This window comes from Manis pentadactyla, chromosome 6 (assembly GCF_030020395.1).
Source record: "Manis pentadactyla isolate mManPen7 chromosome 6, mManPen7.hap1, whole genome shotgun sequence".
NCBI classification, from domain to species: domain Eukaryota; kingdom Metazoa; phylum Chordata; class Mammalia; order Pholidota; family Manidae; genus Manis; species Manis pentadactyla.
This window is the reverse complement of record NC_080024.1, coordinates 105,070,301-105,131,359: the sequence shown is the minus strand read 5'-3', so window position 1 is coordinate 105,131,359 and position 61,059 is coordinate 105,070,301. Positions and strand designations below refer to the sequence as shown.

Sequence of the window (61,059 nt, the reverse complement as noted above, 5' to 3'; positions counted from 1 at the left end):
TGTGTGTGTGTGTGTGAACTTGACATGGTTTCATGCTGTCTGTCTGGTGAGAGGCATTATGTTACTCTCCACAGTTAGTTCTCTAGATCATTTTGTAAGATAAACACGAGGTATTTATTGATCCATTCTGTAAGATCGTGGTTATCCTCAAGCCTGGAAACATACCAGTTAGGACTGCTTGACCTGCCTTAAGGTAGGTTGCTGGCTGATTACCAAAGAATACATTAGGAATCTTACCTCCTAGCTCCCTGGTTTTTAAAATGGAATCTTAGCCTTAAGATAGAGTCCTGCTCTGCCCTTGTACTGTTCACTATGTAACTTATTCATTATGTAAGAATTTGTTCTCCATGTAAGAACTTGTTTGTTATGCCTCAGAAGATTGGAGACTGATGAAAATTAGGCTTGGGGTGGATTAATGATTGTGCATTGAGCATTGACTCCCCTATACAGAATTTTATTGTCGTTAACAACCATTTGATCAATAAATATGAGAGATGCCCTCACAAAAAATAAAAAAATAAAAAATAAAAAATAAAAAAAAAATAAAAGACAGACTTCCAATGGTAAAATAAATAAGTAACCGGGATGTAATGTATAGCATAAGGAATATAGTAAAAATATTGTAACAACTTGGTAGGGTGATAGCTGGTACCTAGAATTATCATGTATATAAATGTTGAATCACTGTGTTGTACACTTGAAACCAATGTACTGTAATACTGTGCGTCAACTACCCTTCAATAAAAAATAATTATCTATAAAAAAAAAAAGATAGAGTCCTGCTGTTCATACTTTACTGTTTATATCATGGAATTTTTTTCATCATAGTCAGGAAAAGTTAATCATGATGCTTGTCCCATGTCCCTGCCCTACCTCAATACCAATCATGATCCTCCAACTCAGTTTTAGCTAGCTTAACTTACTCTAAAAAATAAGACCTGCTAGCCTTACAAGGAAATTCTAACGTCCTAGCCAATCAGTCCCTGTTTCTGCCTTACCTCTTCTAATGCTCTGTAAAACTTGCTCTTGCCCAAAATCAGCTTGGGAAGAGTGCTCCATTTTTTGGGTGGCACTTACTGCCCCACCTATGGATTGTTTCCCCTTGAATAAAGGATGTCAAACTCATTACTAAATTATATTATTTTTGTCATTCAACAAGCAAGAGATAAATCACAAGTGTGTGTAATCAAGGAGAAGTAGATTTGGAAGTCAGAGTTGGATTTAAATTTTCATTCCATGCCTTGGACACAAAAGCCATCTTGGACAATTTACTTAGCTTTTTTGAGCCTATTTTTCCTTATGTGTAAAGTGGGGCTAAGGAATCCTTCCTCATCGGATTTTTGAAGGGTTGAATGAAATGAAATCATATGTGAAATGTCACTAGTTGAAAGTTTTACATACAGTGGGAGCTCAGTAAGTGATGGTTAGCATGTTTCTCATTGTAAAAGAAATGAAATCAGATAGTTCTATAATCAATAAGATACTGAAGGACAGCTGAATGTGCTCCCCTTGAAAGTGCCTCTTTGGCATAAAGATGAGTTGAACTGGTTACTTTAAGAAAATGCAGGCATGATGGAAGTTCTGAAAACAGAGTACAAATTACCTTTTTGTAAAGGAAATCTGCATTACAAATTTACTTAAGAAAGAGAGCCTGTACCGGGTTATCAGATATACCTTTTTCACTTGAGAGTCTTATCTGCAAGGCGGGGCAGCCTTTGCTTGCCAAACATTTCCTCCTCTTACCTTCCTGTGACTTGCCTCCCCCAACCCCCATCTCTCTTTTACCGTTAGCTGAAGGTGGTATTTAAGATAGCAGCTCGGGCCATCTCAGGAATTTTTTTTCATTTTTCTTGGGTGTCTACAGTGTATACATGAGGCATATATGTTAATAAGCTTCTATTTGTTTTTCTCTTGTTAATCCATTTTTTTTTTCATTACAGGAAGTCTTAGCCAAGAACTCAGAAGAATAGAGGGAAAATTATTTTTCCTCCCTTAAAATGAAAAAGGGTGTGAAGAAAAGCCATGTTGGAGGCACTGGTGACCTGAGTTGAGCTATTGATAGTGGGGATGGATGGAAGTGGATGGATTTAAGATGTATTTAGGAGGTAAAATTGAGATAACTTGATGACTGGATGTGAGGCTGAGGGCAGGAGAGGAGTTAAGATTGGCATTCAGATACCAGGCTGGGCAAATGGGTAGATGACAGTGCCATTTAAGTCTCACCTGGTTTCCTGATTGGGAAGCCATTTTACTGCCATTTAGATGCCCTGAACCCCTTCATTGCTGTTGTTCTGCTGTCTTACACGATGCCCTTCAGGTAGCTGCCTGCTGAATGCTACCAGCCTGGATGTGATGTGCTGGTTCTGGCTGACCCAGATGCATTAGATCGGACAAAGGTGAAGCCAGACATCAGAGAAATTGGATCTCCTGAGGAGAGAACCCATAGAAACTTCCTTGGAAAGAAAATGGAAGTGAATAAATAAGTATTATGGGATGATCTCAAGTGGAGATGCCTTTTGGCACCCAGACAGGAAAGTGAGTCAGGAAACCAGCAGTGGAATGCCGGAAATAAGAATGTTCATTTGGGCACAGCTGTGATTCTCAAGTACTGAGATATGCGGGAGGGTATGGATGAGAAGTCCTAGAGGAGCTTTTTCTCCTTTCAAGAGGAATCGCCACTATAGAGTCAAGTGTGAAGTTTAAAGCCAAGAGGCAATTTAGATTTAAAATTGGAGGAGATACTATGAAAGTAGAGATGTTGGCAGGATTAAATAATTTGTCAGAGGTAAGACTCTAGAATACATAGAAGAAAGAGATGCCTGTAAGTTTGAACCAGAATTATATCATGGAGAAGGAAACAGAGTATATTGCTTCAAGAAAAGTAAGACCATAGTGCAGATAAGTTAGGCATCAAAGAAGACTCTGGGTAAACTTTTTCTTCTTTAAAATTCAGTATTTCTCATTTTTATTTTATCTATGTCTGATTACAAACTAATGGGACTCATTGAATATGACATCAAAAGCACAGGCAAGGAAAGTAGAAGTAGGTAAACTGGACTGCTTCAAAAAAGAAAACTATCAAAGGACACAATCAGCAGAGTAAAAAGGCAACCTCTGGAATGTGAGAAAATATTTGCAAATCATATGTCTGAAATGTAAATTGGTGCAGCTACTGTAGAAAGCAATATGGAAGTTCCTCAAAAAACTAAAAATAGACATACCATATGACCCAGTAATTCTACTTCTAGTAATTTACCTGAAGAAAACAAAATCCCTGATTTGAAAAGATATATGTACCCCTGTTTATTGCCACACTATTTACAATAGATATGGAAGCAACTAAAATGTCCACCAATTGATGAATGGATAAAGAAGATGTTGTACACATACACTATACAAGATGTACAATAATGGAATATTATTCAGCCATAAAGAAGAAAACCTGCCATTTGTGACAATATGGATGGACCTAGAGGCTTATGCTAAGTGAAATAAGGCAGGTAGAGAAAGATAATACCTTATGATTTCACTTATATGTGGACTCTAAAAACAACAAAAAACCCCCAAAATGAACAAAACAGCAGTAGACTCACAGACACTGAGAAGTGACTGGTGGTTACCACAGGGGGAGGGGTGGGATGCATAGGTGGGGAGGGGAGGGGTATAAAGGGGCACAAACTTCTCAACCGTAATATAAGCTGGTCACAGGGATGGTAGTACAGCATGGTGAATATAACCAATGGTTTGTAATATCTTCCTATTTTGATAGTAACTGCTCTACTGGGAGTGAAGATTTAATAATATAGGTAACTGTTGAACCACTGTGTTGTGTACTTGAAACTAATATAAGATTGTATATCAATTATACTTCAATAAAAAAGATCATATGTCTGATAAGGGGTTAATATCCAGAATATATAGAAAACTCATAAAACTCAACAACAAAAATCACCCAATTTGAAGATGGGCAAAGGTCTTGAATATACATACATACATATATATATATATATATATGTATGTATGTATATATTTTGGCAGTATATTTATTTGCATAAGTTCAATAGATGTTGATTCAAAAGAATCTGCTCTCCTTGTAAGAGGACCAATTAAAAACACTGTTTATATTGATGCTGGGGTTCTTGTTCATGAAGCTGAAGAATGAGCTTCACAAACACTCAAGGTAGGAGAGCAATGTACAGGCTTTCATTTAGAGATAAAGTGAAAGGACAGAGCTCCCAGCTCACACCAGGAGGGGACAAGAGAGTCCCTTGAATAGATATTTATCCAAAGAAGATATACAAATGGCCAGTAAGCACATGAATGGATGCTCAACATCATTAATAATTAGGGAAATGCAAACCAAAACAATGATATGTCACCTGTGTAGCTCCAGGTTGGAGGGTGTTTCCAGCTCAGGTGAGTTTACTCTGAATTCAGTGAGACTGAAAAATGACAATGGAACATTGTGGGGTAAAAGATTTATATCAAGTTTTAGTCTTCTGATGGCTGGTTGAGCACTAGAATCACATCTGCCTCTGGTAATTCTGCATGCACCAAGCCCATCTCTGTCTCTGCCTCTGCTCCAGGCTCTGTGCTGAGCACTGGGTGAAGCTCTTTATACAGCAACACAGGCAATAATGGCTTATTGCCAAATGTGGAAGCATATGCCTGCACAATAGGACAAGTATTACTTCATTGCACGTGCACAGTGGGTGAGTAGATTAGGATTGGGTGAGGATCCTGCGATTGAATTTCCATTTTCCCTACAATCTGCCATCCATTAAGACGGCTACTACCAAAACAACCCCCAGAAAATAATAACTGTTGATAAAGGGTGTGGAAAAATTGAAACTCCTTTGCACTGTTAGAGTGAATGTAAAATGGTATAGCTACTGTGGAAACAGTATAGCAAATTCTCAAAAAATTAAACATAGAATTACCATTCGATTCAACAATTCTACTTCTGGGTATTATTTAAAAAAACAAATGGGCCTACAAAGGAGTCACTTGTCCCCTCAAAAACAAAGACTTAATTGCAGTTTCAGCCACTCCCAGGAATGTGACCTTTAACCAGTCAATCTAGAATTATCTGATCAGCACTAGTGAGGTAATCTGCATGATAGACCCCTGCCCCTCCTCCAAAGGAAGGTGACCTTGCCTGAATCCTTTCTTCTGTTCGTGACGTCCTATCTCTGTCCCGTTTTGCCTATAAAAGCCTTCCATTTTGTATGGCTCCTTGAAGCTCCTTTTTACTTGCTGGATAGGATGCTGCCCCATTCATGAAATTGTTGAATAAATCCAATTAGACTTTCAAATTTACCAGGCAGATTTTGTTTTTTTAACAGTATATATCCAAAAGAATTGAAAGCAGGGTCTTGAGGAACTATTTGTACACTTATGTTCATAGTAGCTGAAAGGAAAGGAGCAACACAAGCAGCAATTCACCGGAGAATTCCGCTTTATTAGGGAAAGGTGCTGGGTTATATAGGAAGGCGCATGGGGTGATTGTGGTGTTACTTCTATGGGGCTGGTGGCTATTGGCTAGGTGCTGGGATTGGGAGGGGGGAGAGAGGTGATTGGGCTTCAGGTGGTGCCAGCGGAAACCAAGGACCTGGAAGAGAAGCAGGAAGTTCACCATCTTATGGGTGGGGGCCCTTCATTTCCCCCTTTCTCCACTATGGGGTTGTGGATGTTGCTTTCTCTCTGACTGCTTCCTGCTGAACGGGGGTGGAGAAGGGAGTGAGGGCTTGAGGACTGGGAGGAAAGGGTTGATAGGACTCCCCACAATAAGGACAGGTAGATGTGGACTTCTTCAGGTTGGAAATCAATGAAGGTTCCCTGTAACCATAGGTCGAGGACTTGTTGATTCTAATGGTGCCAGGAGGATACGGGTGCCAGAAGCCAGGCGTCTGTGGCCATTGTTTCCAGGAACAGTTTCCAGTGGAGAGAGGGGTCCATCTCAGCGTGTGGTGAGAAGGTTACATGAGGGTGAGGGATCTTCTGTGGCTAAAAGCTGGTAGTTCCTGAGTAAAAGCTGGTTGAAAGTTTGATTAGAGATTTTACTAACTTGGGATTTGATAAACTTTATTATACAAGGCAAGAAGAGACAGGTGAGGAGAATGATTATTATAGGGCCTGCAATGAGCCACAGCCAGGTGAGGAAGGGGTTTGTTAGTATTGAAGAGAATGGGTTGGAATTGGAAGCAGAGTGGAGGCTGGAGGCAAGGTCGGTGAGTTTGGTAATGTCAGTGTCTACAATGCCGGATTCTTTGATGTAATAGCAGCATTCTTCCCGAAGGAAGACGCAGGTGCCGCCCTTCTCGGCTGTAAGCAGATCTAAGGCCCGCCGGTTTTGAAGGGTGACCTTAGCTAGCGAAGTGACCTGTCTTTGGAGAAAGGCCAGGGAATCGGCAGTGGATGTCAGGGCTCCCTCAAGTTTGGTGTTGAGATCTCTAATTGCCTGTAGAGAGTGACCCAAGGCTCCCCCTGAAAATCCTGCCCCAGTGGCTGAGGTGGCTAGGGAAATACCGACCATAATGGGAAGGAAAGTAGCCCTTCTTGTGTGCAAGGGCAAGGGAGGTTGGAGCTCAAGGAATTCTGCCATGCTGTAAAGTGTAAGTTGTGGGATTAGGGTGACAAGAATGCAGGGTGTGCTGGAGTTGGGAGGCAGTGAGTTGAAAAGACTGCCATTACACCAAAAGAAGTGACCTGGTTGCATAAAAGTCTTAGAGCCGGAGGTAGGGGTGTAGATAGAGAGACAGTGAAGTGCGCTGGAGGGGGGTGGAGTTGGGCCTACACAGTGGTGGATGGTGAGATTGTTTGCGTATTCTGGTTCCCATAGGGGTATGTCTGCCAGGGGACGGAAGGGTTGTCCTTCTGCATGGAAGGAGTAGTTGGAAATATTTAGGGGCACGGCGGCCAGCAGTGGGCGCTGTAGTGATGCGCACAAGAAACAATTGGCAGTGTTGAGGGTGTGGCTGAGAAAGATGGTGGTGTCTTGAATGAGCTGTAACCAAGAGTAGGAGAAATTGGAAGAGGGGCAGGGATAGGAAGATGAAGAGGTGCCGTCAAATGTTTGAATAATGACTTTTTCAGAATGTCTGATATCTGATGCAACTTGAGAGATCTGGGAATGAGAGGGAACATACTCCCAAGAGATATGAAGGGTACCGTGGGGGGGTCGAGGACCCCCCATAGTAAACTGAGGCTGTGACTCCAGCGGCCCATTGAGAGTCCCAGGGATCTGGGATTGATAAGGAGAATGAGCTGTTGGGATATTTTATGAAACAGTTGGAGGAGTAATACTGTGGGTACTGGGAGTTACCCATGTAGTGAATGGTGCAAGACCAGTAGGGACATCCCCCCTAGGTGTCTGACCATCGCCTGCAATAGGCTTGTTTTTGGTCATAGAGGAAGCAGAGGTAGGGAGAATAAAGGTAGCTGCTAGTGAACACTTCGGTGGAGGGAGGAAAGTGGAGGTATAAAGGCTTGGAGCAGCCTTTCAGAGGGCAGTCTGATGTGGCAATGAGGGCAGTAATTTTTGTTTGATGCTGTGTGTAAGTCTGTTTGACTTTGAATCGCCATACAAAGGAGGCTGGGGTGGCAGGGAAGACAATAGGAATGAGGAAAAAAAGCGAGAGAGAGCGAGGGAGCAGTAAAGGAGGAAAAAGTCATGATTCGGGTATGGATGGCAAAGGGGGTGAATGGGATTTTGGAGGAAAGAGGACAGTAAGGTCAGGAGTCTGGAGGGAGGGAGAGTCTGTAAACTTTTGTAGGTTAAGAGATCCTTCAGGTGATGTGGGGACAGAATGGTAAGGGGCGCCCCGAATGTCAGTTTATGAGCTTCCTTCTGCAAGAGCTGTCCAGTGGCTAATGCCCGTAGGCAGGGGGCCCATCCCCCATCCCCGAACTGTGGGGTCTAATTGCTTGGAAAGATAAGCTACTGGGGCAAAGGATGGGCCATAATATTGGCCTAGGACTCCTAGAGCTTGACTCGACCTCTCATGAATGTTTAATGAGAAGGGCTTCGACAAATCAGGAAGATGGAGAGCTGGGGCTCCCACAAGGGCTTGACGGAGCTTAATGAAGGAGTGTCGGGGTGAGGAGGATAATGGTTCTTCAGGGGGGCTCTTGCTGAGGTCGTATAGGGGTCTTGCCAAGAGGGAGAAGTTAGGGATCCATGCTCTAAAATACCCAGCCAGGCCTAGAAAGGAAAGGATTTCTGTCTTGGTTTTGGGAACGGACAGGTCAGAGAGGAGCTGTTTTCTGTCTAAGGTAATGGACTTTCTTTGTTGAGATAGAAGGAATCCAAGGTAAGTGACAGTAGGAGAAGAGATTTGAGCTTTGACGGGGGATATCCGGTAATCTCTGGAAGCTAGAAGGTTAAGTAGGGAGGCAGTGTCAAGTTGAGACTGTTCCCACGAGGGACTGCTGAGTAGAAGATCGTCCATGTATTGTAATAAGGTGGACTCGGAGTGATCATGATGAAACTGTTTGAGGTCCTGAGCGAGGACCTGTCCAAAAGTATGGGGACTATCTCGGAAGCCTTGTGGCAAAACTGTCCAAGTGAGTTGTTCAGAATGTCTTGTGTATGGGTCCGTCCAGGTGAAGGTGAAAAAATCTTGGGAGGAGGGGTCCAGATGGGTAGAAAAAAATGCATCCTTGAGATCTAGGACTGAGAAGTGGGAGGCTGAGGCAGGGATCTGCGATAAAAGGGTGTATGAATTTGGGACTAAGGGATGGATAGGGACGATGGCCATGTTGATGAGGCGAAGGTCTTGTACAAGGTGGAAAGATCCGTTGGTTTTTTTAAACAGCTAATATGGGGGTATTAAACGGGGAGTGAGTGGGTCTGAGGTAATTTTTGTTTAAAAGATCTTGAATGATGGGTTGGAGGCCTGTGAGGGCTGAAGTGGTTAGGGGCTATTGGGCCTGACAGATATACTGAGAGGGGTCACGTAATTTGATAGAGGCAGGAGGACACAGAGCCACGGAGGGGCTTGTAATGTCCCAAACTTTGGGATTTACAGGGTGTATGAGGGCGGAACTGGAGCTTTCATTGGGTAGAGGGGGGTCATCGGCTATGAGGGCCATTAGAAAGGGAGTACTGGGGTCTGTGGGAGTGGATATAGTTATGGAAACATGGAGGAGAGAAAGGATGTCCCGTCCTAGTAAGGGGATGGGACACTGGGGCATAACCAGGAAGGAGTGGGAGAAAGATATGGGATTGTCCTGGATTGTGCATAAAAGGGGGGGGTTTAATGGGAAAATCTGTTTACCTCCTACCCTGACTATAGGAGTAATGGCAGGCATGGTAGGGCCCCAGTATTCCCGCAAGACTGAGAAGGTGGCTCCTGTATCTAGGAGGAATGAGATGGGGTGACCGTCTACTATTAAGGTAACCCTGGGCTCCTGGTTGGTGATGGAAATGGTCGGGCGAGAAGACCCTGGGCCCCATCAATCTCCTTCTGCCAGCCCCACTACAGCAGGCTTAGGATGGGAGTTGTTCGTCCAGCCTCCCCTTCAGGTGGTTGGGCAATCAGACCCCCAGTGGCCCTTTTTGTGGCATCTGGGGCATGGGGTGGTAGGAGATCTGGGGGAGGGGCACGCCCTTGACCAATGCCCCTCTTTTCCACACTTGAAACAAACTCCTGGGGGGGGCTTGTTTGTAGAGGGGCGCCCAGGTTGTGGTTTTATCAGCTGGGCCAACATTTGGAAATTGGCCTGATCAGCCTTTTGTTTACGGCGTTCTTTCTCCTCCTCCCGGTTATGGAAGACTTTAAAGGCCACTGTTAGGATCTCAGTCTGTGGGGTAGCGGGGCCCTGTTCTAACTTTTTGAGTTTAGCTCTAATGTGCGGGTAGCTTTGAGCTAGGAAGTATGTCATAAGGACATGTCTCCCGTCAGGCGTTTCTGGGTCCAGGCTGGTAAACTGTAATAGGGCTTGAGTGAGTCTGTCTAAGAACTCGGAGGGAGTTTCCTCCCTCCTTTGAATTATGTCTTGGAGCTTTTGAAAATCGACTACTTTACGAGCTGCCTTTTTCAGACCTGCTATTAAGCAGCAGGCGAAGATATCTCGAGAGCAGAGACCCACGGAGGTGTTATGATCCCAGTGTGGGTCTTGTTTGGGGACAGCGGTGGGGCCAGGGGCATAGGTTGGGTCAGTCCTATGGGTTTCGGTAGCGTGTGTTTGGGCGAAGTCCCAAACTCGTCTACGCTCTTCAGGAAGGAGGGTATTGGCCAGGAGCATGAAAATGTCATGATGTGTGAGGCTGTATGACTGGAGGGTCCATTGAAACTCCCTGATATATGTCGTGGGATCAGTGGAAAAGGAACCTAGGCGTTTCTCAAGTTGGGCTAAATCTCCTAAGGAGAAAGGGACGTGAACGCGCACGATGCCTTTGGATCATGCTACCTCCCGGAGGGGGGCGATAATTTTGGGAGGCCCTTGGGACCGAGTCTGAGGGGGACTGAAGGGTTCTGGCTCAGTCTGTGGGGGAGAAACAGGTGATGGGGGCAAAGACGGAGGAGGCTCCTTGGACTTAGTTAGAGGGGGGCTGAAAGGCTCAGGCTTGATCTGCACGGGGGTGAGGTGGGGGAGGAGATATTGGTGGAGGAAGGGGGAGGGGCTGTTGTAGGAGAGGAGGGGGAAGGGAGTGGGCGGGAGGCTTCTGCGGGGGAGACGGCTTGCAGGCTGGGAGAACTTGGGGGGAGGCGGGGGGAGGAGGCGGAAAGCTTCGGTATAGGGAATCTCCTTCCATTTTTTCAGGCGCTGGCAGTAGTTAAAGAGATCGCGAGTGATGTTAGGATCAAGAGTTCCCCCTGAGGGCCATTTTATTGTCTAGGGGGCATGTCGGCCAATCTTGGGAGCAGTATTTACGGAGAAGTTTTGGTTTTATATCAGGCGTCAGGGAGAGGGTGGCTAGATACTTGAGCAGGCATTCAAGAGGTGAGCTTCCAGGGAGGGATGAGGAGGCTCCCATGGCTAAAGGACAGAGAAGGACACAAACAGGGGAAGACGAACGGAGACCCTCGGACTGGGAGCAGACCGCAAGGAGACGAAGGGCGTCCCCGATGATCCTTGGTGGTCTGCGGAAACTCGTATATACGAGTCGGTTTCTTAGGAAGTGTGGGTCGTCACCCCGACTTCTCTACGAAGGCAGAGTGCCGGAGTCTGAGGTACCTAGTACTAGGAATTTTCGGCGGAAGGAACGGAAGGAGGAGGGGGGAAGGGAGCGTTCTCATCCGCAAAGGCGTCACCTAGTTTATGGCTGTTGGAGGAGCGGCCTGAGGGTCCGCCGCAGCCGTGAAGGCCTAAGGCGGGGAGAGTTTCCTCCTCGTCCCCAAGCGTCAGGGCCTTGCCGGACGATCACGGTCAATGGCGCTGTGATAGCTCGGGGAAGAGCAGCCCGCTCTGGGGGAAAACTTACCCAAAGGCCAGAGAGGAGTGGTGAGTGTGAGGAGCCAGCGCCGGAAAAAGAGGATGAGGACAAGCTGCTGCTGGTGTCGGGGGAAGACGGGGCCCAGTTGGGGTGTCCCGTCTCCCGGGTTTCAGCACCAATGAAAGGAAAGGAGCGACACACAGCAGCAATTCACCGGAGAATTCCGCTTTATTAGGGAAAGGTGCTGGGTTATATAGGAAGGGGCATGGGGTGATTGAGGTGTCACTTCTACGGGGCTGGTGGCTATTGGCTACGTGCTGGGAGTGGGAGGGGGGCGAGGGGTGATTGGGCTTCAGGTGGCGTCAGTGGGAACCGAGGACCCGAAAGAGAAGCCGGAAGTTCGCCATCTTATGGGTGGGGGCCCTTCAGTAGCATTATTCACAATAGCCCAAAGGTAGAAACAACCAAGGTGTTCATCCACAGATTGATACACAAAATGTCCTACATACATACAATGGGATATTATTCAGCTGTAAAAAGGAAGGGAATTCTGACATATGCTACAATATGGATGAACCTTGATGATGTTATACTAAGGTAAGCCAGTCACAGAAGGACAAGTACTATATGACTCTACTTATATAAGGTACCAAGAGTAGTCAAATTTATAGAGACAGAAAGTAGAATGTCAGTTGTCAGAGGCTGAGAGGAGGGGAAAATGGGAAGTTGTTGGCAATTTCAATTTTGCAAGATGAAAACAGTTCTAGAGGTTGGTTGTATGACAATATGAATACCCCTAATATTAACATCTATATTAATAAGTGTACTGAATAGGACATATAAAATAATAGTAGATCTTATCTCATGTGTATTTTACCATAATTAAGAAATAAGACCCTCTATTGTTCAGGGTAGTAGTGGCTTTGTTTTGGCAGTGGTGAGGTGATGTGGCAGGCAGGAAGAAAGCCGGAAGAGCTGCTGGAAGTTGTCCAAAGGCAGGGAGCTGAAGAGTGTGAGAAAAAATTCCCAGCTGAAATAAAGGATCTGGGGACTGCATTGGTGGACCTACCTTACAGGTATTTTTTTTTCCTATAAACTTATTGAGAACTTCGGCTTAGAGGAAATGAAGGGTCAGTGTGGCTGGTGTGCATGGTGCTAGGGAAATAATCTTGTGAGATGAAACAGAAGAGGTAGACCATGAGTCAGTCAGGATCTGAAAGAGCCTGATAAGGTCTTAAAATGAACAATGTGAAACAACTGAAGGATTTTAAGCAGAATGACACAATCAGGTTTGCCTTTTAGAAAGAGAACTCTGGTTGCTCAGCAGAAAAGCATTGAAAAGTATTAAGAGTGGAAGCAGAAAGTATTTAAGAGGCTACTGCAATAATACAGAGATAGTAGTTTAAAGAGATTCTAACAAAATTACAGTCTAGTGATGGGTTGGGTAACAGGATAAACCATTGGCATAAATCCATATTCTGATACTCTTACAAATATACCTATTGAGCTTCTCTTGGCGGAGGGCGGGGATGTTTCTTGGGTATTTCTATTCCTAGGATTTATGAGCTGCCTGTGACACATGTTTGCTGTCTTTCCACACAAGGATGACAAATGTGTGCTATTGTTTCCAAAATGGAATATAAGTGAATACCACTGGCATGTGATGATTTTTAGAAATTATTTTAAACTTTAATTGATTTTGTTTGGGGCTTATTAGTTTCCAAATTTAGTTATATATTCTAATCAAGATGAAGAAATAACTAGGGAAAGAATGGGGTTTTGTTTGTTTTGATATTTAGTAATTTGAATTTCCTTCTGGCTTTTATTGTAAAGGACTGGAAAAAACTAAATTTGTCTTTGCAAATATGATTATATGGGATTTATCTACTGATGATTAAATCTTTGGCTTATTGTCAAAACTACTGAATGAAGTCATGAAATTGTTTAGTATAAACATTTACAGCTAATCCACATCCACTTTCAAGTAACACTATATTACTAGGTGGGTAGTATGAGTATCTCATAATAAAATAACCATAATTTCTCCCCCATCCCTTGTATCACTCTGTCATGTATTTCATTTATATATAAGCATGTATATGATAAACATATAAGCATACATAATCAAATATATTGTTGGTATTATTTTATTTTTATTTTTTATTTACTTTTTTATTAACATATCTTTGATATACAATCTTATGCTCAGGTTTTACATGAGCAACATTGTGGTTACTACATTCCCCCTATTATCAAGTCCCTACCATATACCCCATTACAGTCACTGTCCATCAGCAGTTGGTTTTATTTTAAACAATTATCTTTTAGATCAATTAAGAATAAGGAAAGCAAAAGTTTTTATTTACCTTCATTTAGTCCTTTTTCAATTCTCTTTGTATAGATCCAAGTTTCTGACTATATTATTTTCCTTCTCTCTAAAAAACTTCTAACATTCCTTACAAAGCATGTCTGGTGGCAACAAATTCCCTCAATTTTTGTTTGTCTGAAAAAGTCTATTCTTCTTCACTTTTGAAGGCTGATTTTGCAGGGTACAGGAAACAGAAAATAACTCCACCAATTTAGTTTCTCCAAAACTTTAAATATTTCACTCCACTCTCTTCTTGCTTGTGTGGTTTCTGAGAAGTTGGATGTAGTTCTTGTTTTTGTTCTACAGGTAAAATGTTTTTTTCCTCTGAAATTCTTTCAGGATTTTTTTCTTTATGTTTCATTTTCTGTAGTTTGAAAATGATATGCCTAGATGTAGGTTTTTAGGCATTTATCATACATGGTATTTTCTAGGCTTTCTGGATCTATGGTTCGGTGGCTGACAATTTGAGGAAATTCTCAGTCATTGTTTCAAATATTTCTTTTGGTTCCTTTCTCTCTTTCTTTTCCTTCTCCAAAGGAATATATTATCTTTTGTTGTTGTCTGAAAAGTCCTGGATATTCTATTGTGTTTCTTTGCTCTCTTTGCTTTTTGATTTTGCAGGATTCTGATGATAGAACTTCTAGGCCATAGATTCTTTTTTCAGCCATGCCCAGTCCAATAATGAGCCCATCAAAGGCATTGTTTGTTTGTTACAGTGTTTTTTATCTCTAGCATTTCTTTTTGGATCTTTATTAGGATTTCCACCTCTTTGCTTACATTGCCCATTTGTTTTCTTTCTTTTTTTTGGGGGGGGAGTATAATTGATATACAACATTATGTTAGTGTCAGGTATACAACCATGATTTTATATTTGTATGTGTTTTGAAATGATCACCACACTAAGTCTCACTAACATCTGTCATGATATATAGTTACAGAATTTTTTATCCTGTGATGAGAACTCTTAAGATTTACTCTCTTAGCAATTTCAAATATGCAACAGCATTATTAACTACATTTACATCCCTGTAACTTATTTATCTTATGACTGGAAGGTTGTACCTGTTGACTCCCTTTAACCATTTTGCCTTTTCCCCAGCTTCCACTGCTGGCAATCACTAATCTGTTCTCCTTACCTATGAGTTTGTTTTTTGTCTTTGTTTCTTAGATTCCACATGTAAGTGAGATCATATGGTGTTTGTCTTTCTGTGTTTGATTTATTTCACTTAGCACAAGGCCTTCAAGATCCATCCATGTTGTTGCAAATGGCAATATTTTATTCCTCTTTATGGCTGAATAATATTCCAGCATATATATATACCACATTTTCTTTTTCTAATCATATCAATGGACATTTAGGTTGTTTCCATATCTTGGCTATTGTAAATAATGCTTCAGTACACATGGGGTGCATATGTCCTTTCAAGTTAGCATATGGCCATTCTTTCTTGCATTGGCATATTCATTGTAGTTTTAAATTTACAGTCTGATAATTCCAACATCCCTGCCATGTTTGCTTCTAATGCTTGCTCTGTGTCTTCAAGTTATTTTTTGCCTTTTAGTATGCCTTGTAATTTTTTTATTGATAGCCAGACAAGATGTACTGGGTAAAAGGAACTGGTATCAGTAGGCCTTTAGTGATATGATGGCGAGGTATGGGGAGAAGGGAAGTGTGCTATAGTCCTATGGTTAGACCTCAGTCTCAGAATCAAGAAATAAACCCATACACTTATGGTCAATATATTTTCTACTAGGGTACCAGAACAATTAAATGGGTAACAAAATAGTCTTTCCAACAAACAGTGTCAACTCTGTATCCACATACAAAACAATAAAGTTGTACCCCTACTTCACACCATATATAATAAACTCAAAATGTATCAAAGACCTAAATATAAGAGTTAAAAGTATGAACTCATAGAAGACATAATAGAAAATCTTCATAGTTTTGGATTAGATAATAGTTTTTTTAGATATGACCCCTAAAGCACAAGCAACTAAAGAAAAACAATAGATAAGTTGGCATATATCAAAATTAAAAACTTTTGTGTTTCAAAGGATGCTATTAAGAAAGTGAAGAGATAGTACACAGAATGGGAGAAAATATTTGCATATTGTATATCTGATAAGAGTCTAGTATCTAGAATATACAAAAAGGTCTTACAGCTCAGCAACAAAGTAATCCAATTGAAAAGCAAACAAATGATTTTAGTAGACATGTTTCCAAAGAAAATATACAAATGGCCAAGAAGTACATGAAAAGATGTTCTGTGTCATCAGACATTAGGGCAATGGAAATCAAAACCATTATGAGATACCACTTCACATTCTCTAGGATGGGTATAAAAAGGTTAATTAATATAAAAAATCATTTTTAAAATGGAAAATAACTAGTGTTGGCAAGGATGTGGAGAAATTGGAATCCTTGTACATTTATGCTGAGAATGCGAAATATTGTAGCTGCTTTGGGAAATAATCTGTTGGTTTCTCAAAAAGTTAGAAATAGAGTCACCCTTTGACCCAGCAGTTCCATTCTTAGGTATATACTTAAGAGAACTGGAAACATATGTCCCCACAAAAACTTAAAAACAAATGTTATAGGAACATTGTTCACAATAGCACCAAAGCAGAAACAACCCAAATGCCTATCAATGGATGAATGGTTAAACAAATATAACATATCTATATAATGGAATATTATTCAGCCATAAAAATGAAATAAGTACTAATAATTCATGATATGATGTGGATAAACCTTGAAAACATTATTTTGTGTGCCAGTCATAAAAGACCACATAGTGTATGATTCTATTTATATGAAATGTCCAGAATAGACAAAACTATAAATATAGAAAGCATGTTTGTGGTTGTCAGGGGCTGGGACAAGGGGGTTGGTGGAGAAGGAATGGGGAGTGACTGCTAATGGGTATGAGACTTCTTTTTCAGGTGTTGAAAATGTTCTGGAATTCAGTTGCACCACTTTGTAAATATACTAAAACCACTGAATGGTATACTTTAAAAAGCATGAATTTTATGATATTTGAATTACATCTCTATAAAAATTAGATAAAGAAGAGTAGTATATGGGATTGTCACCATCTTGGACAATGATTTTATAAAATATAGATGTGAAACTTTTGGTGTCTGGTGCTCCAAAAAAATTATTTGTGGGCACATTTGTAAAATACATGTTCAATTAAAGTATAAATCAATCACCAAAACATTGAAGAGCATAGAGAAATGATTTGATATTTGAAACACTTTGACATTCTCAATGTTTTCCTTTTAAAATGATTCAAAAGTTTAGCTTATATAAATGTCTAGTTTTACAATTTCATATGTAAGAGAAAAAAGTGATTAATTTTCATATCCTAATGAATAATTTATTTTTAAAAATCATGCTGGGAATTACTCTAGTTTTATTTCAGTTTTTAAAAATTAAGAGTTAATATACAATATTATATTGGCTTCATGCATACAACATATTAATTCAGTATTTATATACATTACTAAATGCTCACCATGACAAGTGTAGTTACCCTTTGTCAGCATACAAAGGTATCACATTATTAATGACTATATTCCCTATGCTGTCCTTTCATCCTATGGTGACCACCAGTTTGTCTTCTGGGTTCATGAGTGTATTTCTGTCTTGTTTGTTCATTTATTTTGTTTTTTAGGTTCCACATATAAGTGAAGTCATATGGTATTTGTCTTCCTCTGTTTGATTGATTTCATGTAGCTTAATACCCTCTAGGTCCATCTGTGCTGTTGTAAGTGGCAAGTTTTCTCTCATTTCTATCGCTATATATATATCACATCTTTATTTATTCATCTATTGGTGGACACTTAGGTTAATTCCACATTTTGGTTTTTATAAGTAATGCTGTGCATTGGAGCGTGTATATCTTTTTGAATTAGTAATTTTGTTTTCTTCGGACAAACTCCCAGAAGTGAAATTACCGGATATGTATGGTATTTTTGATTTCTTAATTTTTTGAGGAACTTCCATACTGCTTTCCATAGTGGCTGCACCAACTCACATTCTTTCCAACAGTGTAGGAGGGTTCCCTTTTCTCCACATCCTTCCAACACTTGTTATTTATTCTCTTTCGGATAGTGGTCATTCTAACTGGTGTGAGGGACTATCTCACTGTGGTCTGGATTTGTATTTCCCTGATGATTAGTGATGTTGAATATGTTTTCATGTGCCTGTTGGCCATCTGTATGTCTTCTATGGAAAAATGTCTGTTCAGATTCTCTGCTCATTTTTTAATTGGATTATTTGTGTTTTTGGTGTTGTATGAGTTCTTTGTATATTTTGGATATTAGCTATTTGGATTCAGTATTTTGAAAACAAAAGACAAGTATGTACATTCATAAAGTGCAGGTGAGCAGAAGTAAACATCTAATTACAACATGAAGCAGAATGATATGGGTCTACTGTAGGATTATATCATAATATGTAATATTTTTCATTTGTTTCAATGAAAGTACTAATGTTGGGTTACCCAGATATTAACAGTTGAAATCTATTGTATAAAAAAAAAGATGTGAAAAATTAATAAATCAACTAATATATGAGAAAGATCACAGGTTTTTTTTGAATTAAAGTATCATTAATATCCAATCTTATGCTGGTTTCAAATGTACATCACAGTGGTTCAGCAGTCCCCGTGATCAACTTATATTGTGACTGTGAATTATTGTGCCCTTTTATCCCCCTCCCCACCCCTCTTAGTAACCACTAGTCACTTCTCAGTGTCTATGAGTCAAACGCTGTTTTGTTCCTTCTGTTTCACTTTGTTTTTATACTCCACAAATAAGTGAAATCATATAGTATTTGTCTTTCTCCACTGAGCAGAATACCCTCTAGATCCATCCATGTTGTTGCAAATGGTAGGATTTTTTCTTTTTATGGCTGAATAATATTCCATTGTGTATATGTACCACATTTTCTTTATCTAGTTATCTATTGATGGACACTTAGGTTGCTTCCATATCTTGGCTATAGTGGAGAGTGTGGCAATAAACATAGGAGTGCATATATCTTTTTCAATCAGGGATTTTGTTTTCTTTGGGCAAATTCCTAGGAGTGGAGTAACTGGGTCCACATGGTTTTGATATTTGTGAAGTAGTAGTTAGTGAATGAACCTTAGCAAATTAAATTTCAGTAACATATGATTGTGTATGATAACAGATAATTACCAATGATCTGGTCATTATAGGTTTTAATAATTTGTTTCAAAATCTTGACAGACATCCTTTTATATGTATATATACTTTAACTGCACACAAGCTGGAGGTTTTGTGTGCAAGATGGTATTGTGATTTTTACAGATTTGTCTAGTAAAGATAAAGTATGCATTACATAGAAAGATATGACTTAAAATAGGGTTTATTTTTCCATTCATGGCATGCAAATTAGTGCTAATGATCCTTTTTAAAAATCTGATTTTCCCCACTTGTCAATACTTCTTAACCTTTCACTCTTCTTTGCATTCATTCATTATTAATTACTACCAAGAGACAGTAGGAATTTTTACATTCTTCCACAGTTGCAGAGTCCATTTTAAATATAGCCAGTATTTATCTTTAGTCAGCTTTCAAGGCCTTGCTATTAAAAAAGTCATGTAGTACCTGTTTTATGTAATTTCTTAATTCCAGTCTCTAAACTGGAGACACTAGAAAGCATTCAGTGTGAGGGAGGAAGGAAAGAAAGACAGATAAATATGTTGCAAACTTGGTCTGCAGTGTAAGATAAGGTATGATAGTAAACAAAATGATTATACTCACCGTAGATAAGATTGTGAAAGGGCACCGAGTGGGCTGGCCCAGGAGGTAAACAGGGATTTATTTTATGGACTGTGCATGGTACTCTGCACTAATTTTTGTAATGTCAAGAGGAAGCAATCTGACAGCCTTGGGGAATCTTGCCTGGTGGCCTTAGGCTAAGGGAAGTGCCTTCACAGAAGTGGGCTGTCAGGTGGATAATATTCAGGAAAAAGATAACGATGAATCCCCTTAGGCTACATTTCATTCTCTTACCTTGTGTTAAAATAGAGCTGCTTACGTATAGTGCTCAGAATTTCATTCTAGGTATCCTATTTGAATTTATTTAAATGTATTGGTTGAATTTATTTAAATGTTGAATCTCTTTCTAACTTGTATGGCAGACCCTGGTGTATGTCTAACTATTCTTTTAAAATATTTAGGCTACTTTAAAAATTCAAGTTCTGGAAATAGACAGTATATATAAATGAATCCCATAACTGTGATCAGTAATCTTCATAGGTGTGTTCACTATTCAATACAATCTATTTAGAGAGACTTTTATAATTATAAACTTTAATGTTCTAAAGGTCATGATTAAGCCCTTTTAATCAAAATTGTTAAACACCCGAGGCTTTTGTATATCAATTAGCAATCTGCTACTAAACAATGAATTAAAATAATTTTCTGTTAGTGGACTGTGACCAGTGATCCAAAGCCTATTGGTATTGTTTAGGTATTTTAGCATAATCCACTACTATGCTTAAACAGCTAAGAACAGAAATAAACATTACGATGCTTCATCTAGTCACTGTGAAAAAAAGCACTGCGTTGAACAGTCATTTTGCTAACGTCAAGAGGGATGCAGCAAGAGCCTTAACCTCACGCAGCGGAAACTGGACACTGCATGCTGGCCTCCAGCGCGTTCGTCTCCTTCAGCAAACCAGAGACTGAAGCCGTGGCCATGCAGAGGCTTCCCAGCAGGCCTCCGTGCAGGGGTGAGGAGGCAGCAGGAGCAGGCTCTCCTGTGAATGTTCTGCCCGTTCTTTGTAGCTTCTTCTTTTGTTCTTTTTCACTGACAGTTCTGTCTCGTTTTTTTCTTCTTTGAGCTGCCTTCGATCTTCTCTGGGCTTTTCAGTTTGTGTATTTAATTCTTTTTACATGTTTAAAAGAGCAGCTGCTAAAGCTTTCTTACTGTTTAATGACATCAGGTTTCTTAAGTGGCCACAGTGCTGTCTAGTTAACCTCTGCCTCGTGGTCCTCAAGCTGGTGGAGGAGAGCTTTTGAAAGACCACGTAGAGAACAAAATAGCTGAAAACAATTATCATCCGTGGGCATCAAGGATGGAGCCCACTGAGATGTGCAGGGAGCAAAGCCCTCCTTCTCCAGGGCTGAGAGCACTCCCCTGGCCATTCTCCATCGAGCTTCTTGGCTGCTGTTTTCTTGTAGCTACTTCTTTATCTGCCTATCATCCGTCTAGTTCTGGAGAATCATCAAGGTAAGAGTTCAGTAAAGGATTAACTCAGCAGGCCTGGATTTTCCAAACCCTTTACATTTCAAAGAAAGGTTTGGCCCTTGCAGCTCCTGGGAGATAACCTTTAAACTCTTGGAATATCTTCCCTGCTTAAAGTGATGTTGCTTAAGTGGGACCTTGGCCAGATAGGCTACAATAACAGTGTGATTCATGGTGGAGATCTGGGGCCATGTGATATCACTCTGGAGGGGCTGGACACTAAATAATTAAGGTCAGCCATGTGGGTACTGCATACCTATGTGATCAAACTCCCATAGAAACCCTAGACACCAGGCCTCGAGTGAGCTGCCCTGGTCAGCCACACTTCATATGTGTGTTGCTGGGAGAATCAAGCATTATCCACATGATTTTACTAGGGGAGTACATCAGGAAGCTTATGCCTGGTCTCTCCTGGGCTCTGCCCTGTAAGCCTTTTGCCTTTGTCAATTTTAATCTGTGTCCTTTTGCTGTATAAACCATAATTGTGAATATAACATCCTACCTGACTTCTGTGACTTCTTCTAGCAAATCACTGAGTGTGAAGGTGGTTTTGGGGACCCCTGACAACAGTAAGGCAGGCTGGTCAGTCTCTCTGGATCCCTCTGTGAGAGTGGAGTGAGGTAGTAGGAGCCTGAGTAGGGGGTACCCATTTCTTAACAGTACTGAGTTAACTCTGTGAAGAAGCAGTTAGTCTTAACCAACTTTGTACTATTCCTGCCAGATCTCGGTGTGTGGGCAACCTTTCTCTAACCCCCAAAATCTCTGTTAGAAATTCTAGACTTACTGTAATCTACCTTAACTATAGATCGACCCAGGCTTTGCAATTAAACAGGCATACGACACTGGTGTAGAATGACTGAAGAATCAGTTATTAGGCTTCTGCTGTCTGGTTCAGCTTGGCCTGGTCAAATCCTTTTATCTGTTGTCCACCCACGGGGACCTTAGATGGCTGGGATGCTGAGCCTAACAGGGTCAAATGGCTGTTGTTTATGACCTCAAACTCATTTCACACTTTCTCCAACACCAGAGAGTGGTTTTCTAGACGCCTGCTCTTGCCATTAAATATCTGCTTTTCACATATTGGTAGCAAAAACGAATATATTCATCAGCATGTGAGTTGGACCTGGGGCTCCCAGCTATAGTGTATGGGCTTTGGCGACTCTCAGTCCCTTAGTCTTTAGGAATCCTACTGAGCGTTTAACTCAGGGTTGGCAAACTTTTTTGTAAAAGGCTCGGATAGTAAATATTTCAGGCTTTGCAGGCCACTTGGTCTCTTGCAACAAGGGCTAACGCACATTCTACGCTGTCTCAACACAGTCTGACCTTCCCCATGGACACCACTCTCAAACAGCTTATTGCATCGTCAGCTCCAGCACTGAAGTCGCAGTGACCACTGTCACATCCCACTCTCTCTATGAGGATATTTGAGCATTCTTACACCTTTAAGTAGGCTGATTTGTCCCCTTGGTGTTTTTCTGCTAATAGATCTGTGGCCGGGGTAGCACTCGGTGGGAGTGGCATGTACCTTCTGGGGTGGCTCAATTCCAGGATATAAACTGAAAATACAGGATAGCTAGACACAGCACCCACATTAAAAAATCTCCAGTGGGGGCCCCTCATGTAAGTCATGAGGCAGATGCCTAACCTTTTGGTCTGTAAATTGAGTCCTTAGCTACCATCTAAGAAAGGCAAAATCTGGGAAGATGGTTCCTACTCCTCTTCACTGTGGAGCAGCCCTTGGTCGTAACTGATATTGCTGGTGCCCAGCCTGTTACCTCTTGGCCTTCTTGCTGCAGCTCATCCTGCTGACCTCCCACCTGCCAGCATCTGCATCTCTTTGCTCGCAGGCTTTCTTGGCTGGCCTTGGACAGCTCTGCATATGCACCTCCGGCTGGAAATCCTGGAGAATTCATGTCACCCCCAAACCCTAGCAGTCTTCGATCAGCGATTTTCAGCTCCCTCACAATTACAGGAATAACTCTGAGGGGCATGTTCCACACTGGCTTCCAGACTGTCCCAGGGGGATTTCGCTTACTTTAGCCAAAATGGTGACTTGACCATCACCTTACTGACTCCCTTCGTGTCTTCACTCTTCTCTCAGTATTCTAGAATCACCCCTCAAATAAGCTACTTGTATACATCCTTGTCCCAGGATCTGCTTCCGGGACAGTGTAAAGTAAGATACTGGTTAACTTGTCGGCTGCTTGTTACCTGCTCTGGGCCCTTCTGTTTGTTGGTTCTGATACACAGTGATCCCTGACGCAGGTGTGGGCACCTCTTCACTGTACACTGTCAGTGGAGCCCGGGGGCTGGAAGTGTGGATAAAGGATGAATTGGTTGTTTTGCCACTGACCCTGTGACTCTGCCCGCTGGGGCCACACAAGGGGTGGGCCCTCACTGTGCAAGCCTTCAGAAGCGCCCTAAACGAATGCTCTCTCAGCCTTAACTTGCAGTTTTAATTCTGCCTCACCTTGAAATCTTCCTTCTTTGACCACCCACTGTCTTACCTAGGCCCTTGCCCCTCCTTTTACTGGGATTTTTTTTTTTTTACCTCACTAGAGAAAAGATCAAGTCTGGTATCTTTTTGTATCTTGCAGTTTTGACAGCCTCAAGTTTCCACTGTGTGTCATTAGGCTGACTGCTCTCTGCTGGGCGAGAGATATAAGCATTGGTCCTTGAAGAGTGTGCATGCATGTTTGTATGTGTGTGGGTGTGTGTGTGTGGTGAGATGAGGGCAAGAAATGGTTGTAACTGTGTTTTTCCTAAAGTATCTGGAATGTAACTACATTAATGGAGATAATTAAACAGGATTCCATCACAAGCGAAGACTCACAGGAACCAAAATGACAATGCTCACATGTCTGTGGTTTACTGCAATACCCAGTATAGCAGCAGCGTAGAGGAGAGATAAGCATCACAGCCCACGACTGCTTTACAGCCGGGAGTCTAGAGAAGCCAGGCTTGAGCTCCAGATGTCCTGTCTTTGAAAAGGCCACACATACATGCTTCCTCTCTAGGACGAGGACCAACTGGCAGGTGTGTGGAACACCTTGAAACCAGGGATCCACAACTGGAGTGTCAGCCCAGGGTTTCTTAAACCTTGCTGGTCATATAGGTATATTCTTACTACTTAACAGCCCCAATACCATAGCCCTCTGAGGGTTCATGGAAAGCAGATGCAAATGATCAGTTTCAGTGTTATCCATGAACAAATGCTAAAAACTGGAACAATAGGTCTGAAACTCAGACCCATAGCTGTAAAGCAGCAGTATTAATCAGCACAATTCATGTCTTGATCAGGGGCCTTGTGGGTACTTTAGCAAAACAACTCAGGTCAATTCCAGATCTTCTGGAATACCCTTCACAGCATAGTCCTGCTCCCCAACCCATGATTGAGGCCTTATTTATTTATTTAAAGTACAGTTGACATGTATTATATTAGTTTCAGGTGTACAGCACAGTGATTTGACAATTATATACATTATGAAATGTTCACCACAGTAGGTATAGTTACCATCTGTCACCGTACAATGTATCCAGGCCTTTTTAAGATGTAATGATAACTCTTGGTTTGACAGCAAGTACTTGCCTTAAAGCAGCATATAATCACATAGGCAATCAAAATGCAGTAAGTTTGAAACAACTATAATAGTAAGAGGTTGGTATGGATTTAAGCAGCCATCTGAGCAATCCAATACTATTGGCACAGAACAGCATAAATGTTCTCATATTTTGGACTAACTTCATTAATTCTTTGGTCTCCCTGGCTTAGTTATCGGTACTTTAAGGTATACATCTACTGAGGTGTGAGAATACTAACTACCACTCAAGTCTAAATCTTCTTCGGGCCAATTCTCTTCCAAAGGGATAACATCATGAGGGGGTTTTAATTCAATCTCACAGGACATTTTATCAACCACCTCAGTAATGTCATAAATTTTATTAGCTTCTACAGTATTAAATTTACCTATGATTTCTGTACTGCACCACACAGAGTATCATGGATACATGCTACAATATAAATCAGACATAATTATGTACCATCTTTTTCCTTCCCAACAAAATCCATCTTTTCTTATAGGAGTGTGGGTTAGAAAGTATATTTCAATTATTTCAAGATTCCAAACCTCTTAGAAACATAGGCAAATTCCTTTTCTCTGGTTATATGGTTTGAAAGATAGTGTTTCCTAGTGAGTTCCCACAGCTGGGCCCATCAGTTCTCCATAGGGAGCCTGCTAGTCCTGTTTAATGTTTGTTCAATACTGTGGGTTACATCATAGGGAAGGAATGGTTAACACTGAGGCATGGCTGTAGAGTTGTTAAAAAGCACCTGATAGGTTGAAATCTCTAATTACAAATTTCCACAGGCTGTGTAGCCTGTAAGGCTCACATGCAGTGAGACTCTCTGGCTGTTGGGCCTTGGCTCACTCAATGCCATTTGAATTTAGACACCTAAGAACACAACCCCCGTCTGGGTCTAGGCCAGGTCTCATTTGGGCATGTTGGCTCAGCGTCTGCTCCAACCACAAGGCCTGTTTATCCAGGACCCCGTTGCCATTCCAGTTGTCATCCTTGTCTCTCCTCCTGGAGGAGGAGAGAGTCCTGCCTGGTACTCCCCAATGACTGTCCTCATTGGGTTGACTATTGTCCTGCTTACTTCTTGGTTATTCAAAAGAGGAGATTTTGTCCAACAGAGTCCTTCACCCTAGGGACATCTGAGTCAAAGCTGAGAGAGAATAATATTCTCTTGCTTCCATTAGGAGAGACAAGCAAGAAACCCCCATTTCTGTTACTCTTCTTTCCTTTTTGTAGATTCATAATGGAAATATGAATTTCCACTTGGTGTCATTTTCCATATGTTGTCATTTTCTTTTTGCCTGCAGGACCACCTCTCATATTTCTTATAGTGCTAGTTTACTAATGAAGAATTCTTTCAGGTTTCATGTATCTGAAAATTCCCTTATTTGCTTTTGTTTTTGAAAGTTATTTTTCTTAGATAGAGAATTCTGTATTGATAGGTTTTTTTTAGCACTTAGAGGATGTGGGACCACTATCTTCTTGCTTATACTGCTTCTGATAAGAAATCTGCTGTTTTATTTGTATTCCCCCCGCCCCAGCTGCTCTAAGATTTTCTTATTAAACATTGGTTTTGAGCAATTTGATTTGATATGCTTTGTGTAGTTTTCTTCATGTTTCTTGTGTTTCGGGTTCATTGAGCTTCTTGATTTATAGTTTTCATCAAATTTTGAAATGGATTTTGGCCACTATGTCTTCAAATATCTTTTTCTATTCCTTCCTCTCTCATTTCTTTAGGGACTCGTATTAGACAGACTTAGGCACTTGAAGTTGTCCTGTAAGCTTAGGAGGACTCTTTTAATTAAGAAAAATTCTTTTTTATTTGTGATTCATTTTGGGCAGCTTATGCTGCTATATGTTCAAGTTTACTATTCATTTCTTTTGCAATTTCTGATCTGTCATTAATCCTTCATAAAGTATTTTTGGTTCAGACATTCTCGTTTTCATTTCTAGAAGTTTGATTTGGATCTTTAAAGAGTATCTGCTGTATCTTCATTTGTATGATTGAAAATATGGAACACAGCTATAATAACCACTTTAATGTCCTTGTCTGTTAATCCATTATCTATGTCAGTTCTGGGTGGATTCAGCTGACAGATTTTTCTGTGTATTGTAAGTCACATTTGCCTGCTTCTTGGCATACCTGATAATTTTTAGTTGGATCCCAGATATTAAATTTTACCTTGTTGGGTAGTGGATATTCTTATGTTCTGTAAATATTCTTGAGCTGTGTTCAGAACTGTAATTAAGTTACTTGCAAAATCTTTGATCCTTTCAGATCTTACTTTTAATCATTGTGAAGCAGGATCCATGCAATGTTCAGTATAGGGCTAACTATTTCTGACTACTGTGCAAGACCCTTCTGAATATGCTACCCAATACCCCAGGAATTATGACTTTTGTCTGGCTGGTGGAAACAAATTCTGTAACTGGCCCCACGTGAGTGTTGGGTACTTTTCCCTCTGATCTTTTTGAGTGCTTCCTTTTCCTGCCTATGAATGTTTATTCACATACTGTGCTGGCGAATACTTGAGGAGGGTCCTTTACAGCTCTCTGGACTGCTTTGTGCAGCCCGGCAGCACAGAGTCCTGCCTGGTACTCCCCAACTCTCAGATCCATCTTGCCATCTTAGGAAGGCTGCTGGGCTCCTCCTGGAGGTCTCCCCTCTCTGCTCTGTGCCCTGGAATCTCTCTCAAGACGGTGAGCCTGGACAACTGCAGGGCTCACCTCATTTTCTCCTGTTCTCTTGGGGATCATCGGCCTTCACTGCCTGATGCCCAATGCCTTAAAAACCATCATTTCATATATTTTGCCCAGTTGTTGGTTGGTTCAGATGGGCTGGTGTATTCAGCCCTGTTAATCAATCCATCGTGCTCAGAGGGGAACATGTAACTGGATGTATATTAGTTTAAAAATGAATCTCATTTAAGCCTTATTTCTTACCTATACAATGTCTCAATTCTATTTTATATGTATTCTATCATATTGCTCTATAAATGGGAGATGGATGAATCACATTAAAATGTTTTTGTTAAAACGTTTCACTGTCTTCTGGAAATAACCTTTTCAGTGTCAGTTAAAGGGAAACTGTTACCACAAGTCTGCTTTATCAAGAATCAGGAAGTACTAGGAGATCATCATTAGATTTTGAAAAATGTTGTTGTGAGTAGGAAACTATATATTTTAGGTATCTGACTGGAAAACATACTTGTCAGAATTGCTTTGCTTAATTAATTTGCTATACTGAGCTTCTTCATCATTTGATGAGATGTCAGCTACTAATAGCACAGTTATTTCAGCACTAAGCACTCGCATTACTCTAGCATTTTTCATGAGCTTACTAGCTTTTGCTATAATGCTAGGAAATGCCATGGTCATTTTAGCTTTTCTGGTGGACAAAAACCTTAGACGTCGAAGTAACTATTTTTTCCTTAACTTGGCCATTTCTGACTTCTTTGTCGGTAAGTTACTTATCTTTATTTAAGATAATCTTTTCCAATTATAATTTATTTCTAAAACCTTAAAATAAGCTTTTTTTATTTCAAGAAACTATGAAATTGGGGATGATTAAAAACAAAAAGTTTAAGGCTCAAAGTTCAGGGGAGGCTATATGCTACTTTAGGGGAATGTTATATGTGTAAATCAGGCTTGTAGGGGAATTTTTATCTGAAAACAGTTTATTTCCTTTTGATCAAATAAAAATAAGTCCAGAATAGTTCTCAAATTGTTTTAGTCTAAGAGTTACTTGTTTCTGGAGCTCTTCGCCTTGCATGTTTGGGTTTTTAGGTATATACAGAAATGTCAGTTGATGATATTGTTTTATAGGAACTTCTAGTATAATTTCATTTGTCATTGTCTATAGCTACATAAATGCATGCTTTTGTGTTAAAATGAAACAAGATTCATAGAGTACTTATTGCCTGGAACACAGCGGTTGCTCAAAAAATGCTAGTCCTCTTCTCTTGATTTCTCTGCAGATATGTGTCACCTGAATGTTAGTAGAGTACCTGCCATGTGTAAGTTCTGTTAGGAACTCTAGCACGATCAGATAATGAGGAGATATATAGAAGACCAGGTTCATCTCTTTCTTCAGAAGGTCTCAATATAGTAGAATGGATAAGGGTCGTTCACAAATGACTGTCACAATGTAGAGCAATGTGAGGACCCCAGAAGAGCTGCCAGGGGCTGTGGGCACTCAGAGGAGGATCAGTGGATAGCAGCATCCACACGGAGCCCTGGAGCATGGGTAGGATTTCCATAGGCAGAAGTGCAGCAGGGGGGAGTATTCCAAGGGTCAGCAAAGATGTGCTGGTGGACAGTTACTCTGCATATCTTGCCAAGTGTGAGCTTCAGGCTGGCTAGTGTGCACATGGCACTCTGAGAACACTAGGGGATAAAGTTGGAATAGTCGGATTTTATATTTTGAAGGACCTTGAATGCTAGTGTGAATCTGGATTGGAGTGTATTCAGCAGGCAATGTGGAAACTTAGAAGATTTTTAAAGCAGGTGAGTGAGTGGATAGATTGAAGCTTTTCCTTAGCGGCATCAGAGGAGATATAGTAGGTGACAGAAGCTGGAGCGGGTGCAGTGTGGTGACAGAAACGATCCTGCAGCTACCTAAGCAGCGGTCATGTGATTAGGCTCTGAGCTAGGATGAGGGTGTGTCCCGTCCAGCGGGACCTAGTTATTTGTGGGGACGAGGGGGATCCGACCTGAAAGAAAATGGGGGCGAGAGAAGAGCGAAGGCAAGACAGTATTCTGATCAAGCCCTCAAATTTTATTGTAAGACGGGGGTAGATATACACCAGTGTTCAGGGGCAGAGTGGACCATAGGATACTTGTAAGCAGGGGATTGGCTGCAGGCGCAGCGAGTTACATTCTGATTGGTATATGATAATGGGGAAGGAGGGGGAGAAGAGTATCTCTTGGCGCGCGCGGGCTTTCTTGTTGGCGCGCGCGGGCTCGCAGCTAATCTCCAGGAAGTGAAGCAGGAACCTCATGAACTGTGGCCATCTTGTTGTCTTTGTGTGGCTCCCAACATCTCCTCCCTTTCTATTTATTTCAGAAAGGTGGGCCTTAATCGAGTGAGGGAATAGAGGCCTGGCTCCTCCAGCAGGGTAACATTTCGCAAATGCTCTCGGTATCTTTTAGGGAGGAGAGGCAGAGCTGAAAGCCAAATTGATCTTAATATATCAAGGCTTTATGTACATATGGATACCAACCTCTATGCAAGCCAGGCGTATTCTCAGGGAGGACCAGAGAGGTTCTAGGAAGAACCCTCCCTTGCGGTACTTTGTCTCGCACTCATCTCGATGCCCATACCCTCATAGTTAGGGGTATGTCTGGTTCTGGCTGACCAGCATATGGGCCACATTAAGTACGGTGCCAGAATCGATGGTACCATGGTTGAGGCGCCTGTAAAGTTGAGAACCGGAGACCGGGAGCATTGGTTGGTTCGGTGTAAGACTCTTCATCACAGGCTGTAAGTCTGTGATAATGAACAGCAACCGCTGGCTTGACGAGCTGGTCAACCTGCTCTCGAATAAAAACTGTCAGTTTTCTTAAGGCCCAAGGGCCAAGAGACACTAAAAGGAAGAATCCTGCCAAGGGTCCAAGGATGGTGGGGATCAGAGTAGTTAACCAAGGGGTGGCAGAGGTCTAGTTTTTATACCAGGCCTCATCCTTTTCTCTTTGTTTTTGCCTGGCTTCTAGGTTTTTCTTAACTTTATCAATGCTATCTTGCACTAACCCTGTTTTGTCTTTATAGAAGCAACATTCTTCTTTAAGAGCAGCGCAGAGGCCTCCTTCTTTCAGGAAAAGGAGGTCTAACCCTCGGCGATTTTGGAGCACTACCTCAGAGAGAGAGACAACAGATTCTTTCAGGCTGTCTAAACCTTCTTGCAGATTTTGTATGTCTTTATCAATAGCCTGACTAAGAGCATAATATTGTTGTTTAGAAGTAATTATGGAGGCAATGCCTGTTCCAGCCCCAGCTGCTCTTAATCTTAATATCACAGATAAGGTAATGGCGGTTACTGGCTCACGCTTAGTGCGAGTAGAGCCCGAGTAATATGGAAGGAGGTCTTCGGTGGGATGTATGGAAATCTTGGGCATGAGCATGACTAAAACACAATATTCATTGTTAGATATTAGCAAGCGCGGGTTAACAGAGGGCGTTATGCCAAAGGAGCAAGCAAAATAAGTACCGTTGGGCGCGACAAGGAATTCATAGGACAGCGGGGGTGAGAAGGAGCTGTTACAAATGGGTATTAGCTGAGGGGGTAGACGCAAGACGGGGCTATGTATACAGAGGCCTATTCCCGAAAGCTGCGTCAATGTGAGACCCGGAGAGGTCTCTGAAAAACGGGAGGGGTCTGACCAGCGAGTCTTGCTGGAGTCATTGGTAAGTATGAGGTCTGCTGAGGTGTTTACTAAAACTGCTATCCCTTCGTAAAACGGGGGAACGGGGGAGAAACATAACCAGCACTCGCTATATCCAGTGGAGTTAAGGGATTCTGCAGTCACATTAGCCAGGCCTTTAAGGATTTCGCCTGTAGAGGGTAAAACTGGGGGGAGCAAGGCCTGGAAAACAGTACTAGTAGACAGGGGAGAAGGGTTAGAAGGTCTTGGGTCTCTTGCCTTAGGGGCAATAGGGCCAAGGACAACGTGCTTGTTGGCGTTTGGAATGGATCGAATTAATTTGATTTTAAAAGTGAGCCCAGGGTCCTTTCCTGAAACATAAAGCCTTAGCCCCCATTCATGTCCCCTGAGCCATCTATCAATAGGGGCCCTTTTTCCCTTGTCAGTAAAGGCAATGGAGAGCGGTGTACATCGCCCCCTTGTGGATTGGGTGCTTTGACATTCTGGGGTAACAGTTGAGTTAGGCTTGGGATTCCAAGCCCTACTTACAGTTATATAATCCCAGGTGGAGCTAGGCTTCCAACTAGCATCTCCTGTAGTCTCACACCCCCAGGAGTCACAGAAATAGGAGTCTCTATATCCACATTTATAGTTAAGGGCTCGATCTCTATGAGCTCCCGGGCAAACATAAAATTCTGTTTCTCTGAGGTAGGTTCTCCTAGGGGTGTTGTTACACCCAGGAGAGGTGGTAGATTGTCCCTCAGGGTAGGTCTCAGGGGAGGTGGAAAAAGGAAAGTAAATGTCTGGGGTCCCCCAGGCTGCAGAAGCTCCAGCGGCCAAGTCACAGAGGTCAGGGGCAAGAACAGGCCATGGGGGGGAACTTGCTAAGGTAGAAGAACTGAAAACGACGTCTCCTGCTTCACTGGTGACTGTCCAGGTGAAATTGAAAATCTGATGGGTCCAAACGGGGCGAAAGGTCATGACGAGGGTCAATAGTGTAGAAATCTTCATTTTTGCCTCCTGAAAATAAACAGAAAGGGAAGGCTTCTCAGGGGTTAATATGCCCTGGACTGGAATTATTATTGTTTTTGCCTCTATTTGTGTCTAGGAGTTTAATGAGCCTATCTGGGAGCCATCGGGCATTTTGTGCCTTAGCATCATATATACAAGCATGTCCTTTCCCCCATATGAGCACAGGGTCAGGCCCGTGCCATGTGTTGGTCATCGGATCTCTCCACATAGCCTGTGCATAATTATCTGCCGTGGAGGGATGCCAAAGGCGATCAGCAGCGGTTTTACCCGCGGAGTCATAAGTAAGGAAATTAAGAACAAACAGTGCATGATTTAGGAGTGTCTTTGCATTACCTGTTTTCGGATAGAGTACTTCTCCCCCCGACTGAAGTTTGAATAACATGTTTTTAAGGGTTAAGTGGGCTCTTTCAACAATGCCTTGGCCTTGGGGATTATAGGGAATTCCTGTTATGTGCTTAATACCTAACTGCGCACAGAACTGTTTAAAGCTAGAGCTGGCGTATCCAGGCCCATTGTCAGTTTTTAAGATTTTAGGTGGTGGTAGATATGCCAGGCATGAGAGAACATGGGTAATAACATTTTTAGTTGCCTCTCCCGTTTGCAAGGATGCACATAGGAAACCACTACATGTGTCAATAGACACATGGATATATTTTAATTTACCAAAGGGAGGGTAATGAGTGACATCCATTTGCCATATCTCTCCTGGAACTAACCCCTGGGGGTTGATTCCGTTATGAGGCTCTGGGAGGAGAGTTAGACATCCTTGACATTGCCGAACTATTTGGCGGGCCTGTTCTCGGGTGATTGAAAATTTGAGTCTAAGAGTATGAGCATTGAGATGATGTAGTTCATGAGCCCGTTGGGCTGCAGCCAAGGGTGAGTCTGACGTGACAGAGGCTACTAATTGAGTCGCCAGATCAACTCTGTCATTGCCTTTGGCAAGCGGCCCTGGAAGGCCAGTGTGAGCGCGTATGTGCCCGATGAAAAAAGGGGCATCGCGGTTTAGAATTAATTTTTGCAATTTTGCGAATAGGGGGGAAGCATTTGTAGAGGGACGTATGTAAGGCACTGTCTCTAATAGGGGAACAGAGGTTGCTACATAGGCACTGTCAGTGTAAAGGTTAAAGGGGGCATCTATTAAAAGCTCAAAAACTTTGATTATTGCAGTTAGTTCAACAAGTTGTGCAGAAGAGAGGTCTGTCTGTATTCGGGTAACTTGCCCATTAATACTGAAAGCGGCTATACCGGAGGAGGACCCATCAGAGAACACCATTACGGCCCCAGCAATTGGCGTGGTTTTAGTCCTCTTGGGAAAGACAACCGGGGTCTTTTGAAGGAACTGGACTAATCTGTCTGCAGGGTAATGATTGTCTATTGTCCCTTGGAAGGAGGTGCAGCTAATTGCCCAATCATCATCATGTTGAATAAGCCATTGTAATTGAGATGTATTGTATGGGAGGGTTATAACTTCAGGGTCTCTCCCAAACAACTTGAGAGCTGCCTCTCGGCCTAAACGTAAGAGGGCAGCAACTAATTGAGGATAGGTAGCTAAGACTCTAGGGGGGGAGGCTGGCAAATGAACCCAAAATAGTGGATGGTTTTGCCAAAGGACTCCTGTAGGGGAGAAGGGGGTAGGGAAAATGAGCAGCCACAAACTTAGATGTGGAGAGAAGTAGCTAATGGTCTGTTCAGAAATAGCCCGCTCTACAATGGTTAATGCCCTTTGTGCTTCTGATGAAAGCGAGCGGGGGGAGGAAGGATCAGGGTCTCCACGTAGGACATCAAACAAGGGCTTTAACTCTCCGGTGGTCAGCTTTAAATAAGGCCTGAGCCAGTTGATGTCTCCTAGCAGACGCTGAAAATCATTAAGAGTGTTTAAGGAGCTTCTCTTTAACTGAATTTTTTGAGTGAGGATTTTATTAGAAAATAATTCAAAGCCTAAAAAAAGTTGGGGGGGGTGGACCTGGGCTTTTTCTGGGGAAATTTGTAGTCCTCGATCTCGGAGGGCAGTGACTAGCTGTTGACTGGCCGCATAGAGCTGTTGCTGGTCAGGACCGGCAAGAAGAATATCATCTATATAATGGATAATATACAAAGTGGGGAAGAGCAACCTAAAGGGGTCTATAGTCTGGGCTACAAACTTTTGGCAAAGAGTGGGGCTGTTGGCCATTCCTTGTGGGAGAACTCTCCACTGAAACCGGGGAGAAGGCCTTACACAATTGGTAATGGGTATACTAAAGGCAAAACGTTTGCAATCATCAGGATGCAAAGGTATGGAGAAAAAGCAATCTTTTAGATCAATTACTAATTTGACATACCCTTTAGGGATGGCTATTGGAGAGGGAATTCCCGGTTGTAATGCGCCCATAGAGACCATAGTCTTATTAACCGCCCTGAGGTCTTGTAGGAGCCTCCACTTGCCTGATTTCTTTTGGATTACAAAGATTGGGGTGTTCCAAGGGGATGTAGAAGGTTCAATATGTCCAGCAGCCAGCTGTTCTTGCACTAACTCTATGGCTGCATTTAATTTTATAGTGGTAAGGGGCCATTGATCGATCCAGACAGGAACATCACTTTTCCAAGTAATCTTGTCTGCCTGGAGTGCAGGAGGAGCAACGGCCCTTACGAAAAATGTTTTTCAAACCCTAAACCTGAGCGGTCTATCTTAGGCGTGGCCAGTATCGGGTTGGGATCTCCCTGTTTTAGTTTGCCCAACCCCTGACCAGGGAGGTAACCCTGTGAAAGCATCTGCTGTGTTACAACTTCATTAGGGCTACACATGATGACCTTCATTTGAGAGAGGATATCTCTTCCCCAAAGATTTACCGGCAACCCAGGAACTACGAAGGGTTGAATGAATCCGGTATTTCCTTCTTCATCTTCCCAGTTTAATAACTGTGAGCTCTGTAAGGTGTTTCTTGACTGCCCAATTCCTTGTAGATGGGTCAAGGAAGCGTGTAAGGGCCAGCTGGAGGGCCATGAAGCCTGAGATATGACCGTAGAGTCGGCCCCCGAATCTAAAATTCCTTCAAATACTTTTCCTTGGATCTTAAGTTTAAGAGTGGGGCGTTCTTTAGTAATAGCTTGGATCCAATATAAGTCTGAAGAACCTGGGGTAGAGGAGCCTCGCTGCTTATGAATAGCAGGGTGAGATGTACTTAAAGGGAGGGGGAGCGCCTGCGCAAGGCGCTGACCTTTCATAATGCTGACAGGGCACTGGGGGGCACTAGCAAGAATTTTTATTTCTCCAGTATAGTCATTGTCAACTAAGGAAGGGTGGACAATAAGGCCGTTTATTGTGGTGGAAGCTCGCCCTAAAATTAGAAAATAAGTATCTTTGGGAGGTGGGCCATAAATTCCTGTGGAAATAATTGTAATTCCCTCTTCAGGCGTTAATATTGTTGAGGAGGAGGCACAGAGGTCAAGTCCTGCACTCCCGGGTGTGGCCCGATAGAGGGCGGGAGTGCTACAGCTAGGCTGTTCCCCGAGGCCGGCTGAAATGGAATTGGCTGGGGGGCCCGGGGCTGGCCCCTCAGCCCGTTTCCCTGAAAAGGGGGGGTGAAAGGATTTGTGGTACTGTAAAAAGGATTTGTTGGATTGTTACGGCACTCTTTGGCCCAGTGCCGCCCCTTATGGCAGCGAGGGCAAATACCGGGGACTGACCCAACTCTAGGAGGAGGAGCTGTGGTAGGGCATTGGCGAGCGAAATGGCCTGGCTGTCCACATTTAAAGCAGTTACGCATAGGCGGTGCGCCCTTGGGGAAGGAAGGAGGATAAGAAGCCGGGGGAGTTTGAACAGCGGCACCTACAGCTAAAAGGGCTTGGACTTTGGATGTAAAAGGATCGACATCTCTACACATTCTCAGCATTTCATCAAGAGTTTTGTCTCGAGTCTTACCGCGGAGGACGGCTCGACATGCCGAATTGGCGTTTTCATAGGCTAGCTGTTTTACAATCTTATCATTGGCAGCCGCGGAACCAAGGGTCCTTTCGGCGGCCTCTAACAGTCTGCTAACAAATTCGCTATAGTCTTCTTGCGAGCTTTGAGTGATCTTAGTTAGAGGAGTGTTAGCAGTCCCGGAAGCAGGGAGTGATATCCAAGCGCCCAAAGCGGCATCTTTCACTTGAGATAAAAGACCAAGGGGAAGGCGCTGCTGCCTGGTTTCAGAGATATATCTGCCCTGTCCCGTAAGCTTATCAAAAGTCCAGGACGCTGTTGGGGAATGAGGGTCTTTTACATTGGCAGCAGCGATGGTCTGACAACGGTCAGCAAAGCCTGGACTATACGCAGCCATTCACCTGGGAGTAAATGTCCTCCTCGAGACAGCGAATCAAGAACAGAAAGGGTAAAAGGGGCATTGGGGCCATAAGCTTTAACGGCCGCGTTCAGCTCTTTTAAGCTTTTGAAATGGATTTTGTGAAATTCTCTAGGGCCATCAGCAGGCTCGGCCGGCTCTGGCTCAGCCTGCTCCTCTCCCTCACTTTCTATTTCCTGAGCAGCAGGGGCGTCTTCGCCGTCGCTTTCAAGATCGCCCTCCTCCGGGCTATGTGTTGTGGAGGTGGGGCCAGAGCGGGCGGAGGCCCGGGTAAGAACAGGAAAGAGCAGTTTTTTAGGTTGTTTTTTAGGTTTTGTGGCTGTAAGCGGTTTCTTAGAGAGGCCCCTTTGCGAATATAATGCGGGACGAACTGGTTGGGAGACAACTAATTTTTGGAGATGGCAAGTTATTCTTTGTTCTACTATCTGTGCTATTAGGTCTTCAGTGCTGGTAGGGGGGCTAACAGGACCGGGAGCCGGAGGGGGTAGCGGAGGGGCCGACGGGGGCAAAAAGGCCGGGGCGCAAACATTGGGAGGCTGAATAGAGGGAGTGTAAGAGGCTCTTTTCAAAACTGGGGGTGTGTAAGAAGGGGGGTTAAGCGACGGGGCGGCAAGAGGCCAATCTGGGTTGTGATACTTGGCCGCTTCGTCTTCTAGTTCAGCCGCGTCTCCCGGATCTAAAGGCTCGCCATTTTGGCTCTTAGTCACGACTGGAAAAACCTTTTGTGTATCGACAAAGTCCGAATCTCGAGGGAGAGGCGGATAAATGCAACATTTGGGAGGGGTATCATGGAGGGCACCGAGCAAAGATGGTGTCGGGCTAGGGGAGGGGGATTTAGCTGATTTTGGGGCAGGGGGATCACTCGAAAGAGACGATTTTGAGGCCGCCCGAGATAGGGGGCGGAGGCAATATTCTGCCACTGACAAGAGTTGACGTTTATCAGGGTCAGTATTTTCAACAATATCTCTGATAAGACCCCAATAGGAAAATACTGAAACAGGAACAGAGTCAGGGCCGTTTTTGATAAGATAATCATTTAAATCTCTACCTACTTTCTGCCATTTTTTAGGATGAATTTCGGGGCCATTAATGATAAACCACGGACAGACTTCATCAACAAAAATAAAAAACTTTACCAAGTCTTTCTTTTTAACTCGAACTCCTCTCTCCCTAAGTGAACTTTTTAGGTCTCTTATGAAGACCGCTTCTTTACTTAATTTAGTTCCCATTTTCTTGTAAGGCGGCCGGTACTCACCAGGGACGACGACCTCCGTGAGCGGCGAAAGGCGTCTCCTATTGTTTCATCAAGAAGGGGTCTGGCCAGACGATATCTTACTCGGGGGTCCGCCTGCGAAGGATCCGCGCCTCGAGCCCCACGTTGGGCGCCACTTGTCCCGTCCAGCGGGACCTAGTTATTTGTGGGGACGAGGGGGATCCGACCTGAAAGAAAATGGGGGCGAGAGAAGAGCGAAGGCAAGACAGTATTCTGATCAAGCCCTCAAATTTTATTGTAAGACGGGGGTAGATATACACCAGTGTTCAGGGGCAGAGTGGACCATAGGATACTTGTAAGCAGGGGATTGGCTGCAGGCGCAGCGAGTTACATTCTGATTGGTATATGATAATGGGGAAGGAGGGGGAGAAGAGTATCTCTTGGCGCGCGCGGGCTTTCTTGTTGGCGCGCGCGGGCTCGCAGCTAATCTCCAGGAAGTGAAGCAGGAACCTCATGAACTGTGGCCATCTTGTTGTCTTTGTGTGGCTCCCAACAAGGGTGGAAATGTCCAGGCGGCAGAGCTGGCAGGGGAAGGACAAAGGTGAGTTAAAGGTCGAGTTCTGGGGACAAGAAAACTATGGCGTTATTAGTAGAAACAGAGAGCCTTGGGGAGGGCCACTTATGCTTCTGACATTGCATTGATCAAGGTTCTGGAGGAGACTTCTGGCTGGAGAGATTGATTTAGGAGCCATGGCATAGAAATGACAGGGTCAGAGATAAAGGTGGGTACGTAATATAGAAGCATTAGGAACCACAACAACCTCCTGTTTCTCTTCTCGGTTTTGCCCTGCTAGGTAACCAACATCAACAACTGGATGTAGATCCTTCCATATCATTATCTATGTTCACATGAACACATATACGTATGAGTATATTTATGTGCTTGTCCCTCTGCTCCTTCACAGAACTGTGTATCTTTTAGATAACACTCAGTGCTTAAAGTTGATTGTGTATTTTGGCCAACTCACAGCGGGTGAGCCCTGAGTACCTGATGGTAAGGAAGGATGGGCAAAACTGTCCCCAGCTGAGAAAACCCGAGGCCTGAAGTTTTTGAACAAAGATGGTTCCCAATAAGAAGAGAGCGTCTCTGTGTACGGCCCAGGGTCAGCATCAGGCCAGTGCCACTGTCGTGGGCCTGAGCCCTACGACATAGAGATGTGGCTCATCTTTGAGCAGCGTCCATGCAGATGCGGTTATTCAGCGGTCCTAGTGGCCCCCCTCCATCAGCAAGTTAGAACAGTCTCAGAGTTTTTGGTAACAAGATATGAGTGTTGTGTCAATGTTGTTCTTTCTCCTCTGCCATGTTTGGAAGTGCCCTTCAGCTCTAAGCCTGTAGGACTCCTGGCAGTGCTGGTGGGCCAGGGCAGAACACTGAGAGGTTCTCTGTGGCTGTCAGCCAGCAATTCCTAATAGCTGGGGTCATGAGACCTGGAGCCCTAGAACCACGTGGCAGGGCAGATCAGGGCCTCGCATGTGCTCAGTACTGTGGGCTTTCTGGATGAATGCCCTCTTCTCATAGGTTTCAGAATCGGTTGCCTGTTGAAAATCAAAATTAGTGGCCCCCTGGTAGCTTCTCAGGCTGAATTTAATGTTGGAAAACAAAATTTCATTTAGGAAAAGTTTCAGTACTAGCTACATTGATATAAATATATCTTATCTGTACACTATTCCAGGAAAAAAAGTACTATCTGTATTTATCAATAGCTATAAAATTAGTCTCATATGTCTAATGTTTCCGTCTGTGGGTCTTTCGTCACACCTACATCTGTGTGGGGATTTATGGTCTACGCAACCTTGTGATGGATGGCCCGGACAGGATCTGTAGGAGTGAAAGATGGTTGCAGCCGACACAGAGTCTTGAGTCGTGTTTTCAGGATGGCAAGGTCTGCCTTTACTGCCTTCAGGCCTCAGTACAGGACTCTCTTTCCCTCTGAATTGGTTGGCTCTGGCTGCCACGACACAGAGCCCTAGTCTGGGTGGCTTAAATGACAGCAGTTTGCTTTCGGATGGTTCTGGAGTCCGGGAAGCCCCAGATTCAGCTGCCAGCTGGTCGGTCTGGTTCTGGTGAAGGCTCCCTTCCCGATTTGCAGATGGCTGCGGTCTCGCTGCCCCCTCCTGGCCTCTGTGTGCATGTGGAGAGAGAGAGAGGAAGGAGCTCTTTGGTGTTTCTTCTGAGGACACTATTCCTGTTGGATTAGGGTTCTGCTCTTACGACCACATTTAACTTTACTTACCTCTCTGTAGGCTCTATCTCCAAATATAACCACCCCAGGGATAAGGGCTTCAGCAAATGAATTTTGGGGAACATAAACATTCAGTCCGTAATACCCTCTGTCCACTCACTGTGATCTACCCATTCATTTTTTGGTCCAGGGAGCCCACTGGGGCTTTTAGCTCCCCTCATCTTTTGATTGTCATTTTCTCCCGGAAGTTGTAGCTTCTCAGCTGGCTTCAGAAAGAAGGGGCAATACCAGACTGGTGGCAATTTTCAAGCAAACTGGGCTTTGCCATCCTCGCCTCTTCATTCAGGCAGTACTGCTTTGTTCTGACCCAGGTGCCCTTTGAGGGACTGGGGATATTGCTGTGAAAATGGGGACAAAAATCCCTGGCTCATGGTGCTTCTCTTTTTACTGGGAGCAGGGTAGAGAGACAGACATAAATATGAATAAGTGAATAATGATAAATAAAATTATATTGCATTTTAGAGGATGGAGATTGCTGTTGAGAAAAGCATAGCATGCGGAGGGAGAGGAAACAGGTTGGAGGTGGAGGTTGAAATTTAAACTTTAGGCGTAGGGCTCGCTGATCCAGATACATTTGAGTAAACACAGGGCTCCCTGAGGGAGGAGGATTCGTGCCCAGGGAAGTGCAGGATCTGAGGGTGTGTGTGTGGTGTATTTGAGGCTCGGGGGCTGGAGATGAGGGAGTGAGTGGAGGAAGTAGCAGGAGGTGAGACTGGGAGAGGCTGAGTCTGGCTCAGGGGAGCAAGTCACCGAGGGTCTAAGGGCTTTTCTTTTCTCTCTCCTTCCCTTTCCTTCTCTCCTCCTACCTCATCTCCTTTCTTTCCCCCTTCACCACCTTTAAAAAAATACAGTGGGGTTTTCTCTCTCTTTTCTCCCCTTAACCTGTCATGCTGAGGCTTATTGCTCTTACCAAGGAACTGGCTCTTAGTCTTCCTTATCAAGTCCATTTGGCCAGAAAGTATGATTCTAGAGTGAAAGCTTCAGAGTGGGTTCATTGTAGAAATAGTTCCGATTCACAGTTTTGGAACTCCTTTGGAATGATTCACAAACATCTTCACCACTCAAGACAGAACTGCACATGATGTTCGTACCAAAACGTCACATAGAGCACAAGCTGACTGTAGGGTTTTGTTAAAACCAGAGGAATAGACTGGAGCCTGTTTTCAGCCAAATGCTAATTCAAGTAGCTCCTAAGGTTTTGAACACACTTTTCCTCTTTCATGTAATTCAGAAAGTATGTGAAAAAGATTTCTTAGCCCACACCCCACCCTTTAACCTTCCAACAGACAGCACTACCTATAATGTCAATGATTACTGGCATGGCACTCTTCTTCCTCATTCTGTGGAGGAAATGACTGTGTGTGTGTGTGTGTGTGTGTGTGTGTGTGTGTGTAAAATACTTATGTTGGAAGGCACAACTCTGGGCCAAATATAATAAATATCTCTGTTTTGAGGATCCTTTGATTTATGTCAGGTGAACCTGAGGACCTCTTTTATACCGCGTGCATATGTGCATACACATACATTCACACGCCTTCGAGAGGGAGGGCACCATAAGCATAGGCTAACTTGGTTCCATATGAAAAATGGGAATTCCTGCCAAGTGCCTGATAAAATATGAAGATACTCAACGAAGGAAGATATAAGCTGAGCTCGCACTTCATAGATGATATTTTCAGTGAATAGTGTCACCTGTTTGAACTGTCAGTGCAATTCAGAACCCCTCCAAAGCTAAAGGAAGGGGAACATAGTTTCATCATTTTTCACAATTAAGCAATTTCTGTGCTGAACTAAAGCACATGTGCATTTGCTCATTCAGTGAAGGGCAGTGGTTAGATGTAGGGGTTCTGAAATCACTTTTCCTGGTTTCAGTCCATTCCTTCACTTACTACTTGAGTGGACTTTGGGCTTATAATGTCTCCTTTATCGAGCCTCAGATTCTTTATCTGCTAACTCAGCACGGTCCCTACCTCACAAAGTTTCTATGAAGCTAAATGAGATGATATATGTAATGCACATAGCACAATGTCTGGCTTATAGTAATTGCCCACTACTAATTAGCTGTTATTAATTTATTCAAGTTAAATGTCTGAGCCGTTGGTCAACTGTAGATGTTGTGAAAAATACAAAAATCGACTTCCAACATAGTCCCAGTCCTCAGGAGAAACAGATGATAATGATGTAAAGTAGAATATATCGTGCATGAGAGAGGGAGAGATGAGCAAAGTATAGTATATAGTAGAGTGCTGGTGGCAGGGTAACTTCTGCCTAGGCATTTCCAAGAAAGTGACAAGGAAGTCATTTTTTGAATGGAGTAAAGAATGGGAAGGAAGTAAACAGACTTCTCCATAGAAGAGAGGAGGACATTCTAGGAAGAAAGAATGCTGTTGGCCGAGGCAAAGAGATGTAAAAATGTGTGATGTGTCTCAGGGAAGGGTGGCCCATCCTGTTTGGGTTGGGTCATGAATGTAGAGATGGTTTGTGCTGTATGTGGCTCAAAATACAGGTTGGCATCTGTACCTAATTTGGAAGTAAGGAACCATTAGAGGCATGATGTTTGTGACAGTTATTACAATAACGTTATTAAAGAACATGTAAGAAATTAGTCCTGAGTTTATAAGAATTCATGGTTGAAATACCATGAATATTCTAAATTATAATCAAGCCATTTTTGATCAATTCAGATATATCATTGGGTTGGGTACCTACTCTGCTTTGTATTCATTTATAGGTACTATTTTTTTTTTTTACCCTTTTCCCCTATACAGGCGCAATCTCCATTCCTTTGTACATTCCTTACAGGATGTTTGATTGGAACTTTGGAAATAAAACCTGTGTATTTTGGCTCATTATTGACTATCTTTTGTGTACAACATCTGTGTATAATATTGTACTCATCAGCTATGATCGATACCAGTCAGTCTCAAATGCTGTAAGTAAAAACACTAACTTTTCTTCCTTAGAGGATTATATACTTGTGAATTTTGGGTTCTCAAGCAAGAATTTTTTTAAGTCAAATTTTTTACTTAATTGACAACCCCAGAGGAGCCTGATTATTCTTTTGTTATCTGACACTAAGTTCTCATTGGCCCTTAGTGAACATTTTCTGTGTGTCATTTGGCTACGTTGCCCCCTACGTGCCACTAAAATGGGAAGGCGTCAAAGAAAACCCAAGGCAGTTGTCAGAAGTGGGATACTGGGTCCACAGCGGATTGGACATGCAGAAGGCTCACAGTAGGTTTACCAGTTCCACTCTTCAAACTGAGACCTGAATATTTTCCTCAGGATGGAATTTGATGGGCCAGCAGAAAGACTCCCAGACTTTTGAATGTCATGAGAAAACCAATTTTGAATGGCCAAAGGAAAAGACAGTATACAGAGAAGCTACAGCTTATACGGTGGGACCAACTGGAAAGATCCAGTCCCAGTGTCAGTTTAGGACCCACACCAAGAAAGTCTGAACTTACCCAAGATTTATAGCTTTATCAACAAGGTAGTGACAATTCTTAAGCAAGCTAAACTTATCAGCAATAATACAAATGAGAAAGCCAGGTTGTTGCCAGGTAAGGACAAGAGGTGAAAGAGGGCCATAGAAATATGGGCAGTGATCTGAAATCTTTGAGATTTAGATAGGAAACTTCTTTGACTCTTGAGTCTGAGGGACCCAATCTTTGGGGGATTATGGTGCAACAGGGATTATGAAGAGCCTCTATTTTTGAGGAGCATAATAGTCTAATGTGGAGACAGATCCATAAACAAATGGGTTCGACACAATGGGACTGAGTATGGTGCTGGAGGTGTAGAACAGCGACAGCTGTGGCAGGGAGGACTATGCAGCTTGGAGGCAGATGGGATCGGGAGGCTGTGTAAGATAAGGCAGGGACAAACTGCTCTAACAGAGAGACTCAAAAATGCAGAGGCTCCAACAAAATAGAAGTTAATTTTGCTGTCATGGAACAGTCCAGGGAAGGTGGGAGACTGTTCCAGGGACTCACCCAGGGACCCAGGCTAACGGGGTGGCTCTGCATCCTCTAGGGCAGAAGTCCACAAGTTTTTGCTATGAAATGACCTGTGGTCTTTTGCAATGGCTCAAATCTGCAGTTGTAGTAATATGTTGTCTATAAGTAATCTTATAGATAACACATTAGGTAATATGTTTAAAAAAACCTTATTTATCCAAACAGATGGTAGGCTGCACATTTGTTCCATGGACAGTAGTTTGCTGACTCCTGCTCTAGGCCTGGTTAAAGTGTTATCACTCCAGGTTCTAGAAAGGAAGAACAAAGGGCAGAAGTCCAGGGAAAGGGATTTTCTTTAATCAATTAGTGCAGAATTGCACAATCATTTCCACTCACATTTTATTCGTGTAGTTTAGTCACATGGAGTCACATGCAGTTCCCTCACTGCAAGGGAAGCTGGGAAACATATGGTGTCCAGCTGAGCCGCCACAGAGCTAGGAAGCAGGGAGAAGGGACATGGTGGCACAGCCAGACATGGGGCGCTGGGCGCTTCACTGGCACCAGAGCCCACTGCAGTTTGTACTGGACAGACTATGGAGAGAGTGCAGATCAGTCTGTATTAGCAATTCAGATGCCTATAATCTCAATGTTTTTCAAACTGCAGGTTGTGACCCTTTAATTGAGTCAGGAAATCAGTTCAGTGGGTTGTGACCAGTAACATTTTTTTAAATAAAAAAATTTGGAAAGGAGCATAATAAAACAGTATTAAAAAAATAGAGTATAAAATATCAGAGTACCTTGCATATAATGGATGCAAGTATTGTTTTATGAATACTTCAGTCTGTGTACTTGGCTATGAAGTAAAAACATATTTCTTACTTTAGGTCACAGTCAGAATGTTTGAAAACAGCACTTTAATCCACAATCTATTCCATTTGTACTTCAAAATTTTCCTTTCTTTCCAGGTTAGTATTTCTTCATAGCCTTCACTCATTCTGGGTGTTCCCAGTTAATGTTCACTGGGACATTCCTTCACCGAATGTCCAAGCCCTTGAACCTTCCCCAGGTTTATGGGAAGGTAAAGGACAACTTGCTAGTTAGAAAAAGTGCTTAGAAGTTAAGAAAGATGAGGAGTGATGTCCAGAGAGAAATGGTGGGTTTGTTTCCTGGTCTTGCCTTGAGGAATTCCCCTGGCAATGGTGCAGGCTGGAAACTTGGTGCAGTCTGGGTCAGCGGGACCCCGGGCCCTTGTGCATCACACAGTCATGTGTGCAACAGGCGCTCCAGACGTGAGTGCGCAGCTGCTCCCAGGGGCTTTCAGGCAGCACTTGCACCTCTGATAGTGAATGGCTCAAATGCAGCCCTGTGAGCCTGAAGGAAGCCTTCAAAGAGCGCGGGGCTCGTAGGAAGTGGTTGTGAGGAGGCTGAGCTCTAGCAGTGGCTGAAAGTAGAGGAGATTGTTAAAGCAGGGTGGTGGGCTGGGCCTGGGAAATGGAAACCTGACGATAATTTGGAAAAGGAGGCTCCATGCAGATGGCAGCACGTGATGACAGCGCTCAACCAAGTTTCCTGAAGCAGCAGATCCATGTGGGCTGAAGCAAGAGAGAGCAGGTGGAAGGGGCACAGCACCGCTGGAAGGGATGTGAATTAAAATGCACACCGAATGAAGACCACGTGGAGAACATTCCTTTATCTGAAGAGGGAGAAGGGAACTCAACTGTAAAATCAAAATCATGAAAAATACTGTTGCTGGGAGGGTTGCCTAGTTTCCTAAGACTGTTGAACAAAGTATCACAGATTGGGAGGCTTTAAACAACAGAAATGTTTCTCTGAAATAAATTTTTGTTCTGGAGGCCAGAAGTCTGAAACAAGGTATAGGCAGGGCCATGCACTCTCTGAGGCCACCAGTGGAGCCTGTTCCACGCCCTCCTCTTAGCTTCTAGGATTACTGGCTGTCTTTGGCGATGAGATGCGTCATTCCAATCTCTGCATCCACAGTGCACAGTGCTCTCCCTGGGCGTCTGTGTCTCTTCTTGTAAGAATACCAGTCATGTTGGATTGGGCCCACCCTAACTGATATGACGTCATTTAACTGGATGACATTGGCAAAGACCCTATTTGCAAATGAGGTCATGGTCATGGTACTAGGTGTGAGGATTGCATCATTATCTTTTTGGGGTCACAATTCAGGGATTGCGACCTACAACAAGCTCTGTAATCCCATCTCATTATTAACACCAACAAGTTCATGGGGCTGCTCTGCCTCCCAAAAGAAACCCACTGACAGAATGTTTGGGTATCTTATTGGGGCAGGGAAGGAAGTGGGGTCAGAGGCAATATCCTCAGTAAAGCACATATTCCGTAGGGGGTGAGAACTGAGCCATGGGTAGTGTCAGGAGGCCACTTCAACTGGCTTGGGCCTGGATTCATGCAATGCTTGAGTATCTGTCAACAATACTACCTGGAGATGAAGAGATCGGCGTCAAGTTCTCAGTTCCCTTGGCTGGCCATCATCCATTTGACCTTATGCATAATAGAAAAGAGATCACCTTCCGGCATATTGCATCATATCATTACAAAGGCTGAACAGAGCAATTAAAAAACTAAATGCAGTTTTATGACCATCTGGGTATTGTTACCATCTTCATAATCATTAGATTTAGTGCAAGAGATGTATTAATTAGTGGCATGAGAAGCAGAAGGCAAAAATGCGTATGGTATATGGGAGCTTGTGGTCAGCACCATATGTATTTTAGCTTACCTTCAGAAATTTGGGAAAGAAAAAACCCCACTTCCTTGCAGTTTTTAAAAGTAAGATTTTTGTTAAACCAGTTTCCTATTACCTCCAGCCAATTGGTGAACCCTTCCCAGCATGTACAATCCATCAAAGAAAGACAGTACCAGGCAATGTTGCACCTTTTTAATAAGAATGGGAAAACACTGTAGAGTAAGACTTAAAAATTTGGAGAAAATAGTACAAGAGAGAGTGAAAAGGGACGGATGTTCCAATTTCATGGGTAGATCATTTCTGGAGTAAGAAAATCAGAAACATGGGACATTTGGCTAGAAGGAATCTTACTGATCTAAAAGGGATTCTGAGAGGTTGTTTATTCCAAGTACCCTTAAAATATTGTTGTTGGTTCATACATTTATCTCTCATATAAGGTGGTTGGCCTTTGGATTTCCTATAGGAGATATTCTTAAAGATTTCAGGATTTATCAAAGAGCATGGGTCCTGTGAACCACGAGAATTCTCGCTTTTAGGATTTCATTTTCCCTTGCAGAAGCCTATCTTTGTGACCAGGTGGACCTAGAATATTCTTTGCCCTTAACAGAGACTGTGGCTCTCACCACAGCCATGTCTCCCAAGGTGGCTGGCCATGACAGCTTTGGCACCATTTTTATTGGGTAGAAAGGATTATGGAAAGAAATGATTCGGTCATGATTAATAACACTGTAGTATTTCTCCACAGCAGGTTTAAACTTCTCTCTCTTTGCACTTCATCTTCTTGGGAGACACATGACAATTTTTTCTCTTTTTGACCCCACCTTGAAGTCTCAGGAAAAACTGCAGGATAGATTCTTCTTCAATACTGGAAGCAGAAAAGCCAGTGGCTTTCAAACTTTTTGACAGTGACTGATAGAAGTGCATTTTACACTGTGATTCTGGTCACACATTTCTGTCTAAATCTGTATTTCCAAAGTAAAAGTTTCTTTAAACAATATATACCCTTGTGATATGTGACATATCCTGACACTGACTATTCCACTTCATTAAAAAAAAATGCCAGTCATGAGTCAGCCAGCAGATTGAGGGACATTGTGAAAATGTGCATCCAGTTTCAATTGTTCGAAAGTTCAAATTAGTGTCTGTGGACTGGGGGCAAGTACATTCTTAGTGTAGATTCTGAGCTTGACATTTTCTATAATGTCATAGGTTTAACCTTGAGGGTTACAGTTTTTGCCTTGAAGGCCCAGGCTCTTCCAAACTTGAACCCTCTGTACTGGTCCACATCGTATCACCGGTCCGGTTAGCATTCCCATCCCTGAAACACATGCAGTCAGTGGCTTTTCATTATATTGAACATAACTTATTTGGTTTCTTTTAGGTATATTACAGAGCTCGACACACTGGGATCCTGAAGATGGTGGCTCTGATGCTGTCCGTCTGGGCGCTGGCCTTCTTTGTGCATGGGCCGGCAATTCTGTTTTCACAGTCTTGGAAGATTGGGGAGAACTGTGAGCCAGGGTTCTTTTCTGTGTGGTATATCCTTGTCATCACGTCACTCTTGGAATTCCTGCTCCCTATCTTCTCTGTGGCTTATTTCAACATGTACATTTACTGGAGCCTCTGGAAGCGTTGTAATCTCAGTAGGTGGCAAAGCCATCCTGACCTCATGTCTCCAGTCTCTTCCCGCAACTGTGGACTGTCATTGAAGTGTGGACTGTTTTCAAGGACATCTCTTCCAGAACCTAAGGAAGCAGTGGTGTCTCTTCATTCTGAGAGGCAGGGAAGAAAGAACAGTCTCTTGTTTCCTTTAAGAGCCCAGATGAACTGCAATGTAATTGCTTCCAAAGTGAACTCCCTCTTCCATTCAGATTCTCTGGCTCTTCGCCAAAGGGAACATCTTGAGCTCCTCAAAGCCAGGAAATTAGGCAAGTCACTGGCCATTCTCTTAGGTATTTTTATCTTTTGCTGGGCCCCCTTTACTCTGTTCTCAATTGTTCGTTCAACTTACTCCCAAGATCAACGATGTCAAACAGTGGCCTATGAAATCACATTTTGGCTTCAGTGGTTGAATTCCCTTGTCAATCCTTTTTTATATCCACTATGTCACAAGCATTTTCAGAGGGCTTTCTTGAAAATGTTTTGTATGAAAAAGCAAAGCTCACAAAGCTCACCATCACATAAGCGGTCAACGTCGTCTTAAAGCTAATTTTATCACTTACAGCAATCTTAGTCTTAACCTCACCTATATGGATTTGATCTGGCCTTCATCTTGCCCTTTCTGCTCCACCAAAAAGCCCATAAAATCAAAGAACTTGAAAACTTAAAAAAGAATCAGAACCTGGAAGTTCATGGAAAATTATTCTGGTGAATAGTAATGGTTTAATTAAACATTGATGATGACATTTTTGTAAACTCATAGGCACAAAAGCACTGTAGTTTTTTAGTCATCACCTTTTTCTGTCTTTTAGATCTAGGTCGCACATTAGTGGTGAAGTCAAGAGCTATTTCTTTCCAAGTTCAGTGTTTGCTACAGTCTTAAGTGAATTTCCCTTTTTATTTTATAGTGATGAAAACTTGTCAGGTTTAGAAACCATTCCCTAAAGTATGCAACAGAAAATGGACTATATTGTCCTCTTTGCTGGGTAGTCGACTCTGCTGTGATCACTGGGCAGGCGAGTTGGGTCTGCGTTGGCCGGAGCAGGGAGATTGGGTGCTCCCAGATGGAAGGGCGGAGGGCATGGGTACTTCCAGACTGTGTTCCGGATCCCAAAAAAGAAGGAAGTGCGGGATAGTGGAGGAAAGAGCAGGTAACTGTGGCTCCCAAAGGTCCTCAGTGGAGTTATCTCAGAGGCCCTGGCAGGAGAGGGTGAGGGACAGGCAGTGGACACCTGTCTACGTCTCCCAGGTCGGACATCATAAAACTTCTCGGTGAGAAAATGTGGAAGAAAGAGAAAGGCTAAGAGATGGCAAAAGGACTTCAACCTGATGTACCTGTTATGACATGCACAGAACCTGTAGTTATCAATAACTATTTATCGGATATATTTCTGTATTTGATGTCTAATTGGCATGCCTGATACTTTACTGACAACGAGATTAAGTCCTTCATTATGCAGATGGTGTAGGTTATACCTTACCGATGAGTCACATTTTATTAGTCTGGTGACATTTTGTTCTTTTTGTCATTATTAATTGTTCCTTTTTCTTTTTCAATGTTCTTTGCTGTCTTTGTCATAACATTTCATTTTGATTTCACAGTACATTTCATCTATCGTTAGATTTTAGCAGTTCCTGCTGTAACTTCTCAGAGTTGTTATTACAGTTTAGTCATTTTCATATTTCTTAGACCTCTTAAACCTTTGATTAATTTGAAACACTAAAATATGAAAATCCTTTAAGTAGGTAAATGCTTAGAAATGCACGTAATTTTTACATACACTTTTGCTTTGCACTGAGTTCGAACTAGGAGACACATGTTTAACATTTAGTAGTAGTTTTTAAAACTGGAGAAATAAACCCTCATAAATGTACACATTTTTATAAAGTTGCTACTTGTCAGCTGTTGGTTTTAACATCTATAAATTAGTAGTGGATTTCACATGACCACTGGTGGCTTGAATGTTCACTGAATGGTGTGGCCCCATGAAAACTTTTTTCAGTTGAACCTTGGAGAAACACACCTAAATATTCACATACATTTTCTAAAATACAAAAAATATATATGGTATTTCATTCAATCTAAGATGTTTTCAATGTACAATATACTGTTATTTAGTTTACCACTATAAAAGAGGAAATTCTGCAAATTTTCTACGAAACAATACTTTAAAAAATCACATTGATATTAAGTCCCATTCTAATTTCAGAGTTGTTGAAAGGGAGCAATTTTTGTCTTAGAAGTGATGAAATATGATATGTGTATGATGAGTGAACAGAACAGGCATAATCCTCTATGAAATGAGAGTTTGAATAAATAATTTTGGTGGTACTTTCATGGATTTGTTAAAATTTTTTATTGAGTCTATTATGTGTCAGCTAATTATTGCAAAGATGCCTGTGAACCTTGCCAATAAAATCCTGAGGTAGGTGTTTTACTTTGCGGTTCTTTTAATACAATGCCACAGGTAGCACATAGGTGGTCAGTAGACACTTATTGAAAAGGTATTTTAGGCATTTTCCTTAAAAATGGAATGTAAATTCCAGTTTTTAAATCCAAGTCTTTTAAATGTGCACTGGAAGAACTTTATAATATGTTTTTTATTAAAATAAAAGTAATATGTACTTATCATAAAAATAATAAAGTAATTCCTAGACCTAAGAAGCAGCCATAATTATTACTTCGGTATAGATATTTCTATAAAAAAAAAAATCCCATTTCTTTAGAAACACAAGTTTGTGTGTCTAAACGTCTCCCAATATCCTCAGGTCAATCCTTTTATCAAATGCAGGTCCCCATTCCAGTGTGAGCAATCTTTTCTCCACAAAAAGAGCTGGTCAATAAATGCTTATTAAATTTTAAACTAAAGTATTGAATTTTAAGTTGATTTAAAATACTTTAATACTTATTTTAAAATACATATTTTTAAAAATTTAAAGCACTTACTAGCTCATTTAAAATCCAGACTCAAGTCCACGGGCACAATTGGCAGAACGTCCCTTGGAATATTGGTTCCTAGGTGTTGGCTTCGGCTGGCCTGCATGGGAACAGATTCAAGAAGAGTGAAGAAGGATTTAGGGATATAAATGCCATTACAACTGACACTTCAGGCTTGGTGTTTTTATGGATCTTGAGGGCTTTAGATATAAGTAACACAACTATCATGATTATTTTGCAGAAGCACTTTTCATGGCTTTTTGTTAACTACTTCTCTGTAGCAAGGATCTTGGCATCTGAAGAATCTCTTTTGCACATTATGATTTCAGAAAAAGCAATCCTATTGTACAAAGTGAACTTTTCATTCTAGTAATTGTTATCAGTCAGGGTTGAGTCAAGAGAACAGAAACCACGTTAGTGATTTCAAACAGGGAATTGAATACTACAGGATCCTGGGAAGCTGAAAAAGCAAGAAATGGATGTGGACATTACCCAGACATTAATAAGTTAAGAAGCAGATACCATCTTTAGAAATAGAGAGAAATAAAAGAGAATCTATGATCCTGGAGACAGATGCTTGAATCTCTGTAGGTGATGCCTACAGCCCAGTAGTTAGGGCACGGATGGCCAACGGGTGGGTCCAGCTGGCGCTCAGCCTCCCTCGGTTGCTGCAGAAGCCTTGCTGTGCACCACTCCTGGAAGGTGCCTAGTCAAGTCAGAAGTGCTAAGTGAGTTTTCTTTACAGTCCCTCCTGTCCTCCAATCTCTTGCCAGGGCCTCCATAGTGGAACCTAATTGAAAGACAGTTGTCGAAGGCACCTGGGAAAGATACGACTCTTAGCTCCCGCCTAGTGCGGTGAATAAAAAAGGTTGGCTTGGAGCTAATAGGCAACAGATACCTGGCAAAGGCATCCTATGTCGAAGCGTAATGAAGCAGGACTTTGGTCTATAGAGATTTAACATTCACAGCTTAAGCTGTGTATGGGCAGCCTACTGGCCCAGAACATTGTATTTGTAATTTTCTTAAGGTAAAAATTGGGATCCTCTCCTCTTAGGTGGGTATGCTGAGCGATTTGGCTGCTAAGCCCAGCACCCTCAGTGCAGTGAAGTTCTCTGGGCCTCTGTTCTCGTCACCTGGACAGCCTGCTTATGAAGTGTTCTACATGTTTGTGTTGGTGGTGAAAGTGAGGGAGGGTGGGAGGAGCCCGGGGAAGTGTGGATCCCGGCAGTGAGGCAGAGATCACAATTCACCAAGAGGTGGTGAATTCACAATGCATTTCAAAATGGGGATTCTAAGCTGGGAGTTATGGATGCATCTGGTCTACAAGATGAGTTGATTTTATTATTATTTACAAATTGAGAAATTTAACATTAAGTTGAGATTACCAGGTTGTTTTGAGAAACTGGAAGGTCCAGCAACACTGGGCCAATAATTCCTCCAGAATCTGAGTAGCAGCTGCTTCTATCAACAGGGAGCTGTCCTTCTGGTTCCCACAGGCCTCCTTCCTTCCCCTTCTGGGCTCCCTTTGGGCATCTGGATTGCAGCCCCTGCTCTATATGTAAAAAGAAAAAGTGGTTCACGAACCCAGTTTACTGAGTGTCCCTGAAAGTATGAACACTGCCTTTTCAGTTGGGAATTTTATGTTTCGGGGCTCTTTTGATTATTATTTCTTTGGTTCCAAGTGATGGAAACATAGTTGGAACCACTTGGGCAAAGGTGAGCATGTTGGTTTCTATTATCAAAATATATAGACAGTGTGGAGATGCCCCAGAGAAGACTGAAACCAGAGGTTCTGGGGTATGGTTCCCAGCAGAAAGGGGCAGAGATACTACAGGTCTACTCCAAGGGGATTCAAAAACAGGGGGCATCATGAAGATCCGGTTGTCTTCCTCATATATTGTGTAAGACTGTCCCAAAGGCCACAGTTCTCTACACCTTCCTGTACCTACACCCTTTACAATATGACTCTGTAGCTCTTCTCATCCAGAGGGATTTCCTTAGGTCAATAAACTGCTGCCAACAGGCAGCGGAAGTGACACCATGTCAGTGTTGAGTCTAGGTCTCAGGGGTCTGTGCACATCTGTTCTCTTAGAAGCTCGCTCAGCTGCAGGTGAACACACCGAGGCTAGCCTGCTGGGGGATAAGAGGCTGCCTGGAGCAGAATCAGGTTGTCTGAATGGAGACCATTTTAGAGCAGCCAGCCTCCAGTGGACTTGGCAGGTGATCGTGCATGGGCAAATGTGGACAAGCAAGACCCGCTGTATGAAGCCTAGCATGGCCCAGACCAGGAGAGTCACTTAGCTGATGCCAAGGCTCCTGAGCAATGGCAAGGTAGTGCATATTGGGAGTGTTTGTATTTAATGCTAGTTAGTGACATGGCGAACACCTACCCTACTGTGTATTAAGTGCAGCCTCTGCAAGCTGCGTACAGGTAGGTGATGTAGATATTTACATCACTCTTTGCTTTGTGGAGGCTGAGATAAAAGAGACAAACATTATTATGAAATTGGAGATACTTTTTTTTAAAGATTACAGCTACTTCTCTACAGGAACACAGTCACTGCAAAACGACCCTGTCAAGGGTGGTTGATTTTGAAATACCGTAAAGCACACAATGTAACCACAGTAGGATGGATACACTCGTGGGGGAAAGCCGCACTGTGGAGATAGAAGGGGCATCACCAGTGACAGCAAGCTGTCTGCAGGCTCGTGCCTCTCTCCCTTAATTCTCCCTCTCAGTCCCTTTGGGTTTTCATCTTATGCCAGAGGCTGCAGCCCAAGGATGCCACACTTGGTATTAAATAGTCTCTCTGTTTCGATGCTTTCCCTTGTCCACCGTGTTGTCATTTCCTTATGGGCTTAAACCCCTATGAGGGAACAAGGGGAAGGAGAGGACTTTACGTGGAAAGAGCCAGTTCGGTTAACAACGAGTCACTGTGAAAGGATGAGTGGGATAAGCGAAAGCCACCTGTCATTTCAGATTTCGAGACTGCCTGTGCTCTGCTCTCTGACCACAGATCATAAGGCACTGGCCATAAAAGACAACTGCAGCAGCAAAAGGTTAGGTAACAGTTAACCAGGGCCTAGTCTGCTGGGGTGTCACAGCCTAACCAACCAGAGGTGGGGGATGCCTGACTCCAGCCAGCTCTACCCATCTGGACCCACCTGCATGGGCAGAAAACCCCAGAACACCTGTGAGTTCATAGTCCAGAGGCACAGGCTCGTGAAGAGACCGAGACCTAACCAGAGGACAATAGAGTGCCTCTGTACCCCCTCACCTCACCCCCTTGTCACTAAAGGTCTGTTTATAACAGTTCCATTATGCAGTGCATTACATCCAGCTATCAAGAAAAAATTACAAAGCATACTAAAAGGCAAAAATACATTTGAAGAGATGGAGCAAGCATCAGAACCAAACGTGGGAGGGATGTTGATCAGACCTGGAATTTAAAACAAGTATGATTCATACGCCAAGGGTGCTAATGGATAAAATAGACAGCATGCAGGACCAGAAGGCAGTGTAAGCAGGGACATGGAAATCCTAAGAAAATTTAGGTACATTATTGAAACACTTTTCTGATGTTCACCCTTACCTAGAATTTCTGAGAGTCATGGTAAAGATCTGGAAGATTCACTTTTTCTCCCATAGAGAGGCATGTATCAGTTCCTTCTTAAAACCTGGAAGTCAAATGTTTTTAAAATTATTGCTCCACCCTTCCTGTTTACTCGCCCCAATCTAGGGCATCAGGGTCAGGGCTGAGCAGGCGGTTAAGCAACTGGTTTGCTGTTCAGTCTTTTTTGGCTTCCATTTCTGGAATCCAACGTTGTGAGTTCAATCTTTATTTCTTGTTTTGTTCCTCTGGCTTCATGAAGCTTAGCCTGGGCTAAAGGTCATAATTATTACTGAGTTAAGAAGGGTTCTCAAGGGCTGCAGCCCCCCTGGTATGGAGCTGGACACCATGGTCTGCTCCTCAGTATTCTTCACTCTGTAGGCATCACGAGGACCAAGAAAAGGACAGCCTGGAGCTTGAAGGCTGACCTCTGGCACACTATTCTCCAGGCCGAGGAAAACGTCTGCTGCTTTGAGGTAATAGCTCCCCCAGGGTTCATACCACGTAGTGGGACTATGGGACAGGTTGCAGAGCCTTAGCCTTTAAGGAGTTACATATCATCCGGCTTGGAATCAACAGGACCACGCACCCAGATGTGCTCTGCAGCGAAGTGGGCGAGCACGACAAATTGTTTCTTTTATAGTGATGTCTGCAGGGGTGCAAGAGGGCAGCGCTCGCACAGCTGTCCTGCTACGGAAATGCCCGCTTGGCTCTCTCTTCCCGAGCAACACGGTCCTTCCTAGTATAGACGAGGCTGTGACTAGAGAAGGCTAGAACAGGATTGGCATGGATAATGATAATGTGGAACCTTAAGTATGTCCTTCCGTATTCCGTGTAAAACAGAATTGTCTTGATGAGGAAACAAAAGGCTAAAGAGAGTAGACGACTTGCTCCAGTGGCACATTCAGGTAATGAAGCCGGCGCTTGAACTCAAGGAGTCTGAAACCAGGGTCCAGCTGTCTGAGGCCCATCCCACGCCGCCTCTCAGCATTTAGGAGGCCTCTGGTCCCTTCCTCTTCCACACAAGGAAGGTAGTGAGTCAGAGTTTTTAGAAGTGAATGAAGCAAATGAAATTCTGAATCAAATCTCATCAAAACAAACAAATCCCAGTAAACAAAATCCAAACCTATGGGTCTTTTTTTTCTCTTCACAACAGCAATCTTTATCTTCTCCACCAGATGGCAGTAATTCCACACAGTTGGTCCCTTTTATTTCTGAGCAGCCATTGAGTATATAAATGGGCAATACTGTTTTGTACCACAATTTAAAGAAATCTGATAATAAGGTCTCTCATTTTTCAGTATTTTATATTGAATTAAACTAAAAAATCAGTTAAGGCTATATAAACTCTATAAAAAACAAAACAATGACTTCTTTTCCCTTACGGGAAGGTAAGATTGCCCTAAGGGGCTCACATAAGGGAACATACATATACCCCCCCTACACACACCCACACACCAACACCACATCAACACTCACACATATACAGAGACACATAGGCACAGACACACATTCCAAGAAGAATCCCTTTCGAGGAATCCCTTAAACATTCCTTAGGACTATAAGGAAAGTATACAAGTTTTTCTCTGCCTGTTTCACTGGTGTCACTTGCTAATCTTTCCTTTGTAAAAAATATTACAAATTATTGGCTTTAAATAAATTACTGTACTTCAGGACCTTCAAACCCTACATATAAAAATCATTCTTTTCATAAAAAGGTTCCTCACAGCAAAAGAAGCCATCAACAAAGTGAAAACAACCTACAGAATGAGAAAAAATATTTGCAGACCCTGTATCTGCTAAGGGGTTAATATATGAAACATATAAAGAACTCATGCAATTCAATTGTAAAAAAAAAATACTAATAACTCAATGAAAAAATGGGCAAAGATCCTGAATAGATATCTCCTCAAAGAAGATATTCCAAAGGCTAACAGTACATGAAGTGATGCTCAACATCACTAATCACTAGGGAAATGAAAATTTAAAGCACAGTGAGGTATCACCTCATGTCTGTCAGAGTGGTTGGCATCAAAAAGGCCAGCAGTAATAAGTGCTGATGAGGATGTGGAAAAAAGGGACCCCTGTGTCTGCTGGTGCGAATGTAAATGGGTGTAATCACTATGGAAAACGGTAAAAAGATGCCTTAAAAATTAAAATTCAACTACTGCATGATCCAGCCATCTCATGTCTGGGAAAATATCCAAAGGAAACAACATCAATATCTTGAAAAGATATCTGCACCCCCGTGTTCACAGCAGCATTACTGACAGGAATAGCCAAGACAGGGAAACAACCTAAGTGTCTATCAAGGGATGAATGGACAAAGCTGCGATATATACATACACTGGAATATTGGAATACATAAAAAATGAGGAAATCTACCATTTGCAATACCATGGATAGAACTTGAAGGCATTATGCTTAGAGAAACAAGTCAGACAGAGAAAGACAAATACTGTATAATCTCACTTAAATGTGGGATTTAAAAACAAAACAAAACCTAAACTCATAGAAGAAATGATCAGACTCATGGTTACCAGACTGCGGGTGGGGGAAGGAGGAATTAGATGAAGGCAGTCAATAGGTACAGACTTCCAGTTATAAGGTAAAAAAGTACTGTGGATGTAATGGACAACACGGTGACTGTAGGCACACTGCTGTGTGATCCAGAGGAATGTTGTTAGGAGAATCAATCCTAAGAGCTCTCATCACAAGAATTTTTTTCCCTTGATTCCTTTCTTCTTTCTTTTTCAAAAATTGTATCTGTATGAGAAGATGAATGTTAGCTGACCTATTTTGATAATCATTTCACAATATGTGCAAATTGAACTAATATTTGTATGCCTTAAACTTATACAGTGGTGTATGTCAACTATTCCTCAATAAAAGTGAACAAAACCATTTCCTCCCAAAATGCATTGAAACACAGTAATTCTCTTCTTATCTTCCACATGACAAACCTCTACCCATCTTTCCCAAGGTATTATTGTACTGGCATTTTTCTTTCATCTACTTTCTACATTTCTCTGTGATTCCCCCCAAAGGAGCTGTTTCTCATTGTAGGAGCCATATACCAAAATATCCTGAAGTCTAACTGTTGGAAGCAGCTGTGAACTCATGATACTCTAACTTCAAATATCTCTTCATAAAAACAAATCTTCAACTTTATTTTCTCAGTTTAAGCACTCCCCCACTGGCTAAATTTGGTATTGCATCCAGGTTCCAGCTAATGTCCAGCCCCAAAAGGAGCTTACATGATTAGGATGTAAAAAGGAAAATTAAAATGATTTTAACTACAAAATAGCTTCTAATTTTGCATTGCACCATGTCCCATGAGTCCAAGTCACATTTCAAATTTTTAGCCTTCCAGAATTTTTCCATTTCATTTAGCTAGGGCATCCCTCAGTGATGATGGGCTTTAAAGATTTATAAAAATTTTTACTAAGGAGAGTCCCAGATATATTGATGCAGATAAAGCTTTCATTTCATTTCTATCAGTCAATATCTGTTTCATTTATTAAGATCCTGTGAGATTTTGTTCTGTAGCTTGGGAAAGAGAAAAAAATTTATTTGGGGTAAGAAAAGTGGGGAAGAAAGAAAAGAAAGGAGTGGATACTAATGTACATTTATCTTCCTGGCTTATGTTTGAACTTGTTTGGAGGGAAGTATGAGGGCCAATGGTTGATAGAATTTTTTTTTACTGGAAGCCTGTCTTCCAGGCAAGGGGTGACCCCTGAAGTTGATAAAGACATTTCAAGAGGGACTTTATGATTGTCTTGGTGTAACAGAGCTGCCTCGGTGGCCAGGAGTCGAACGCGATACAGAGCTGCTAGGAAAGAAGACATTCTCCCCCACCCTGCACGGAAGCCAGCGCTCTTCGGAGCTCCGGGTCTGGCACGCGGAGCTCACCTGGCGCAGCACCATCTGGAGGCCAGCATGACCACTGGATTCTCCACGGGCACGGCAGTCCCAGGCCTTTCCCACCAGGGGGCGACAGGGGCAGAGGGCCAAGGAGTCACCGGCAGAGCGCGGTTGCACCCTGCGGACTGCAGCTGCCAAACCGGTTTGGCGTTTGTGTGAGGGCATCTCTTTGAGGACTGTCAGAAATGACAGGTAAGCTACAAAAAGGCCAGTGTCTGGAAGGCAGACAAATGTGGGTTGTATCTAATTCATAATTTTACTTTTTAAAAAAAGTCTTTTTCCGTATATGATAAAAATATATATAATGTATAAAATTATGCTATATATGTGTACGTATATATACATTTAAAGCAGTCACAGGCTAACGAGGTCTGGGATATTTGGGCAACATCTCCCAGCGGAACCAGCAGCTACCCACGGGGCAATGGGAGCAGGTGCAGTGTGTGGACACTTACCACCGCTGGAGGAACAGGATAGGGCCCAGAGCTCACTCTAGGTTCTCTATTCCAACTGCATCCAAGATGGGGTGGAAGGACGAGGGGCGCAAACAAGGGCAGGAGGCCGTGGAGAAGTTTTTCAAACTTATGCCTGGCTTCCCTGAGTTCCAGAAGTTACCGGGCCTAGATGAGGCTTAATGCGGGACTGGGCTCATGCCATCTGCAAAGCGCACGTTCGTTTTCACACTAGCGTGTCCAACGTCTGCAGCCGGAGAAGAGCAGAGATGGGAAACGAAAGGCGGTGGGCGCACCGACCCGGCAGCGGCCGTCCTCCGCACACGTGCGCGGCTGCTCCCCGGGGCCCACTTTGGCGGAAGCTCTGCGCCTGCGGAGCTGCCCGGGGCCCCGGCCTCCGCGCCCCCATCTCATTTGCGGGTGGGCAGCACCAGCTTCTAAATCAGGAAGCAATTTTAGAATCGGTCATGTTTTGATCCTGCAGGCCTGGTTTCATCTGATTAATAAGCTATGCTTTCAAGGCCCTATCCGTTGACCAACCCCCCCCCGCCCCCAGGCAGCGCCCCTCGCAAACCCAGCCTCCGAGCGTCTGTGCACAGGACCTTCTTCTCCCCAGTGACCCAGCGCGGCCGCAGGATTCCAGGCCGCCTCCCCCGGGAGGCCTCGCTCAGAGCCCGCCTGACCTTGCCGGGAGGGATTTTTCTCTCCAGCTTGGGTTTCCTTCCTCTCTACCTTCAGGCCATTACTGCTGGCCGCGCTCCCCTTTGACCACCCTGAATAAATCTTCCCTCCATCCCTGACAGCTGCTGATTTGGCTTCTTTTTTATTTTTTTAATTGAAAGTAAACCTTCAAAGCGGCCCAGCCACCTGAGAAGCTCCGCGGAGAGCAGCAGCTGGGCGAGGGAACCTCAAACACAAGGGCTGCGTGTTACCGAGTCCCCTCCTGCCCCGGGGGCGGGCACAGGGTTCCGGGGCTGTGTGGGATGCTAGGGCCACTAAGCTTTCAATTTAGTTTTGCATTAGAAGAAGGCAACGTGGACAAGGGTCTAAAGTGGTTGTGGAGAGATCTTGAAAGTGGCTGTGTAACGGGAGAGAGAGGTGGAGAGAGAGGGGATGGGGAGGTGTGAGTTGGCCGGCAGGATTCAGTTCAATTTACTTACAACAGAAACCTGGGGTGTCTTTGTGCTGTCTGGTTAGACTCGTGGGGCTATTTTGCAGAAGGAAATTAATTTGAAGAAGCATATTCAAATTTAACAATTGGTTTGTGACACCAAAATGCTATAATGCACGGGGAGGCGGATGGCGCAGAATTAAGAGTCGAGATCTGTTCTAGAATCTTTCTTTTCCTTAACTGTCATTTTAAGCGGGTCGCTTCAGATTTATATATCCTACTCCAAACATATTTTTATTATAACAATTCAAAAATAACCGGAAAAGTTGAAGAAATAACATAACAAGAGAGTACCTCTATAAGTACCTTTATACCCACTACCTAGATTCAACAATGGTTAACATTTTTTCCATATTTATTCTATCTTTATCTCTATCTCTGTGTATAGATTCCATCCCCCTGCCTCACGTATTTGCTGAACCATTTGTAAGTAAGTACAGACGTCATGACATGTCACCCCCAAATACTTATGCATGCATTTTCCTAATAAGGACAGCCTCCTACATAACCACAATAGAATTGCCACACCTAAGAAAATTTAAAATGATTCCCTAATAACATTTAACATTCAGTCCACATTAAACCTTCTCCAACTGACTCCAAATTATCTTTTAGAGCTGTTTTTTTTAAATCCACAAAGCAATGAAGACTCACCCATGAATTTGGTTGTTGTCTTTTTAGTCTCTTGTTCTCCCTTCTCTTGTTAAAGTAGAGCCCACATATGAATAAATTTAATAAATTTGTCTAATAAATTTCAGTATACTGACTCAATGGCCCAGAA

The 61,059-nt window shown here is 42.9% G+C and overlaps 1 protein-coding gene across 1 annotated transcript; it reads left to right on the top strand.

Annotated features, from left to right (window-relative positions):
• Positions 1-27,812: 27,812 nt before the first annotated feature.
• On the top strand, positions 27,813-50,795 carry HRH4 (histamine receptor H4). The gene is made up of 3 exons (XM_036897257.2): positions 27,813-28,070; positions 42,605-42,768; positions 47,905-50,795. Exons 1-3 carry the CDS (start codon positions 27,878-27,880, stop codon positions 48,724-48,726), a joined length of 1,179 nt encoding a protein of 392 aa, XP_036753152.2. The 5' UTR covers positions 27,813-27,877; the 3' UTR covers positions 48,727-50,795.
• Positions 50,796-61,059: the final 10,264 nt, after the last annotated feature.

Coding starts and splice junctions, on each gene's coding strand:
- HRH4 (XM_036897257.2), top strand. CDS start 27,878: ATGTCAGCTACTAATAGCACAGTTATTTCAGCACTAAGCACTCGCATT. Junction 28,071..42,604: donor CATTTCTGACTTCTTTGTCG/GTAAGTTACTTA, acceptor TCCCCTATACAG/GCGCAATCTCCATTCCTTTG. Junction 42,769..47,904: donor ACCAGTCAGTCTCAAATGCT/GTAAGTAAAAAC, acceptor GGTTTCTTTTAG/GTATATTACAGAGCTCGACA.